Below are 59,242 nucleotides of genomic sequence, written 5' to 3'. Positions count from 1 at the left end.
TGAAGAGACCGAAGGGTGGCCACAATGCCTTTGCATCAAGGCAGCAGCATTAATCATACATCAGCAGCGCCACTAGTAAGCTCCCACCTGACCCCGCAGGTGCACAGCACAGAGCTGCCAAAGCTAACAATAGCTAACCAATGCAGACTGGTGGGAGCGGGCAATGGGCACTATATTTTAGTATGTTAACATGCTTAGCCAGCTGTCCTTCAGCAAAACCAACAGGAACTGAAGTAAAAGACACTAAAAAGAAGTAGGAAGTTAACATTAGGCTATAAATAAACTACATCACAGTCTAATGACTTAATGCAGCAATGCTGTAAAGCCATGTTAGGCATGATGACAGTCTGTAGTTTCATTTAGCCACTTGTTAGCAACCATCTTTTTAAAGACATATAAAAGCTTCAAAATTCATGAGTGGGATATTTACTGATTTATTTCATGTATTAGAACAAATTGTGAAAACCTCCTGAGCCTGAGTTAACCAAAAACCTCATTTCAGACATTTAACCAAAAACCCATAAAAACCATTGACTTCAAAACGAGGGAACCAGGAGAGCTAAAATGCTAACTCATCTCAGGGTTTTAAGACTCATTCCTGGGATACTTTTTGGTCACACTCCAGCCACCCTCCTCCTCCTCTGATAAGTTAAGTACAGTCCCTAACTATAATTCAATTACATATTTTTCTCATTAACTGTAATCGATTACAATTATATTTATTTTAAAATATTTTTTAATTGTATTTTTTAATCAATTGCATGTAAATGGTTAGCTAAAATTAGAAATATATTATTAATTAATGAATTAATATTATTAATAATAATGATGATAATAATAACAATAATTAAATACTAAAACTAATAATACATTATATAATTATTGTTATTATTATTATTATTATTATTATTATCATCATTATTAGTATTATTATTATTATTATCAAAAATAAGCTGTAAGTAATTTTGGGGGGCAAGTTAACAGTAGTAATTGTGTGCCACCCATCCAGTCCAGAGGCTTGGTTGGGAGACCCGTCCTGCGTCTCTGTCTCCCCCTCCTGTCCTCAGCACCAGCCTGCGTTTCCCTCTATTATTTTCCACTCAGTTTCTCGCAGTTTAAAATGGCGGCGTTGAGCAGCGCCGAGTCCCCACCGCCCGTCTTTAACGGAGACACCGTGGAGCGGGAGCCGGGCAGGGAGCGGGGCCTGGAGGAGCTGGGTGCCGGGCTGGACTCCTCCTGCACGTCGGGGATCCCCGGAGGTCCGCAGGATGAGGAGGTAAGCGCCACGGCGGCGGGGTAGCGGGTCTAAGCTGGGCAGGGGACACGGGCTCCGAGCGGAGGTAATTGGATGTAAATCTTCAGGAAACACCGGCTGTAACATGGATCGTGGGGGATGCAGTGCAGGGGGCAAAGCGATGGACCAAATGTGAACGATTGATTTGAGCGCAGGGCTCTCCCAACCCGCGGCTTCCGCTCAACGGAAAAATGCGACAGATTAATTCGAGCAGGAGGGGAAGGTTTTATTCGGCGGAGCCTGTGTTTATTTCGGGCCTGCTCTGTTCCATTTGCTCCTGGCTTCGTCTTCCAGGCTCACTGCAGCTGTAGCCTGGTGCGCCAACAGAGCACACACACACCGCTGTTGACGCAATAAAGACACGCAATTACACCGCTTTCTAATGCATTCTGGTGGATTCTAATGTGGCCAAAGTTTGATTTTCACCAATCCACTGAGGTTCTTACCTCAAAGGGATGATGATGAGGATGAGGATGGTGATGGTGATGATGATGGTGATGATGGTGATGGAGGTGGAGGCTAACTCAAGTCGTGCTTGTGTTTTTTGAGGTGTGATTGAGCTACACAGGCTACTTTTATTTATATTACAGGCTTTACAATCACCGCCCCCACGTCCACACACACACACACACACACACACACACACACACACACACACACACACAGGCAGAACCATCAGTCAGGCTGTGACCTCATCATTTAATACACAGTGACCATGTAGCCTAGCCTGGAAATCTGTCTTCAGTCTGCAGGTCAGAGGCCTCGCTGCTGGACCATGACAGCACGCTACATCACATCAGCAGCATACTCAAAATCGTTTCCAAAAGTTTGTAATATATAATATCACCATTTATATCAGATGCCCCCCCCCCCCTCATATTAAAACAGAGGTGAATCTGTTCTCTGTTTCAGACTTAAAATCTCTCATTCTGTGACCTGTCCCTCTGGTTTGTGTGGCCCCTTGCCCCATTTTAAGGCCCCCAAATCCTCATCACCTCAGCAGTTAGGAGTTTTCTTGTGAACATGTCACTTTGACAGTGGCATAGTTTAATAGTCTATTTTCAGGAGTATGGGAGCTGCAGTGGGTTAATATAGATGTGCTGATATACTTCCAACACATTTAAAAGGCACTCTGGTGATTTTAGTGCGTAGAGTTGGGGGACAAGAGTCAGATATAAAGAAACAGTACAAATCTGTGCTGCAGAGTCTGAGATGTTCCGACTTTTAATCTCTAGCACGGTCCAAGCTCCAAAACTGTTCACATAATGCAACCAGTGCCTTCTGGCCTCTCTGGACCCTTCCTGCCAGGTAAATGCCCACATTTCCCTTTGCTCCACAGCCGCAGTTTGTTACACAGAGTCTCATGTATTTGTTGTCTCAAAGTCCAGCTGAAGACAATCTTGGATCAGATCCCATCAGCTGTCAGTCAGATGACAATCATCTTCTGGGGCGAATATTTGGGAGTTCCAGTGTAGCCAGTGGATATATGGGCCAAGACTTCCTCTTCCTAATCTCTATAAACAGATGTTTGCATATTAGGGATGTCAAAGGTTAAAGGTTAATGAGTTAACTGCAGAAAATATTTTTGACAGGTTATGCATGTCGGTCTATATAGGTTCATGTTGCTGCTTTTCGGTTAACTGCACTGCACACTATCCAGGTCTGGCGGGAGCGTATAGGGGCACCGCTTATTCGGCGATTACCGCTAGTAACACTGTCCCAACCCAACAGCATTGCTGTGGAAACATTGTGCCCTGGTGAATAAGCAGCTTAATTTCAAGCCACAGACCCCCTTTTGCATAGAGTGCTCCATGGATATGGTTTTCTGTAGGCCAACGCAGAAGTTAGCATCACATCCCTTGTCAAAAAGCCGATAGAATTATTCCTTTGGATTTGGGATTATGGCACAAAATAAGCTCTGTGGCAAACAAATGTTTTGATACTTACATGTTTTGTTCAGCAAGATTATCTCCACAAATGAACACCACTTATATGAATTTTGAAGCCTTAATGCAATTGCCAGAAGTAAAAAGCTAACGTCGCGGAGACTATCGTAATCTTTTGAGTGTTCATACTTGGCGACATGTGTTTTTGTAAGCGGGAGTCTTGCCAACTGCGTTAGGACCTGTGTGTGCACACCACATGGTTTCTCCGCCAACAGCCCCAGATAATGCGGTGACGTCACCAAACTTGGAGACGACACATCGTAAAGGCATGGATATTCTTTATTATCTTGGGTCCAAACACAACGCACTCCCCGTGATCCTGTGGACGCCGCCATTGTTGTTACTTGCCGGCCGGCTTGTCAGTGTTGCCAGATCTCGGGAGAGAAACAAGCAACCAGGGCTATTGAAACAAGCCCAAAAGAAGCAACTGCAGTTCGACGTAATATCATGTGTTTAAATAACTTATTAGACGGATATATAGAGAAAGGTGACATTTAGAGAGCAAGCCCAAATAAGCAACTCCTCTTCAGAAACAAGCCCAAAGTCGTGGCTAATAAGTGGACCCGGCAAGTGGCAACCCTGCGGCTTGTCTTTCTCACATTTCTTCTGTCCTCCTGCGTGCTGACCTTGGACGTATCCTGCCTCTCATTGGCTGGTGCTCTTTGTCAGTCATGTCAGCCTTCTCCAGTTTTCTAGCATGCCAGATATCCAGTCCCTGTCACAGACGAGGGGGCGACTTACTCGTAGGCTTGTTCACACATGAGGACTCGTCCTGGCAGACTATCTGCTGACTCACCTCCGACCCAAGGTGGCTCTCAAGATCATCTGTGACGTCAAAATCGCGGTGAAAATCGTGTAGTGTGAACTAGGCTTTAATATCACCACCACAACGAGGGCTGTAAAACTGTGTTTGTTGTAATGACGTTCTGTAGTCTCACTTAGACACCTGTTAGCAACCGTCTTTTTTTAAACACATAAAAGCCTCAAAATCTGCGAGTGGGGTATTTACCATATTCAATATTTCATATTGTAGAATAAAACATGAAAGTCTCTTAAGCTTATGTTCAGCACAGACCTTATTTCAGGCATCTAACCAAGTACCACTAAAAAAACCCACTGACTTCAAGACGAGGGAACCAGGAGTGCAAAATGCTAACTTCCTAACTTTCCAGGTTTCAGGACTCATTCCTGGATCACTCCACCATTAGCAGTGTCAACACGGCCAGTGGTACTGACATAGTTATCAATCAAAAGGGGTTTGGTGGCTCAAATGAAGCTGCTGACACACTGGGGCTACCTGGGGGATAGACCGGACGGTGGCCACCATGCTTCTTCTTCAAAGCAGCAACAGCAATCATGAATGAGCAACGCTGCTAGCTAGCTCCCATGTGACCCAGTGCTGAGTGGCCATGGCTAACGTTAGCTAACCAGTGGAAACGGGTGGGAGTGTGGGCAGTGGGCACCATTTTTTAGTATGTTAACATGGCTAGCCGGCTGTCTGTCAGCAAAACCAACAGGAACTGCAGTAAGATATCACAAAATATTAAAATCTCACCACCTCTAATGGATAGCACTTTGTAATGTGGGGCTAAAGCTCACTGAGTCAGTGGAGTGCTGGACTATCGGACTCATGCATTTCACATCATGTTGTTTTGTTTTGGGGGTTTTTTTTCTTAAAAATGAACTAGGTAGTTACTGGTTAATAGGTGTCGGGCTGCTGAAAGCAAAATAACCACTAAAATCTAAAATCCCCACTGCACACGAATGCAGATAAACAATAAAAACAAATGCTCATAAAGTTTAATCATTGTCAGATGATAGCTGATGTGACCCGCGATTGCATTTCTGCCAATGCGTTCACACCTCTCTACACTAATTTCCCCTCGGGGATCAATAAAGTATTTCTGATTCTGACTACTCAACACTACACAGACTACAAATGGAAACCAGAACGCTTCTGATACCAAAATCCTGTCCAGTTGCCTACAAACTCTGCATACATATGCAGATATCTGTTCATAGAGATTACCTGAGGTAACTCTGAAGACATCATCAGGGTTATTTTATCAGACTTGACAAATCTCCTCCAGAGCCTCAGAAGTTTTTACTGTTTTACAGTAACACACTGTTGTGGCTAAGGAGTGCGGCTCAGCAAATGATGATGAGTAAACTTGTGTAATTAGTGGGTTTCCCTCTTAATTTACTTTTCACTTACAAATGTACAACATATCATATCAATCAGTCATAAGTAGGGCTGACCCAAAAAATTCGAAGCTTCGAAGCTTCGTTCAATGGCACGGGATTCGATTGTGAAAAAAAAAAAATTTGAATATTCAGCCTTTTTTTTGTCCTGTTATTTTTGGGGGATCTTGAACACAACACCATCTCTGACAAGGAAATAGAAAGCCCGACGTGCAATGAATGACGACCTATTATCCTACTTGAACACAGACAACTAAATTCTTTCATCAGTGTGACTCATAATAATGATGAAATAGATTTTATTGATGTAAAATAATGTGCTGATGGTGACATTTTCCACCGGTCCGCTGCGCTCTGAGTCTGGTGTCAGTGACACATGCTGCTCTGAGTCGCGCATCTGTCTGCTTGCGCTGCAGTGCGCGCCGAGGGTTTTAATTTTTAGTGTTAAATCAAAAGTTATCAGCTACTACACTACTTATCAGCAACCAGAAGGGTTTTTTGTTTGTGAATATTTTTACCTTCATTCTAGGGTTGCAAGAAACTACCTTTTCGCTATAATTTGTAAGTTATTAACTTTTTTGGACTTTTAAGCCGGTACTGGCTTTAAAATGAACTATCAGAATCAACCAATGTGCTTTTTTTATTTTGCACAATGAATGAATATTGCATACATTGAAAAGCATTCTATTTCATGTCTCCATCTGCTGGTCATTGCAGTAAGAGTATGCATGCACAATAGGATGTTAATTCCACAACAGAAGAGACTTGATGATCACTAAAATTGGGTGGAGAAAATATATATAAATTGATCGGACAAAGATATCAGTGATCAAGGATGTTACATATCGGCAAAAAATCCAGTATTATGCATCCCTAATTGTGACCATGTCTCCACATGGAAGTTGTATTGGACCATAAGAAAATTGTTGTGTTGACATACCTATTGCTCTGCTCTTTGACATTAATATTAAAGGGCCATACCAGTGGCTTTGCATGTTTGAGCCCATAAACAAGTAGTCAGTACTCCACCACTTACTTTTTATGAAGCATCACTTTGGAATTGATTTCCTCCATCCAGACAGCCATTGGCTTCAGCTCATTGGAGTTTGATATGAAAATCTTGAAACTTGCTGCAGATGGACAGTCTATCACACTGAATGTTTGACGCCCTGTTTTGTTTGTAAAATGTCAGTGAATAGTGAGAAAATGCACAGTTTAATTTTCCAGAACCAACTGTGATGCTTCAGGTTTTGTCTTTTGTCTGACCAACATTCCACAACCAAACGTTCTTCCTTTTACTGTGATATAAAACTGTTAAAAAAAGGTAAATCTTCACGTTGGAGAGGCTGGAACCAAATGTTTGATGTTTTGCTTGAGAAAATGAATCAATCAAAATAACTGCTGATTCATTTTTTGTGCATTGACTAATTGATTACTCAACTAATCGTTTCAGCTCAGAAGTCCAGGAACTATTGCAAGAATTAAAACGTTCCTTTCGGGGTATGTTTTCTGCATTTCTCACCTTGTTTGCTGTTGCAGGCTTGTGAAAATAGCGTGTGTTAAATTCTGTACACTGCTCTCCAGTGACACAAACTCCACCCTCAAAGTTCTTGCGCCATTGGAAAGTAAAACCTCTTAAGCAGGGACTTTTTGCAGCAGAACCTACAGTTTGACCCTGGTGCCTGCAGTTGAAATTCAGATAGAGTTATTGAGTTATTGAGTTCCTGGAAAGGTTTCTTTTGAAGAAACTGGCTGATAGTCACCACAACTTAATATTTTCATGATGGATTGATTTTAAAATAGTGGAAGACGATTAACTTAAAAACATATACTTTGCTTTTGAAAAGTTTTGGGAGAACTTTTACATGAAACCCAATCCATTTCTTATTTAAATGACTGGAACTAAATGTGTAATTCAGTTACAGTATTCATTTATTCATCCAGTGAATCAAATAACTGCCTGGTCACTAATCAGAAGATCGGAGTATCCTTGGGCAAGATAACGAACCCCAAGTTGCTCCCAATGGCTGTTGCCCTGTTGTGTTAGTGTGCTTGAATGGTGACGAAGTAGCAGGTGGCACCTTGTATGGTAGGCTGTGTGTGAATGTGTGTGAATGGGTGAATGTGACTGTAGTGTAAATGCGCTTTGAGTGGTCAGATGTTTGGCGCTATACAAGTGCAAGTCCATTTACTATTTTACCATTTACATTGCATAAAGGTGTCCATGGCTCTAACTTCACTTTTTTTCACCACTATCTAGGGATGTCAGTTGCAGTTTATTTTGCTTTTGACAGTCTGACATCCATTAACTAGTGACTGATTAATTTTTAACAAAAACAAATTACGCGATATACAAGAGGCCTTTCTTTTTAGTCCAGCGCTCCAGGGACTCTAGCACTGCATTTCAAAGCACTATCCATTCACAGGTGGTGAAATTTTCATGTTTTTTGATGTAAATGTTTTCACTTATTTTCTGTTGGGGCAGCATGAGGCCCGTTTCCACTGAAGAAGTTCCTGGTACTATTTGGGGGACAGGAACTACTACAGGAACGTCTTCTCGCTCGGCCCTCTCAACCGCCGTGTCTCCACTGAGAGAGCGGAGTACGAGGAAGGTTCCTGTAAAGTTACCGGGCTCTGGATGTGACGTAATCATTGCGCGACCATTTTGGCCAGGGGACGTAAGGACGGCGTTAGCCGATAGCGGTGTCTGTAATAACTCACTAAATGGCCCGTGAAAAAAATATTTTTTCCAGCGGATGTCTTAGTTACAACATGATTGAGCTAAATGGAGTAGTTTCATGTCGTATCCGACAACAGGAGGCTTTTAACAGATGACGTCCTGATGTTAGCTTTGCTGCTGCTGTTAGGTGATGCTTTCTAGACATCGTGACTTCCCATAACTGAATAAATACCACATATATCAACACAAAACTGCTTTGCTAGCTCAATCATGTTGTAACTAAGATATCCGCTGGAAAGAATATTTTTTTCACGGGCCATTTAGTGAGTTTTTTTTAGATGGCGGCGGAAGCTATATGAACGAGCTAACCCTCGTCTGCTGAGTTTTAAAAATGCCGGCTATTTTGTTGCTTTCTGTTGTCGTCACATCCCTCCTTGAGTATATCCAGTCAGCACCAAGTAAACCCCAAGCCCCAGCCGGGAGTCTTTTGGGGCTGTTCTGAGTACCTACCCCGAGGCAGGGACTTGTTTAGCCCCTGTAAAAGTTCCGGAACTCTGTCCTTCGGGGGTGGTTCCTGCGGTGGAGACACGCACCAACGGCCCCGGCCCCGTAAAATTACCCCGAAGTTCCTTCGGTGGAAACGGGCCTATGGTGGTGCTGTGGTTAACATTGTCACCTCACAGCAGGAGGTTCCTGGTTCATATCCGGGGTGGGGGAGCCCTTCTTTACAGAGTTTGCCTGTTCTTCCAGTGTCAGCTGGGTGCTCCAGCTTCTTCCCACAGTACAAAGACATGCAGGGTAATTGGTGACTCTAAGTTGGCTGTAGGTGTGAATGTGAGTGTGAATGGTTGTCTGCCTCTATGTGTTAGCCCTATGATAGTCTGGCAACCTGTCCAGGGTGTATCCTGCTGCTTGTCCAATGTCAGCTGGGATAGGCTCCAGCCCCCCTGTAATCCCCGACATGATAAGAGGTGACGGAAAATGAATGAATGAATAAATAGCTGCATTAACATGCAGAACCAGCCTGCACAACCTCCAGTCTCTACTGGTATCTTGGCTGTGATAGTTAGTGGTAGGTGTGTAAATAACTACTTTATTCTTGATATAGTATTGCGCATGCGTGGCTTCCGTAGAAGACAAAATAATCAATCAATCAATCAATCAATTTTATTTATAAAGCCCAATATCACAAATCACAATTTGCCTCACAGCCGTCCGTGACCAAATATCGTTTACCCTCAGTTACCGACAATTAATTGCACAGCCTTATATCATATGCCCATTTAACACAATCTGTTAAAGAAAAAGCTGCCACTCCTTTCTTTTTTGCTTTTGGCCAAAAAAGAAAAACAACACATAAATAACGTAGATAATTGTAACTGCTTAAGTGCAGCGAAGTTTACTTTTAATTGACTCCACCACCACATATAAAACAGCACATGGGATAAGTTGAAGTTAATGGCTTTCTGACAGAAAGTATTTTATGGAAGAAATGTTTTCATTTTAACGTAAACCACCATCTTTTGCCTAAAATTCGAAGGCAAACTTCTCCCAACAGCCATGAAGCATGGAATAACGGCAATATTGTTTACAAAAGTATAAAATTCAGGGATGTTGGTAGCGTAGTGGATAGTGCCGGCGCCCCATGTACAGAGGCATTGCCTCGCTGCAGCGGCCGCAGGTTCCAATCCGGCTCGCGGCCCTTTGCTGCATGTCAGTCCCCACTCTCTCTGTCTCCCCATTTCACTCTGTCTTGTCATTAAAGGCAAAAAGCCCACAAAAATAATCTTTAAAAAAAATGTATGAAATTCAGCTCAATAGTAACAATTGTTTTTTGCTAGTAATGTTTCTTTTGCATTAATTAGCCTGGTGGCTAACTAAGTTTTTAAGTCTACACTAGCTTAATTACATGTATTATTCATACTTATTCTCACTCACCATTGGTTTAAGTCACTGCATCTCCCAACAAAACAACATGGTTGAATCTTAGCCCATGTGCATGTTTTTGTCAGCCAAACATTGCTGAAACAGTGCAGCTAATGTTACTGTAGTGAGAAGTTAGCAGAGAGAGACACCTGGCCAGGCAGGCATGTCCTGTTTTATCTCTGCTTTATAGTTGGGCATTTCAACATGGGGGTCTATGGAGATTGACTCGATCTTGCAGCCAGCCTCAAGTGGCCATTTGAGGAACTGCAGTTTTTGGTACTTTTTCAGCCCCGGACGTTGCTGCTTGTACAGCAATCTCCTTTCTACTATGAGACCATATCAGTTTAATTCAATACTTTATTGCCATGGCAACACGGTTAATAAGAATTTGCCTTCGTGCAGCTTGTGAAAACAGACAAAAATCTAGACATGAGTAAATGTAGCATGTAATATAGGAGTAGCAAAAACTGTTCAAACATCCACAGTATATTTGTCAGGTAATATCAGACATTGAGATGTCCCACAGCAGGGATTTTGGTAGTATTCCTGGTCTTCAAGTTGAATTTTAATTTTCTAGGGTGTTTTTTTTTGTCATGTCACTCTTCCATCTCTCTGTCACACATTAGATTTGTTTTGTTTCTGCTTATGCGTCATGTGGTGTAATGCAGCCTTGTCATTTGATGCTGCAACTTGGGGGGTATCCAGAACGCTTGGTTTGCTAATGCAAATACGGCAAAGTCATTGTCACATGGAAGTGAAAATCGAGAAAGGAGTGAGTCAGAATCACAATTTCAAATTCAACTATGATGTGGCCACCTGTTGTATTACTGCTGTTAAACTACTGTGAATGCAATTCAAGGCTTGCTGCACAGATATTGGACATTAAACCTTCCAGGTTCCAACAACTCTAATGGCATCACTCTTTCCTAGTCTAGTAGACTTTTGATGTAAAATGTCAGTAAGAAACTGTGGAGTTTTGTTGACAGAAGTTTGAAAACAGTTGAAAAAGCAGCAAAGAAAAGGTGACTGAAATTCAGACTTTACAACAATGACCCCCTCAAGCAGATATATGCACATGGTTACATATAGGGCTGGGTGATATGGAGAAAATCAAATGTCACGATGTTTTTGTTAAAATACCTCAATATCTATATTGTGATGATATTGAAGGGTTGACTGTTTGTGCTATCACATAATAGTTACACAATGAGAATTTTGAGTTGTGAAGAAATACTTGTTGCATGTTGCAGTATCCAAAATCTAAGACGTCATCTGGTCTCCTATAACAATAACTAGCAAATCAGTTAATAGTGGTGAAACAAACTGGCCATACTTCCTGCACAGATGTATCACATTAAAAGTCTTCCAACACCTTAAGAGGTATAAACCCTCAACCCGCTGGAAGTAAAGTTTTACTGACGGTGTCTTAACAGCAAATAAAAGAACAGCAGACGTAAATAAAAACAAAGTGCAATGATTTGTGAATCCTTGTGGAACTTTATTCAGTTGAATACAGTAAAAAGACAAGATATTCAGTGTTCAAACTGATAAATTTTATAGTTTTTTTTTCTTTGTAAATATACACTCTTTCAGAATGTGATACATGCAACATGTTCCAAAAAAGTTGGGACAGGAGCATGTTTACTACTGTGTGACATCATCTTTTCTTTTAACAACAGTCGGTAACCGTTTGGAAACTGAGGACACAGTTGTTGGAAGTTTTGAAAAAAAATTCCTTCCCATTCTTGCTTGATATATGACTTCAGTTGCTCAATAGTCCAGGGTCTCTGTTGTTGTATTTTGCGCTCAATAATGCACCACAAATTTTCAGTGGGAGACAGGACTTGACTGCAGGCAGGTCAGTCTGGTACCTGCACTCTCTTTCACTACGAAGCCACGCTGTTTTCACACATACAGAATGCGCCTGATTGTCTTGTTGGAATAAGCAGGGACATCCCTGAAAAAGATGTAATCTGACAGTATATGTTGCTACAAAACATCTATGTACCTTTCAGCTTTCATGGTGCCTTCACAGATGTGCAAGTTACCCATGATGCCATGGGCTCTAACACACCTCCATACCCTCACAGATGCTGACTTTGAACTTTGGGCTAGTAACAGTCTGGATGATCTTTTCGTCTTTAGCCCAGATTACATGATGTCCATGAATTCCAAAAATAATTTTAAATGTGGACTAGTCAGACCACAGCACACTTATTCACTTTGTGTAAGTCCGTCCCAGATGAGCTCAGGGTCAGAGAAGTCAGATGCTGTTGATATATATATATATGGCTTTCACTTTGCATGGCAGAGTCGTAATGTGCATTTGTAGATGCACGAACTGTGTTTACACACAATGGTTTAAAAATACTGACTTATGTTACTACTCCAACTCATTTTACCCCAAAAAACTTACAAAGGGCCCCCAAGCACTGACAAAAATAATGCAGTTCAATGGTATACTACTTAGGCCTACTTAGTATGTATTTGGTAACTTTTGCTAGAAACAAAACAAAACAAAATCGTGTTTGCTGAAGCTGTCACTATATTCTCACAACACAAAATAGATAATCTGTGGAAATATTCCTCATATTCCTCTGCCTGCACTATTGCCTTGTAGCATTCCTAATGACCTTAATGTCAATCACTGCTTGTGAACTGCAGTCAAACCATGCATTGCTGATTAAATATGAATCAAGATTTTGTTACTGCATTTCCTTTTTCTCACCTCAGATGTTTTCAGAAACATATTTTAGTGTACTGTTTAGCTGTAAAATAAGAAAGTTGGTCTGCGTGGTGGGCGGTGCTTGGTTCTTTGGTCGACTTTATCCAACATAGCAGCCAGGTCACAAACTGGTATTAAAAAAAATCATTATCCCCAGAGACCACCATTACAAAAGAGATGTCCTTAAAACTGTTGACAGGACACCGTGAATTGCAAACAAGGTCAATTATGACTCTTTATAGTCTGAATTTTTTGAGCCATGTTGGTTTAATATTTGTAAAACTTTGTTCAAGCGAAGAGAAAAGATTTAAAATTCTGTTGTATAATCACAATGTAAAGTCTGTGTGCCGAGGGGGATCTCGTGGGTGGGGCCAGCAAGAGAAAGACTGCTGCGCATATTCAGCGGGCTGCAATCCACGGAAGTAAACCCAGAAGCTAGGAAAAATTTGGTGTATGCTCCAGGCAAGTAACTCCATTAGAATAAATAGGCGCCATCTTGGAATCGGGTCTCTAGTTATTATTAGAATATGTGATTAACCAGGCTCTCAGGACCGGTGACACATGTCACTCTATTGGTCAGTTTTGCTACTCCTCAGTTTACTGCGCTGGTTGGAGCTAGGTAGTGTTTAATTCGACCATCACTGCTCCAAACCAACATCATTGCTGTGGAAACATTGCGCTCACCCTCTGGTCTCTCCCCAGTTCACCCTGGCAAGTAAGATGCTTCATTCAGAGCTGTAAATCCCCATTAGCATTGTCTATGTTATCACTGTTAGTTCCGTTACCACTGTTACAAGTTTAGGGAGAGACTGGAGGGTGGGCACAATGGTTCTGCAGCAAAGCATTCTGCCACCAAAACAGCATTAACAGGTGTAATTGCTGAATGAGCAGCGCCACTGGCTGGCTAATGTTAGCTCCCTTTAGTGCGCACTGCAGAAGGGGCAAAGACACCAGTGGAGACCAGGCCCCCTGGAAGTGAGCCAGGCTTTGAAGCCAATTTTCGTATCGGCCAAAGTGATGCTCTGCGACCCAAAAATACTTACTCCCATTGACTTATATCAGGAAAGAGACATCTGTAAACCAGCAGATAAATTTGCTTGAGCATCACAACCCCAACAAATTAATCATTTCACTCTCAGATTTGACTTATTTAGATTTATAACATTTAGAAAGTCTAGAAGAGCTGCAAGATTAAATCATTTTATCCCCATTCAAACTGAAAGTTAGCTGTTCAACTGGCAGAACTAAGATGCTCAGCTGTTTGGCTGCCGCAAGTGACAAGTGCACCTGCTATATGGGCATCGCTATGTGGAAGCAGGGGTAATTTCTGGGTAATTTCATACAGAGCAGTTGAACCATTTTGGCGTCATGTCTCACTGAGCAACTTTCATAGGAATAAACGGGATCCCACCTCCGACACTGTATCCAGGCGTCTTTATCCATCAATGGTATTAATAATATAATGCAGTAACAATAAAATTTACAGGGCAGATGGCAGTGGATCACAAAAGAGGGAGGCTTCATATTAGGGATGGAAATCAACCGAGGATACACAATACAATATTATCATGATACTTAAGTCACAATACAATATTACTGCGATTTTAAACATATTGTGATAAAATACATTAGGCTATATTACCTTTTTCCAACTGTAAATTATGTCCCAAAGGAAAACTTGGTCAACACCTGTTTTATTTAATGAGATATATAATAAGTTTGAGTCTGTTCATCTCACGTCAGACATTTTTTGCAGCAGCAAAACGTATCTAGAGGACCGAAAAACAATTAATTTTATTATTCTAGTAGGCTACCTAACATTTAATTTGTATTTGTCATATTAATAATTTATATAATGAAAAAGTCAATGCTTCGCACTGTGTGACGATACGATAGTGCCACACAAAAATATCGAGATATTATTTTCACTATGAACAAATATTTTTATCAAACAGCTTGGTTCAAACCCACAGCCAGCATGGTCTATAAAACAACACTGTGCTCACACAGCCAACAGTGGTAAACTCGCAGTTACAGCTCAGCTCCCCCTCCTGTGATCTCCTGTGACACCTCACACACACCTTAGTCAGGCAAATAGAATTTATAAGCCTTGAGACTGTGGTTGTTGTTAATGTACTTAAGGATATAACTCTGTTAACATTGTTTGCTGTGTTTCCCCACAGATCTGGAATATCAAACAGATGATTAAGTTGACACAAGAACACTTAGAGGCCCTTCTGGACAAGTTTGGAGGAGAACACAATCCTCCTTCCATATATCTAGAGGTAAGATAGACTTGGCTTTAATGAATACAGTTGCAGAAACATAAATCTTGTGAGTGTCACTTTGGGTATGGGAGCTATTGGGTCAATGCTCTCTGGTGTGTTGTCTCTGTCAGGCCTATGAGGAGTACACCAGTAAACTGGACGCCCTGCAGCAGAGGGAGCAGCAGCTGCTGGAGGCCATGGGCAACGGTACAGACTTCTCCTGCTCTCCTTCTCCTGTGCCAGCCCTTCTGGAGGTCAAGATGGGAGGTTGTGGGGTTGGGGGTGGGGCCCAGGCCTTTCCATCTGCCCCCAACACCTTGGCTGTCCTGCAGACCCCTACTGACGCCAGCCGAGCCAACCCTCGCTCCCCCCAGAAGCCCATCGTCAGGGTCTTCCTGCCCAACAAACAGAGAACAGTGGTACGTCCCATGTCCTCTCTGAGGATGTAATAAGAAAATTAAATAAGCGAATGTAGGTAGATTCACTTTGGTCAGCTTCACAGGGGCAAGCTGCCACCAGCACACCTGTTCAATAAGACCAGTGGCTACAAGGAACATACTCACTCCAACTGTACAGTAGAACATTTAATTATCCAAACTTAGTGTGGTTGCTTCAGCTCATTTTCTTTTTATGTTGACCTACTCTGCTTCATCATGTCAGTTGAGTGAGTCCTGTTGTGTTGTGTCCAGGTCCCGGCCCGCTGTGGGATGACTGTGAGAGACTCGCTGAAGAAAGCTCTGATGATGCGAGGCCTCATTCCAGAGTGCTGTGCAGTGTACAGGATACAAGATGGGTAAGTCTGTCACTAACATAGTGTACTGCAGTCATCCATACACTAGGGATGGGAATCGCCAGAGGACCCGCGATACAGTATTATTGCAACATTGCGACAGACAAAGTATTGCAATAAAATATATTACGATTTATTACCTTTTTTCCCCCACTGCAGCTTATTTCCCCAAAGGCTGATTAATCAGTACCGTCATAAAACCTGTCAGAAAAACTGCATACACCTGACAAACTGAACTGTTGGCAAATTGAATGCCCTCTGCAAGGCCAAATTAAGTGTGTGAGTGAAACTCTGACTCCTCTGTAGAGCTTGGGTACGGCTGTGTTGGTGTAAAAATGTCGGGACTGAGTCCAATACCTGGGTTCCATTGTTTTTAGCATGTAACAAAGGTCTTCATTTTTAACAACCCAGATGTAGATTGTTGCACATGAAGTAGGTGATGGACTGTGTTACTTTCTTCGCTCTCTCAGAGTTGGATGGTAGCCTTGTCAAGCTAAGTGTGTCCAGTGTTGTTGATTCTTTGGCGGAGCGGGTTTACATTTGATTTACATGCCGATGGCGCATTTCTGATTTCTTTCTCTGATGCCTCCATCTTTGTTTTGAAGAACTTCTGCCAAATGCCGCAGACTGAGACCTCTGCTGTCCTCACCAGGAAAAAAAAACAACAGCACATTCTAGTGGACCGAAAAAGCGATTGATTTTATTATTCTAGTTCCAAAAGTTGTACTAAAATATTTGCAAAAATTAATAATGTGTATAGTGAAAGGTCGATACTTGGTTATCCATGTACTGATGCAGTATTGCCACACAAAATATCGCAATACTTAAATCGATTTTATTTTTCCCCCATCCCTACTGGTTAGATGGAGGTGTTAAATAAATGGGCTGGGATTGGATTGTGCTGTTACGTTTGCGACATGATTGTTAAAACTCCAGCAGTGTGAGGTGCAGCCCTCTACTCTAACTCTCCACTCCTTGTTTCAGAGAGAAGAAACCGATTGGGTGGGACACAGACATCTCCTGGCTGACAGGAGAGGAGTTACATGTAGAAGTGTTGGAGAATGTTCCACTCACCACACACAACTTTGTAAGTACTATAGACAAAATCACATACCATAACTCCAACGACAGTAAACATGATGTACTGATTGTACCTCTCAGCCTCACATGGTCTTGATTGTGTGTTTGTGTTTGACAGGTGAGGAAGACCTTCTTCACTCTGGCCTTCTGTGACTTCTGCAGAAAGCTGCTGTTCCAGGGTTTCCGCTGCCAGACCTGTGGCTACAAGTTCCACCAGCGCTGCAGCACCGAGGTTCCTCTCATGTGTGTCAACTACGACCAACTAGAGTAAGTCACACACAGGGGATGTGGGTTTTTATAGCAGTGCTTAAAATGAGGTGACTACAATAGGCTGATATATTAAACCATGTGAGCTTGATCCAAAAGCTACTCTGCAGGAGCATCTCTGTATGTTCCAGTGGATGCATCTATTTGCTGGTGAGACTGAAGTGTATTCACCCTGCATCTGTTACTGGATGATGATGCCTCAAAGTTTTTTGGCAGACAAAACAAGACACATCACCTGTCTGTCTGTCGGTTCCATGTTGGACTTTCAGTAGTAGAAGCCTTGTGGGAATGTCTCATCCACTGTGTTCTCAAACAGGGCTTTAGATATGTATCTTCACACTGAATTCTTGTTAACTCATTTATCCACAACAGCGCTTTATTTTTAAAGGGAAGCTCCACCAATTTTACACATCAAAGTGTGTTTTGTACATAGGTTCGTCCCATGCTTGTGAACACAATATCTCAAGGGAAGTTCTTAAAATTTGGAACAAATGTCCACTTGGACTCAAGAATTAAATGATTAGTTTTTGATGGTAATAGGTCAAAGGTCAATGTCACTGTGATATTTTGTGTCTCACTGTTGTGAATATGATATCTCAAGAACACCGTGAAGGAATTTCTTCAACTTTGGCACAGATGTCCACTTGGACTCGGGGATGAACTGAACAGATTTTGGTGGTCAAAGGTCACAGTCGCCATTACCTTGCATCCATCACATTCTCGTGAATGCGATATTTCAAGAACAGCTTGAGGGAAGTTCTTCAAACTCAGCATAAATGTTCACTTGGACTTAATGATGAATTAATTAGATTTTGGTGGCTATAGGTCAGAGGTCAAGGTTGTCATGACGTTGCATCCATCACATTCTTCAGAACGCAGTATCTCAAGAGCACTTAGAGAGAATTTCCTCAAACTTGACACAAATGTTAACTTGTACTGAAGAGGAGACGTTTAGTCAGATACCCAATTGGTGACACTTATCTTTGGTTCCTATCTTGAAACTGTGCCCATTGTAGATCTTTAGTGCTGTTGGGGGGACAACGGCAGTGAAACATCCATGTTTTCACAGACATGGATGTTAAATGTAAGAGACATTTGACAGGTGTGCAAAGGTATACAACTGCGGGGTGGTAATTTTAGTTTTTTTTTGTTGTATTTTATTATAATTAAATTATAATATTTAATAATTCTAATGAAAAATGTGCTTCTCTTGGCTCTGATGCCACTGTCTCTATCCGTAGGGGGCAAAGTACAATTAAAAAAAAAAAACATACCATCACAGCCCTAGTAAGAAAAACTTAGTTAGCTTACCAAACCTCTGTAGCCCGCTTTTCTCCTCTGCTTGAGGCTCCAGACTACATTAGCCATTTCTAGCATAACACACCCGTGTATCTGACTGAACTGTTGAGTTACGTTGTGGGTCATGTAGGCAGCAGGTTTTGAGAACGAGGAATAACGTGTTGAATCAAAGAGATAATATTTCTAGTTCTGCAGCATTTATTTTTTAACCTGACTATATTGTGAGTCCGACAATGTTATGTCTTGTTGTAAATCAGTTAAATGCTCTTTAAAGCCACACTCCAGACTCTGCTGTACTGCTGTTTGTCTCATGGCTTTATTTGTTTGTTTGTTTTTGTCCATATAGTTTCTCCTAATTCACTTCTTGGCTTGTAAGGCTCCAGCCCTGATTCAGGCTGTGTGGAGAATGACTTAATATTAAATGTGTCATCTTGATGATGTGTGTTCTGCAGCTTGTTGCTAGTGTCCAAGTTCTTCGAGCATCACCCGTTTACCCAGGAGGAGGTCTCCTCAGAGGGAACCACCCCCGTGTCTGAGGCCTGTCCATCACTCCCCCCATCTGACTCCACCGGGTGAGTCCTCCATCTTTACACTCCTCAGTGGCAACAAGAGTAGGAGTCATTCTCCTCTTATTGTGTTTCTCCAGTGTTTTTCAATGTTTTATCACAAATGAGCAGAAATGTCTCCTGCAAGAAGTAAAAAAGTCTCTTTATAATACTTTTTACTTACAAAATTCATGTCCAGGTCTATATGCCACACCACTGTGTCCCCGTCCAAGTCCATACCCATCCCGCCCAGTTTCCGGCCCAATGAGGAGGACCACCGCAACCAGTTTGGCCAGCGGGACCGTTCGTCCTCCGCTCCCAACGTCCATATCAATACCATCGAGCCTGTCAACATCGATGTGAGTATTCCCCACGTTACTTGACAGACTCTGATTGATGTGTGCTTCTTAACTATTAACTATGAAAAAAGACAGAATTATGTCAGTGGAATCAGACTGAGCTGTTAAATACGAATATTTGACTATTTGTCTTTCCTTTCATATAGAGTTTGAGAGTTTTTACATCGTTTTGTAGGGCGCTCAGGGTGACAGCGACATTCATGTAATATAGTAAAGACGCCAAGTGAGCCCTCAGAGCTAATGCAGGCTAACTATGCTAATAATGAATGGGAATTAGGACAAAAACAAAAGAATAATTCTCAAAATATGGCCAGGCCCTGCTCCACCCATTCTCTCTAAGTGCAACCTGTAAAAACCAGCATGTGGTCTACACTAAGGCTGAATCCCAATACACCCCTGACCCCTAACACCTAACCCTCACCACTCTGTTTAGCACATTCAGGTCTAGGGGTAGGATGTCTAGATTCTTGTTGGGATAGAGGGTGAAGTGTACATGCTACATGGTCCAACAAACAGAGGTTTTTTAGAGGCATATTATAAGACATCATCGGCAAAATGGCTGAACAAGCAACGAAAGAAATACATATGTATTGTTCGTTAAGAACTCTTTTCCAAGGGGCAAAGGGGCACTCTAAGACGAGTGGTAGAAACAGGACTGAGCTGAACATTTTTCTCACCCAAAAAGTTGCTACTTTTGAATAACGTTACTGCGACAAAAAAATGTATTCGTTTGATACTGAGAATAATATGAACATAATTATTAGTATTGGTTCTGAAAACATGGATGCACCTCCAGCTACTACACTTTCTGTGACAGTAGTTCCTAATAATGTGGCTACAGTAAATTGTACAATACAGTGCAGAACAGTAAATTATACGTGTGAAAAGTCTTTATGACTCATTTCCCTTCCTTCTTCTATTCAGGACCTGATTCGAGATCAGGGCTTGCCAAGGTCAGATGGAGGTAAGCATCAAAGTAGCAGACTTGTGGCTCAATCTGTGGCTTTTTTCCCACCATCCCGCGTCTGCGTGCTCTTGGTCTTTTGTGTGTGTGTGAAGTTCAGACCCAAGAAGTTGAGTCGGTTTTGTTTAGTCCTGCACCCTACCAGTCACTGAGAGCAGTTAGCTGAGGACACACATGTTTATTCACATCTGTGAGTCAGGGTTAACCTCCACTTCATCAGACCTCGTTTTCTTTTTCAGTCTGACTTCTGTCAGGCCCAGCTCCTCCTCATCACAAAAGAGGAGAGGAAAATAAAATCGTCAGTAAATCAGGGGCCTGTTGGAGTTTTCATGATGTAAAGCTAAACACATGCTTTTGATAAGAGAACTAATTGTTGTCAGAAATAGGGTTTTAGTTGGTACTTAAAAGACTTAGAGGGAGGTCCTGCTGCAAAATCCTCAAAATGTGTTATTTGATCATTTAAAAGAGCATAGAATTGTTTCCATCTGAATCCACATAACTACACAAAATAGTAGACAGCCATGGCATACAGATTTTTTTTTTATTCAAGTAGCATTCCTCATCTCACAATATTAAGGAATTGTTTCAAGGTTTTTTTACCTGTGAAAACATGTCCTAGCTTTTACCAGTAGTCTGGTAACAAGTTCATAAGATATCCTGCTAAGAAACAGACAGGTCTGAATACTTTTTTTAATGAAGGTTCTTGATTTTCATTGGAATATGTACAGTGTGTTTGACAGTGCCACTGCACTTTTGCAGTCAAATTCCTAAACTGGGACCCAATTGTCCACAATCCATAGTTCTGTCATAAATCCAACAATTTTAAAAATATCAGATTCTCACTTCATTCATAGTAACCACTTTTTAGTTTTAAACCAGTGATTTTACCATGTAAATATCAGCTGTGTGCTTGAGATCAGACTAGAGACGTAACCACTTAAAAGATGGATGAGTAGGCCACTTGCTATATTTCAATATTTTTATGTCTCTGTGCCAGCGATAGCTGTGGCTGGAGGCACTACGTTTTTAGGTTTCATCCATCCAGTCTTCCAGGTCCTTGAGGGAATTTCACCTTGAGGGACACCTTAGGGGAATTTCCTCAAATTTGGCACGAATGGCCACTTGGACTCAGCAATGAGCTGATTACATTTTGGTGGTTAAAGGTCAAGGTCACTGTGACCTTGCACCTGTCTCAATCTTGCGAACGTAATATCTCAAGAACGCCTTGAGGGATTTTTTTTCTTTTTCCAAATTTGGCACAAACGTCTACTTTGACTCAAGGATAAACTGATTAAAATGTGGTAGTCCCAAAATGTATGTTTGCCATAACTCAAGAATTCATACACTAATTATGATACAATTTCACACAAATCATTAGGGTGTTAATTGGTTAGCTTTAGAGACGCTAGTCTGTGTGTTTGATCTTCATACAGAGGTGGGCTAGCTGTTTCCTCCTGCTTCCATTCTTTATGCTAAGCTAAGCTAACATCCTGACTCCAACTCATTTCTTAAATGGGCTCTGAGCAAAATTCAGAGCATGAGTTGTCTGCATACAGTTCTCAACATGGAGGAGGTGGAGCTGGCAGCTAGCAGCTAACGGTGCGAACTCCATAAATAGCACTACAGAACTACAACAGCACTGATAGAGCTAACGGTGGGTGGTAAGCTTCCACGATGACGTCATTCCAATATCAGCAGTAATCGCCGTATGAGAGCAGTGCAAAGTTGCGGCCATAAGCTACAGAGGAGCTAGTGGGATACACACGTGAACTAGTATGCATGTGTGGACCACAACGAACCACAGAGAAGCTCAGATTATAATACCACAGAGCGAGCGTGACTTCATTCTCTGCACATGACTCCATTACTCCACTATAACTTTACATAGCAAATAGTGGTTTGCTGCTGTAGTAACGCTCTGAGTGTCACATACAGAATCTTAAACAGACAGATAGAGACAGTCAAACTGATATACATCTTCTCATCTCACTTCAGGAAAGATAGCACATAAGAGAATTTCCCATAATGTTTACAACAAGATTTACAACCTGTATCTTAGAGTAAAAAGTAGCAGTGTGAAACCTGCTTATACCCTGAGGAACACATGTAATATGGTAGGAGAACTCTCCATCCAGAAGCTCAGTTGTAGGTAGTTAGAGGTGAGAGGGGCAGGGTGAGTAGCAGTGATGGTCTGTCTGTTTCTCTTTGCCCTGCAGCCCCCCCGACCCACCCCGCCCGCTGCTTGAGGAAGCACCGAACACGGACCTCAAGCCCCCTCCTATACTCCTACCCCAATGACATAGTGTTTGATTTTGAGCCCGAGCCTGTTTTCCGAGGTAGTTAGGCCTCTGTGTGTTCCTGTGTCCTCCACCCTCTCCACCCCACCACTCCCTACACACCAACCCCAGCCCTGTGTCCCATCCACTGTGTGTCCCCCACTCTCTCTCTCTTTCCTTTTATGTCCTCACATGCTCTCTCTCCACACAAACCTGACAGCTCACAGGTTACACAGAAATCTCACCACTAGTCTGATCAGACACTCTTTCTATGGATGGTGGTTTGATTGCTGAAATGCTCCTTTGATCAAGTAACTGTAGTGAATAATGAATCAATAATTGTTACCAGTTAAATGACATCACTTCTGACTCCAGGGCTTTCATCACATCACATCAAATGAAAACACACACATTTGTTTAGATGGCTTTTTGATGTAAAAGAGAACATGATCAACATGACTTCCAGTATTTAAAGGGTAAGTTCACACAAAAGAATTGCATATTTCTTGTTTTCTGTCAGCTTGGGCTTGCAATATTTCTAAACAAAAATGTGATTCAGTAAATATATGTAGTCATTGTATAACCATCTATAAACTGACACTGTTTAAAATCAGGCTCCTTTCTGATGAAAAAACAAACAAACAAACATCAAATCCTTTGTGATGCTGACAGAGGTAGTTAATAACAGTGATGGACTTTATGAAGTTTTAAATGATTAAAACTGCCATCCAACAGAGCACCCCGTCACCTCTTCTCTGCATGTGACCAAACAAACACACACACACACACACACACACACACACAACTGATACAGACGCCTCAATCCCTGTCCTCGCCCAAACCTCCTCTTTCTTTACTCTTTGTCTCACCCTTTTTTTAGCTTCCCACCTCACCTCTCTTCTTTTATTGTTTCCCTTCTTTTCATCCCTGACCCCCCTCCAGGCTCCACCACAGGGCTGTCGGCCACGCCTCCCGCCTCTTTACCTGGCTCTCTGACCAATGTCAAGGTTCCACAGAAATCGCCGTGCCCGCAGAGGGAGCGCAAGTCGTCGTCCTCGTCTGAGGACCGCAATAAGATGGTGAGACATTGACACAGATGTTGGTATTTTTCTGGAGTTGGATGTCCATATTCGATGTGCTTGTGCTGACTGAGTGTCCTGTGGAACAGAAAACCCTGGGGAGAAGGGACTCCAGTGACGACTGGGAAATCCCTGAGGGTCAGATCACTCTGGGTCAGAGGATAGGCTCTGGATCCTTTGGAACTGTCTTCAAGGGAAAGTGGCATGGTAAGACCAGTGCTATACTGTGTTATCAGACTACTAGCTTCAAGCCAGGAATCGTCTGGGTATCAACACACTGTTCATACAAAGAACTCAAGCAGTTCAGTGAACCATACCGACACACTGGGTGACATGTTCCTTTGATACCATAAATCCACACTCTTTAATTTGACTCAGCTCCAAATACTAATGATGCACAGTATACCGAAATTTAGGTGCCTTTTCAATACTTTTTTGTTTGTTGTTGTAACACACTCAGAATAGATGACTTACCCCAGAAACTGGTGAAATGGTTGCACACAGAAAGCACTAAACAGGGCATTTTCTGTCATCTTAAGGCACATTTGACCTGTTTAGATGTTATATTTTTAGCTGTTAAGATGAACAAATTTGACTTTTGAATACAAACATTAAATTAGACATATAGAGCCATCCCAGCAAGCAATAGTCGTGATTTAAACGTATTGGCTATATTTAGCTCCGATTTAGTCTAGCTACATGTAACCCAAATCTAGCCGATTTAATTTTGAAATTGATTAAATGTAATTTTCGCCATTGCAGATGGCGTGCGGTATGATATTCAATCACGTATGGAGAGTCAACAGTAATTAAAATATGTTTATCTCCATTTTTTGGATATGGTCTCTACATAGCTGTATAATTGATGACGTCTACACTTTGGCTATGGTTAGACGTCTACCAAATTTTCACTGACAGCCCAAATTCAGCCGTGATTTAGCCTAGACGTCAGGTCTTCATGTAGACAGCTATTAGACGTTTTTTAAACCAAAAACTGCTTGCTGGGATGTAGCTTTCAATAGTTGTGTTACATGTAATGCCGGTCACGCCTCTTTTGATTCTGCGAAGCTGAGATGCAGTGTATAATGACAATGCCGTTGTCATTTGGTTCTGTGTAAAAATCCAAAGGAAGTATAAAGAAGGGACTTTGTAGCGGCCCTACAGCACCATCTCTGTGTAAAAAGGGTTTGTAACAAAGCCCTTTGGAGCCCACTGTGGAGGGCTGGGGAAATTGTGCAGCTGTGTTTGTACAACATTTTCTTATAACCAACTTTTGCATATTTTTTTGACTGAAATGTCCTCCGTCTCCTTTCAGGGGACGTGGCGGTGAAGATGTTGAATGTCACTGCTCCCACACCACAGCAGCTTCAGGCCTTCAAGAATGAAGTGGGAGTCCTCAGGTAACTTCTGCCATCTATCCTTGAATTAGGGGACTTTTTGCACTTTATAATGCATGACAAATTAACATCATATCACTGAAGTATTACCTTTTAACAATACCAAACAACCTTTTCATCAACCTGCTGTGTGTGTTTACACTCAGGAAAACGCGTCATGTGAACATCCTGCTGTTCATGGGCTACACCACCAAGCCTCAGCTGGCCATCGTGACCCAGTGGTGTGAAGGCTCCAGTCTGTACCACCACCTGCACATCATCGAGACCAAGTTTGAGATGATCAAGCTGATCGACATCGCCCGGCAGACCGCTCAGGGCATGGAGTGAGTTCCTCAGCAAATGCAACAGCATTCGCACAATGCGTGCAGTTGGTCTAAAAACTTTCTCTTTTCCTCCTCAGTTACCTGCACGCCAAATCAATCATCCACAGAGATCTGAAGAGCAACAGTATCCTTTTGAATCATGTCACTCAATCAGTTCATCTTGAGGTCTTTCTGTCCTTCACATGAAATTTACATCTGTTGATGATGTTTGGATTTAACTTGCTAACAGACAAGGAAGGATGACAATATAAGCACAATTCCTTTCATGTTAAAGAGCTATGATGTAGAAGAAGTGTTTCCTTGACCTTGTCTCCTCCAGATATTTTCCTCCACGAGGATCTGACAGTGAAAATTGGGGACTTTGGTCTGGCTACAGTCAAGTCCCGCTGGAGTGGCTCCCACCAGTTTGAACAGCTGTCTGGCTCTATACTGTGGATGGTCAGTGTTTCTCTCCTACATCAGTTCACATAGTTTTCATTTTACTAGCTTTACATTCCTTCTCTTGGTTCATTATTATGAAATGATTTAAAAGTAGGTGTGAGCTGGATGTCATGTGACAGTCAGTGTAACCTGTGCTCTGTCAGGCTCCAGAGGTGATCCGGCTGCAGGACAAGAATCCCTACAGCTTTCAGTCGGACGTCTACGCGTTTGGCATCGTGCTGTACGAGCTCATGTCAGGAGCACTGCCCTACTCCAACATTAACAACAGAGACCAGGTGAGAGGACTCAGTGAATCACACTGACACAGATGCTTCGTAAACACAGCTTACTCTGCTACACGTGTTCAATATATTGCATGAAAGTTAATTGTAACAATTTTGTTGCCTAAAAGTTGTTTATTATTTGGTTGTACTGAAAGACCTTCTAAGGAGTTGGAATTTCTGTTTTTCCAGTAAGTACTTTTTTTTTTTTTTTTTTTTTTTGAATGGTTTTAGGCATGTCTGTTTTTTGCTAGCAAAAATTAGCATTAGCACAGTCAACCATAGTTGTAAATGCAATGTGCTAACTGAGCTAAAAGCTAGCATTAGAATCAGCTCCACCCTCTCATAACTTCTGGCTCCAAAAATCCTAGATGGCGACGGCCAAAATGGCGAACTCCAGGCTTTAAAACAGTCCACATATGAATTGGTGACATCACGGTGGCTTCATTCATTATCCTACGCAAGTATGGAAAGTAGGGAAAAGTATGGAAATAAATTTGAACAATTTCCAGGTATTAAAAAGTATGGAAAATGAAGTATGGAAAAATATTTATGTTTCCAGACTATTATCACTGTTCTAAAATACTGTTTTCTAAAATAGGAAATTAGGTATTTCCAAAAATAATTTAATCAATCCGGATCGTGTTTTATGCCGGGCCAAGCACAGTTTGTGTGAGAGCAAACGTCTCAGAAAACATACTGCCCCTTTTACCTGATTGACAAGTGGTATGGCCAGTCCGCTGCCCCATGACCCTCCTCCAGCCCCCCAGGTATCAAGTTTCACTCCAACACTGCACCTTCGACAAGAAGACGAGTTTCACGTGGTTCGCAATGGGTAGATGCAAGTTTTTGGATGGATGGCTTGACAATACCGTATATAAATACTGGTTGGCCAAGGATTCCCAATTCACACACAGAGCTAGATGCAAGCTTTGTGTGAAATCGTTTGACATCGCCAACATGGGGGAGAAGGCGATTCTGAGCCACATGAAAGGAACAAACACTGACGTCTCGTTACTGCATCGCTTGCACCCAGAGTCCCAACCTTTTTGCCTCAGCCCAGACATTGAACTTACCTGAGTTTTTATTTGCATGCCATTATGGTACTTGGCTACAATTGCCTATTAAGAATAATTAAATATGATGTGAAATATGATACACTGATATATTTACTCAGATGTTGCATATTCTCTGAGGGGAAAAAAACAAAACAAAACAAAACGCAGAGAAGTCTGGAAATTAGGGTATGGAAAAGTATGGAATTTTGAAATTCCAAATGTGTAGGAACCCTGTTTTACACAATCTATGTTTCTATCATACTCAGTATTACCTAACCCAATATAAAAGCATAAACAATAGACCCATTTTACTGTTAGTAAACAACATTGTTTCCCCTACCATTATATTAGGGGGATGGCCCACCCCCCCAGTGGCCCCCCAACCCCCCTTGAAGGTCAAGTTAAATGACTTCTGTTGTGATCTGGTGCTATATAGAAAATAATATTAAGGTTACCTTTCCTATAGAACAGGTCTATATCTTGTCCTTTTATTAAACAAACTAAATAGCATTATGTTATTTGTCTCATTTACACCACGGCATGTCATTTCTGTCTCGGCTCTCACAGCGGAGTTCCACCCCAATGTGCACGACCCAGTTTGTTACCTGACATACTTATTGTTATGGACAGTGTGTAAATGACCATCAAAAGACTGCTGTTATACACAGTCAAGCATACTGCTGTGTGTTGCGTTCAGGTGTTGTTACGTAAAAAAACAAATTCCAGCTCTAGAATAGGCCATAGCACAACACAGCAGCATGTGAAGTGGGCCGAACCCGAACCGAACCCGGCAAGCAAGATTTTTGATTTAACCTTGTTCTTCTGTACAAATTGTATTCCTTTAAATGCACTTAATTTACTTTAGATTAATCTAATTAGTTTTAATTCAGTTTAATTAATCAATTTATAATAGCTTTTTACAATAATAAAATTAGCACAGCAAACAGTGTAAAAGTATAACAGTAACACTGTTCAGTCACATTCCCTAACATCAACACTTAAGCTTATTGGAAGCTACACATCTACAGAGTGATTATCCCTGCAAACAAATACTAACGACTCCTATTTTCTGTTCCCACAGATCATATTTATGGTAGGTCGAGGTTACCTGTCTCCTGACCTCAGCAAGGTGCGCAGCAACTGTCCAAAGGCCATGAAGAGACTGATGGCCGACTGCCTGAAGAAGAAGAGAGAGGAGCGGCCTCTCTTCCCTCAGGTGAGACTAAAGCCTCCTTTAGGCTGTGAGATTTTAGAAATCTTCTAAGTTTAGTGCAGCTACACTGTGCGACATGGATCTAATAAACTTGGGTTTGACATCAAGTTTGATGTATGCAGATGACACAGCCTAGCTGTACGATGACAGCTTCCCATACTGAGTGCACAAGGATGCCGCATGGGTTATTACTTCTCCAACTGTGAAGCACAACATAGAGGGTCACATTATTAAATAACCTTAAGTTTTGTGGCCACTATATACTGTAGCTGCTAGGTTGCTCACCTGGCAGCTGCAACCCTCCCACATTTTCCTTCTGTGTTTTGTCCTTCTTTACGTGATCATGGTAAGAGCTAGAGGACACATCATACAGGCAAGGCTTCTGCTGACACAACTCCACAAGGTTTTCCTCTTTGCTGGAATCCCACTCTTTGCTTTTAGTTTCTTTTAGTGTGTTTTGCCTCCATGGCGAGCTTCTATTGGTCTCTTTGTTTGGGTTTAGTGCCAGTGCATCATTTCATGCAATATTAAAAAAAGTTGCGATATGCTGAGCATTGGGATAAATTATATTGCAATATATTGTGATTTATTAACTTTTTTCAGCTGTAAACTGTGTCCCAAAAGGAAAAATTCTGTCCATCTCACTTTGATGATTTTTATTGCAGCAAAATTTATCTAGTGAACTGAAAAAGTAATTGATTTTATGATTCTAGTCGGCCACCAAAAGTTTAATTCGTACTTGTAATATTACTAATTTATATAATAAAATATTGATATTGATACAATATTGCCACACAAAAATATTGTAATAATATGTTGTATCTATTATTTCCCCCACCCCTGTTGAATAGTACTTGAATAATTTTGCCAAATTTATGACAGGGGACAAATAACACAATTTGTTTTTGGATAGTGTTTCTCAAAGTGCATTGAGTTTCCCACTTTTTTTTTTTTTTTTTTTTTTTTTGTCCTGGCCTGTCACATGCCTGAAAAAGTTGGATTTCTTTTCTTTTAATAACTTTTCCTCTGTCCCAAAACCTGACAGATTTAAATCAAGGAGGAACTGATTAGCTTTGCCACCAGATGGCCTCAGAGGTTCATAGGATGAGAGAAAGCAGCTGAACTCAAGCAATGACTCAGTTCTGTACATTCTCCAAATGCAGCACACGCCATCGTTAATGGTTTTGATTAGTTGTCAATGGTGATCAAACTGATTGTGACTGATGACCCTGCGGCTGTGCTGTGTGTATTCTGTCAGATCTTGGCGTCCATCGAGCTGCTTGCTCGCTCATTACCCAAAATCCACCGCAGCGCCTCAGAGCCTTCGCTAAACCGAGCCGGCTTTCAGACGGAGGACTTCAGCTTGTACGCCTGCGCCTCACCCAAAACCCCCATCCAGGCCGGGGGCTATGGTGAGCTCATGCGCACATACACATGAGAGCTTATACACATGTACACAGGAGAGGTCCCAACAGCTGCTGCTGAGACTGATGTTTATGAGTCTCAACAGTGGTTGTTAGCACCTTTCTACATCACTACATTACTGAGGGAGGAAGGATTGTCAACATGGTCTCAGTTCTCAAATGTGTTTGTACACTGAAAGGGTAAAACTCATGATACATGGTTCAAGTAAAAAAACACACACACACACACACACACACACACACACATGCTGGTGCTTGATTTTGCCACTGACAGGCTCAGATAATTTTTTCATGTATCTGACAAAATTATAGAAAGGATCCCCACAGAGGCAGACATTCTTGTTTTGTTTAACTAGACCCAGTCCCACCAGACTCCATTTAAATAAATAGTTATTGAAAAAAATAAAGTAAGAATGTAAGCAATTAGATTAGGTGTAAAGATCCCTAAGCAAAATCGGATGCCCAGATACTAACCACAAATAGTAAAGCTGCATCCTAGAAGGAACCCCAGTTGTGCTGTGCTGTCCTACTGATGTCATATTTGGTAATCCTCTCAGAAAGATGCTTTAGATCCTGAAATCCTGTTTTTGACCAGATAGCGTCACCTCTGAATAATAACACACGGGAAGCAAAAAAAGGCTCACCATGTTTTCCACGAGAACAACTCCACATAAGATCTGTATTGCTGTTAGGGATGTCAACGCTTAGTCATTTATCAGCAAATGCAGATAACATTTTTGTCTCGTTACACGTGTCAGACTATAAGTTAATTTTACTCTTCAGTTCAGTAGTACTAGTACTATGCTCTAAGTTACCACAGCAAAGCTAATAAGGTATTCATGCTATGCTGGTTAGCTAGCCACCATTGCTCTCTATTGTGCATCGCCCAGGCCTGGTGGGAGCTAGCTAGCTCATTCAGTGATTGACGTTATTAGTGGTAACGCCATCCTGACCCATGGTGGCATAACGGCGTTGCTGCAGAAACATATACTAGGATGACCATATTTTGATTTCCAAAAAAGAGGACACTCGGCCTGGCCACGAGATAGCCTACTTAAATGATACTCGCAGTTTACTCAAAGATGCCTTATAATTTTAATATATTTAAAATTTATATATTACAAAATAATATCTCTCAAAGACAGAAATTCAGATAGGCCCCAATAGGGGACACATATACACACACTAGAGTGTGGCTACCCAATCCGAGCCCAACGGGTCCCGAAGGTAGGCCTACCTGACGGGTCGGGCCGAGTTTGGTCAAAAATGTACAGTATAAATTGTATTTGGGCTCGGGTTGGATTCGGTCAGCTTTCAGTGAAAATGTAGTGTAAAAATAAATAAAATCCTATTGTCTGTCCTGTTTATTGCTTGGACACTGTTATTTACGTGACAACACCTGAACAGAACACACACACACACTGGCTGTTTGTTTCTACCTCTCCCCTCACTGGAAGCCTCGCACCTTCCGCTGCCCGTCTCCGCCTTGATTAAACGCTGAAAATAAAATAAAAGAGGGAGACAAGTTTTCGTATTTTATCTTATTTTGTTATATTTCTCCCTCTCCCCTCGCTGGAAGCCTCGGACCTTCCGCTGCCCGCCTCCGCCTTGATTAAACGCTGAAAATAAAATAAAAGAGGGAGACAGGTTTTTCCTATTTTATCTTATTTTGTTATATTTCTCCCTCTCCCCTCGCTGGAAGCCTCGGACCTCCTGCCGCCCCCTCCTGTCTCAAACATGGAGGTCTCCCTCTGCGCGGAGCACCCACAGCGCACGCCCGGCCTGTTAAATAGCCTGTAACCACTGTGTGACACAAACTCAGTGCTTTAGTAATTAAATAATGTCGGGCTCGGTTCGGTTTCGGACATAACAAAACAGAATGACTGTTGGGTTCGGACAGAAATATGCGGCCCGTGCCGCACTCTAACACACACACACACACACACACACACAGCTCTGTTAGCAGTATTAGCATGGCTAGTGTTGTTAACATAGTTGGTTCCGGAGAGTGGAGGGTGGCCACCATGGGGTGCCAGCCATGCTGTCCCACCACCATAGATCATGGTGGCATTGCTAGCAGTAACGTTAATCGCTGAATGAGCGGCACCGCTAGCTATCTCCCACCCTGCTGGGGCACAGTGCAGAGCTGCTAGCTAGCCAGTAGAGACCAGAGAGTGGGCTCTTTGTTCCCGTATTTTATCGTGGCTAGATGGCGGTCTGTAACCAACCCCTTTAGCATTGTTATTACCTCTGTTAGCAGCATTAGCATGACTTGTGGTGCTAACATAGTTCTGGAGAGTGGAGGGTGGCCACCATTGGGTACCAGCCAAGGCGTCCTGCCACTACAGGTCATGGTGGTCTTATTAGCAATAACGCTAACTGCCGCATGAGTGGCACTGCTATCACACACACACACACACACACACACACACCCCGATGACATCATGAAAAGATATCCACAGCTTGGCCTGAGTTGACATTACTGTGGCGGCTGCAGCAGTGCCTACACATTAATCTTCTTTGTATCTTTGTTTTTACTTTTCAGGGGAATTTTCGGCATTTAAGTAAGTGCTGCAGATCCCACCAGTCCATCCCTCGTCACTTCTCAAAAGTCTCGTGTCCATGCAGTGGATTCATTCATTACTGAAAAAACTGAAAAAATTGTCTCAAAGAATGTGCTTTTTTCTTCCTCTGTCCACCTGAAGAAGGCAGCCTCACTGGAGTCCTTCCAACAAAATGCTGTCCAGCAGGCAAACAGCCACAGCGACAGACAAAACTGAATTAGGAAAAATGAAAATTAAAAAAAAAGAAAATAAAAAAAAAAGAAACTTGAATCTCACAAAAAGAAAGAAAAAAAAGACACAAAGATATCCATACCAAAACAGTTTTGAGGAGGAGACGGCATACTGCCTGCTGGAGGGAGAAGATGAAGGCAAAAGGGAGGAGAGATGGAGGTGAAACGTCAAGAGTAGTCTGGGCTTAAGGCGCCACTCGTCCCATCATTTCCTGCGCGAGTGAAGATGGAGGCCGCTGAACTGCTCTTTGAGCGCCGGCAGAAACGGGGCCTGTGGAAGGAGACGAGGCCTCCCGTCCGTCGGGTGAGATAGAAGGCCGGGTGTCAGCCAGCCGACCCCGAGATGAGCTGGAGGTTACTCGGCAGGGTTTTAACCTCCGAAGGAAGCTGACTTGAAAGATAGATCTATTTTTATTTTTTAATTTCTCATGTTTCAGATTTTAGCTAGCACTTGCTAGGAATGCTGAGCTTTTTTTGTCATTTGTTATTTCTGAAGAGATGGTAGCTATTTTAGAAGAAAGCTTCCCTTCCGGTCATGCAGCACAGGCCCTTTGCTTTATTTTTGTCTTTGTGGGCTCGATGCTGACCAAAATTCTGCAAAATACTGTATTTTGCCTTCTTGTTGGCCTCCGACAAATTCAACACCAGTGAGGAAACTGCAACAGATGTTTATCAACGAACAGATTCTGCTCTACCTTTTCAAAAATTTCAAAATAAAAGCTGGAGAGAAGCGGTTCTCTCCATAGATTTTCGGTAGAAAAGTCCAGAGCCTGTGCTTTTCCACCAACAAGAGGATGCCCATTTGTTCGGCAATGAAAGCAACAAGAGAGGGATTTTTTCATTTTGTTTAAAAAGCTTGGTCTAAGCCAACAAATGAGATGATTAGCATTCTCTAGAGGTGTTGATTGTGCTCCGTGACGCTCTACCTTATCGAAGGATTTCATGTTAATGTGAAAGCAGCCGAAGCGATTTTTCAGTGGGAAAAGTTTGACATGTTCTGGAGCTGTTCACAGCGAGGAAAACTGCAGATTTGTTTGGTGATGGAAGCCACACGAGAGGGGTTTCTTCTTCTGTTTTAAGAGCCTGGTGTAAGCCAAGCTAGTGCCCAGCATTTACACTGAGCTAAGGAGTGTGTACAGTAAGTTGTTACACAGCATCTTTAAAGCTTTTCCTTTGCTTCTCATGTTTTTTTCCACAAAACCCAGCCTTTTTTTGTGATACCAAGTGCATGTCGTGTCATTTTCCCTTTTTTTTCTCTCTTCCTTTTTTTGATCATGTGGCTTTAATATTGCACTCAGCTTACAATGGGGACCTTACTTGTTGCAGCTGCTGACTGATACAGCTGCAGCGTTACCTGCTGAAAGGACCGGTGATCCTCTGGAGCTCTGTTAGTCATTTCAATCACCTTTTTACTTTCTCTACACACATGCACCTGTACTTTTTCTCATTCCAGCGTGTGTTGAGGGTTGTAGGTGTTATTAAAGGTTCTTTTTATTTTGTTATCGTCGATGTTTGCCTTTTTCTGTACAGGCAGGCCTGCAGATATTTACTTATTTATGTGATTTTTTTTGTTTTGTTTTGTTTTTTTTTTTTGTTTGTTTTATGGATTTATTTTCAGAACCGCTTTATTTGAAGCTATCAGTCTTTCTTTTGACGCTTGTTTTAGTCTCTGTGACTCGTGTACTTGCACTTTGTAAAGATGGATCGAAGCAAATGAGCGACTTGCCTTTTTTTTTTTCTTTTTTTAATTGAAGATTAAATTGTGACATACAGAGCTGATGACCCAAAATTCAGTTTCCATTGCATGAGCCATCTGCAGGGACTGAACTGTGAATTTTTGCTGGGAAGGCTCAAATGTCATCTAAGGACTGTCTTTGATCAGGCTTCCAGCAGCCGAGTATGTCACCACACCTACAGTGATGGGAGCTGAGTGAATGAGACTGCTGGGCTGATAAAGGGATGTTGTGGAGGTAGAGCACACAGCTGAAGCTTCTGTCCCGACACTGACAGACTGGTTCCTCTCATTCATCAAGGATCGTTTTATGTCTTTCCATCATTAACTAACCCCCACAGCAACGGTGTTACATATTTTGTTGCCTCCCTTTTACAGAGCAGTCTAACATGTTAGGAAATATACTTATTTGTTATCTTATTGACCAGTCATCATCATTGTGCGACCAGGACAGAGATAAGGCTGCTGGGAGTTTAGCCTAGCTTAGCACAAAGACTGGAAGCAGAGGGAAACAGCTAGCCCTGACCCAGGACAGTCTTACCACTCATCAAGGCCCAGGATCACTACCTAATTTGGACATTTGTCACTGTGCACTGAAAGGAGCATGAAGACGAAGGAGCATGTTGAAAATACAAACTGGCAGGAAATGTTCATTGTAACTTACCAGGTGGGATAAGCTACGCCAGGTAGAGACTAAAATGATTTACCTTAAGAAAAGCCTCTTCTAAGTCAATAGTTCTGCTCTGTCTGTGAATGAACATTATTTGCAGGGACTTTTTTGTTACTTTTTACTCCACCTGCTGATCTTTTTTTTTCTTTACCAACCCAGTCACCAGAAAAAATGTTGGCATCGTACATTTCTGCAAACCACGGATATGTTACATTTATTTGTTATTATGTAGCAGATACGTTGAAACTTTACATTTCTTTACATTTCAAAAAGGCGGTGGTTTAAGTGGTTAGTTTAAGGCACAAAAACCACTTGTTTATGTTTAGAAAAATATGTTTTCGGCTTTCAAAAATGATTTACATCACATAATCACTGCAGGAAAAGCTGCGGATGTTTTGATAAAAAAACAGCTTTTCATGGCAGTATCTCGGACAGAAAGAGAGCAATGTCATAGTAAAAACAACCACTTTTTGTGGCACTTATTCCATCCGAAAACGCTGGGGTGTTTCGGGAAAAACCTTGTGGCACCATATCGGTTGGAAGCGCAGCAATGTCACAATAAAAAACAACTGATTTTTGTGGGACTATCACAGTTGGAAGCCCTGAGATGTTTCATTAAAAACAACCCCTTTTTGTGATAGTATCTCAGTTGGAAGCACAACAATGTCATAGTAAAAACAACCGCTTTTTCGTTGCTCTATCCCAGTTTGAAGCTCAGATGTCTTTGTAAAAAACCTCTTTTCCTTGCACTATCTTGGCTGGAAATGCAGTGATGTGATAAAAAAATTTGTTTTTCTCGCCACTTTCCCGGTTGAAAGCGCAGAGATGTCTCAGTAAAAAACAACTGCTTTTAGCAGCACTATACTGGATGGAAAAGCAGCCATGGCTTGCTACGAAACATCTACGTTTGGTGCCTAAAAACTTACCGGAAACACAGCAGTAACTTGTTAAATAACAGCTGGTTGCGTGTTTGTTGGTCTTTAACAGTGGTCTGCAGCTTGGCAGCCTCCTCGCCTAAGTGTCAAACCATCCACCATCCCTTCCACGTCCTGATGACAAAATCAACTCATATACTACATTACTTTAATTATGTGATGTACAATAACAACATTTTCTTCTGGCGACTGGGCTGTTTTTATCGCAGGTCAAAAATAGATAAGATTGACTCCCAGCTAGTGAGTTTGTTTTTCTAACATTATGCTCATACAAATTTTATGAGTTGCTCAGTGACTGAATTATTACAGGAGATCATCTAGTAACATCTTGAGACAGTATGAGTGATTGTTAGCCTAGCTCCATCAAAACTGAAAAAGTACATCATCAGAAATCCTAAATAATGAGTATCTCTGGACTGGATGCACAAAGACGAAATCTATGTTAATGTCACATTACCCAGGCTAAGACAGCAAATGTGATTAATATTTGAAGAGTAACCAAATCTGCGTAAAGCCTGATATCTACTGGTGAAAACAAGGTACTTTACGTCCAACTGCTACTGGGTGGTCTTTGGTCCCAGGTGATGGCACTCCGAAGATCACTTAATTTGGCTTTGAAGCATGCTGCATGTTGCATTGCAGGGGTGAAGGTTTTATTCCAGGTTCATTACAACTTTGGTCTTATTTTTGTAGTTTTGGACAACATTCCTGTCTGTATACTTGCTAAGGTGATTCCTGAGATCTGGGAACATGGAATGGGCTGTCCCTTTAGACATTTTTCCTAGGAGTTGGTGGAGACCAAACCAAGAAACTAAAGGAGAGTGAATATTTGTTATCTCTTGTTGACCACGTCCATAACTTCACAACTTGCTATGTTTTAGCTGGATGTATAAATAGAAAATTATTCACCATCACCAGCTTGGTCATCAGCTTGTTATAGAGTTCATCTGCCCCCCAGTGGCTAAAAAAAAAGAATTGATGCAGCTTTAAACCTGCAGTAACTCTTTATTGTTGCCACATGGGGGGCAGCAGAAAAGTTGTAACTACAGCATTGACATGTTGTCACAAGCTGCTTTAAAGGGACAGTTCACCTCAAACTCAAAAAAACGTATTTTTCCTTGTACCTGTAGTGCTGTTTATACATCTAGATCAGTGGTTCCCAACTAGTCGGTCGTGGTCCAAAAGTGGATCAGGGGTCAATTCTGAATGGACCACAAGTGACTCACTAACATGTCAAGTTTGTAAAAAACAAAACAAAAAAAACAAACTTAAATTTAGAGTACAGTGAATTCCCGGCACAGAGCTTTTATTTTGAAGTGTTGTTTCCTGCTGTAGAGTGAGTGACTAACAGACAGCTACTTGACAGAGACAGCAAACTAGCTTGATGACATGGCGAAATGCAAATATGATGCTGAATATATTAAACTGCGTAGACCTTGAACCAATGACTAAAGAGAAATCTGGACCTCGTGGCTGGACCATTTGGCAACTGCTGGTCTAGATTGTTTTGGTGTGAGTTGCCGAGTGTTGGAGATATTGGCTGTAGAGATGTCTGCCTTCTCTCCAATATAATGGAACTAGATGGCACTTGGCTTGTGGAGCTCAAAGCGCCAAAAAATATATGTTTGAAAAACTCAACAATAATGTCTCTTTCCAGAAATCATGACCCAGTTATTTAACATAATCCACAGACCTTATTGTGAGCAGTTTCATGTAGGAACTATTTTCTTTCTACTGAACTACATTCACAAACTGGATCACGAAACTACTAGCTCACCACTGAGCTAGCTAACATTACAGCTCAGCTAAGGAGGACGCCATTAATGTTTACATGTTGTGCTGTAACAAGCTTCTTGTCCATGAGTAGATGCACGCATCTTTCTGCGTGGGGATACTACAGTTGTCTTGGATACACTTGTCAAACTGGCATTTGTTGCTGGCACCTAATACCAACCAATAGCAGAAACCCACCTCAGTACCGGATTTGACCTGTAGGTTTTGAGAGAGGGCTCCTCACAGTTTGGTTTTGAACTCCTCTACTATTATATGTCCACTACTTGTGCTTGACTCAAGCATGGTATGCAGGTTAGGCTGATGTATAAGGACATTATAGGCCTTTTATGAAATACTACATATCACCCAGTCATGTAACAACTCTGATATGATGATGACACCTGAGTGCACAAGTTAAGCTTTTCAGAAGACCATGACCACCTCAAAGATCTGAGCTTGTTTTCCGATTGTGAAGGAGACGTTGAGTCACTAGAGACAGAAATGTCAGGAATGTCATGGTCATGAAGTTCTCACGTTTTGAGGATAATGAAGGCTCTCTGTCAAATCTTAGCCCAATAATACTGGTACCTACAGAAGAGGATGAGGTCATGTGGGGGGGAAAAAGGGATATTAAAATTGGAGTCTGAGTTTAGTCATTGAATTCTACAAAGTCCAAACTGTGACGAGTTTTAGAATCTTGATTAAATTCCTAGGTTTTTTTTCCTGAGCATTCTGACTCAAGGCTAGAATTATACCTAGATTTTTTAAATGACTGATCTCAGAGCAGCTATAGCGGCTTCAGTCTTAGAGTGAGCGAGCATTCCAAGGACATCCTGTCCATATGGGCGTAAATATTTAACATGACGGTTCATTCTCGACCTTGGACAGAGCAGGTAACAAAACAAGCTCAACTCAAGGGTTACTTACTCACTTGTTTCAGAGCTTTTAAACATGGGAACTACTATTTCCCAGGTCAAGAATGAACTTTCGGCCTCATTAGAGGTAGCAGATGGCCTCAGTCCTCTTCCACAGGCATCAGTATTGTCCCTCAGATAGCTGCTGTCTGCTGTACTGGGATATGCTGTTGCACATTTTCTGATTGCTCACTGTTCACCTGACGGGACCTGAGGAAATAATGTCTTTATGAGCGCTGTATTTATTTTCTGTAGAGATCTTTATTTTCTATGAGAATATTATCACAGATGTATATCTGCTGAAGCGTCATAGAATCTATAGGAGTAAACACTGAGGCTCTGCTCTCACCACACATCCTCTGCCTCCTCTTCATCCACTACTTTTCCCTTCTCTATCTTCATTTCTCCTCTCAAACATTCCCTCCCTCTCCTCCTTGCCTGCACCTTAAACCCATTGATTCCTTTCAACTGAGAACTATCATGAAAAACTTTAAGGAGATTTGCTTTGTTTTTTCCACCTGTAAATAATTGTACAAAGAAAATACTGTCAGTTTGCTAGGAGGCATGGAGACTACAAATGTAACAAATTATAAAATGTTCAAAATGAAGAGACAAAGATTAAAAGACATTTTGATAGGCAGACTTCTGAGAAAAAAACTGGTCGAGTGTAAAAATATTTAAGGCTGTATCATACGGAGAAAGAGCTTAATGTATTTGTTGTGAATATGAAAAACTGATATATTAAAGAAGTGCATGAAAACTGTAGTTTGGTTGATGTACAGTTTTTATGATGATGTGGTGGAGTTGTGTTGTGGTGTGACTTGGAAATGTTTTCTGTCCACATGGTGGCAGCATGTAACACTGTAATGTGCCCAGAGACATCTGCTGCTGTAGGGAGATGTGCAGCACACACACCTCTGTCTTAACTTCTTTTGGCAGATGGACCTCAACCACCCTGCATTTTTTTTTAACATTTTATTCTTTCTTTCTAATTCAACAAAACTCTGTCAACAGTACGAACAACATCAGTGACATAAATAAAAGAGTAAAGTAAGAGAGTTCATTCCTACACTGTAAACCCCAATTTGCTCACTCAACTTATTTTTTTATTTTTTTTTAAACAGCTTGCACTCAAAACTGTTTCGTACAATAAGGTAACATAAAAGTTTTGAGTACACCAAACACACATTTTACAACTTTTTTTCACTAACCTAAGTGGACAGCTTAGGTTTCTTGATTGCAAGATTTAGGCAAAGAGATAAATTCTGAACCAGGGCGTGCTCTTTATGTTACCTCAGTAACACTTAATGTTTGACACTCTGATATCCATTCAGGCAGGAGGTCACTAACTGTATATACGACTTCAGTCATTCTTTCATTTATTTTCTGTAACTGCTTATCCTGTTGGGAGTTGCGGGGGGCTGGAGCCTATCCCAGCTGACATTGGGCGAGAGGTGGGGTAGACTACACCTTGGACAGGTCGACAGACTTCAGATAAGCACAAACACGAACCATTGTTTTCAATCGATGGAGTAAAACTCTCAACTGTACTCCGGGAAATGCTTAGTATGCTATTTGAAGAGATAGTACTGGAGATCTGAACCAGTAAGTGGCGAAAAAAAAGCACTTTTAATGCGCAAACTTATACGGGATGCATTTGCCCCGTTACCGTTTTAGCTCGTTTCGCGGCTCCCGGTTGCATCCGCCTCCCTCAATACTGAACCAATTTTAAAACGAGTTGTACCTATGAATCATACACACACATACACATGGGGAAATAGGGCCCAGGTTGAAAAATACCGAAGTTATCCTTTAACTCATGGTGAAAATATCTTTAACCACCTTACCACCGAACATTAACTGTAACCAGTTTTTTTTTCATTGACAAAAACTGACGAAAAAATTTTGTGAATGACCTTTTTCCATGACAAGACAAGATGAAACGAGATGATGGGGAGCTAGAAATAGATCTTAATAATAAAAACTAAGACAAAATCTATGCTTTATTTTCACTGACGAGATGAGACGTGATGAAAATGTTAGTTGTGGTATATCGGATATTGAAAGCAGAGAACGATCATGTTCGTAATTATCTCTAAATGCCACATATCGACAGGCTGGTAAACTCCAGTAAATAGTCTGCGGCAGGATGTTTTCAGACATTCACACCAGAGCAGCGTCAGCCTTTGGTGCAAGTTGTGAACTGTAATTCATCAGTAAATAATCAGCTGAGCGTCTGACTGTGGATGGTGGAGCTGCTGAATGGATTTGTGGAGTTTGTTAAAGCGGTGGCTGTTAGGAACTCCGCCCGTTAGCCGCTGAATGGCAGTAGAGCAAGTAGCCACTGGCCGCTGGACTCCACTCAGAGCTGGTCTGTCTCAGGAAGGTTTATGTGTTGATGCAGTTTGACAGGCAGGTAGGAGGCTCAGTTATCTGTGAGTGTAGCTGTGCTGTAAGTAAACAGTCTGAACTCAAGTCAGTTTTCTCTGATAGAGATGAAATTTTACTTTTAATCACAGATTCTGTGAGAGGACACGAGTTTAAACCTCCAGACTAACATGTTGCAGATTCAGAAAGAATTCAGGCTTTAATGAAGTTATTTCTCTGCTTCTTAACAGTGAGATGGATAAGTCAGAGTTTACAATGAACCTGGGTACAAATCCTGGTTGTCTCATATTAGTTATTTGTGGTGTCAAAGTTTTTGAGAGCATAAAAGGAGAGATGTTGAGCTTTTCAAATGATGATCAGTAAGTGTGTGCTCGTAAATCACCTCTTAAAGCTGTCAAACACTGCTGGAGAAATAAAAGTTTGTAAGTGTGCAGAAATAATTTGTAGTTGTATAAATGTTACACCCACTACAGGTCTTGAGCACAAGAAATGACAGGAAATGAGGTAAGAGAGAAACAGTCTTTTTATTACAGAAGTTCGACTTTACAATCTATATTCTACCACCTTACCCTCCTCAGGACTGACCCCCATGCTATCACTAACAGGGAACAGTTTAAGTTCCACTGACACACTAGTGCACACTGCAAACAATACATTCTGCACTCACAGTGCTAACACGTGATTATTGTCACTGCAAACACCCTGACTGTCTGACTGGGTTTAACCTGAGGTAATTGGTAATAAGTGGGGGAAGCAGGTAGATAAAACAAACAAATACAAACAAAAATTAAAGAAAGAAAACTAGTCCGCCTCAAGGGCAATACCCATATCTTTTTGTTGTTATCAGCTCACTTGCCAGGGCAGAAAAAGACCAAAACAAACAAACACAAATAGCAAAAATGGTTCCACGGCAAGAGCAGCTAATAGACCACTGATGCTCTTCAGAGGCACAAATGGATAATTTTAAAAAGACTTTATTGCAAAATATTAAAATGCATACAGATTAAATGTTAAAAAAAACTACATGGCTAAAATTTGAAATACCTGGTATGTCAATTTACTACCCTACCGACTTCCAACTGCCAACCCAGCAGGGAAGCAGGCCTGAAATGCATGGAAATAATAACTGTGAAAAACATTCAAACTCAGCAGCATAAAACACAACACAGAGAAAACAGCTTTAGGCCTAACTGTTTTTTTCTGCATTTCACTGCCCCAGTCTTCCGAACACATCAGTGTGGGATGAGATGTGCACCTGTCTCATGCCACCGGTCTGAACCAACATGACAGCCTATGTTCCTCCTGCAGGTGGTTTCTATATCAAAGGCATCATGACCTGGTGCATCTCCGTTTTTCCTCTGTACCACCTGCTACATACATTTTTGTCAAATTGACTCAGAATTGTTGACTTAAAAGAATTAAGTCAAGCTCACAAGGGATGGGTTTTTGTGTTGAGTGAAAATAAAGTTTTTATATCATTTTGACAAGTTGGGGCATTATTGCAGACTTTACAATGATATTTTGTGTCATGGATGGATTGGAGTTAACAGTGTATATGTTAGTGATAGAAAATACTGTTCTACAGAGGACCCTTTATATCATTAAAAAATGCATTTAACCTTTATTTGACCAGGCAGGTTATATAAAGCAAATTCATGTTTAGTGTTTTTAAGATGAGTTTTTATGTGGAGTTTGCATGTTCTCCTTGTGTCAGCATGGGTTTTCTCCAGGTACCCCAGCTTCCTCCAGACATGCAGGTTGTACGCTGTCCAATGCAGTGAGGAATGCCCAGACTTGTACATTAGTGAAACAAAACAACCACTAAACAAACACATGGCCCAACACAGAAGGGCTAACTCGTCAGGGCAAGACTCAGCGATCTATCTACACCTCAAGGAGAAAGTACACTCCTTCGAAGACAGCAATGTGCACATTTTGGACAGGGAAGACAGATGGTTCGAAAGAGGTGTAAAAGAAGCCATCTATGTGAAATTGGAAAAACTATCTCTCGATAGAGGAGGAGGTCTGCGACACCACCTGTCCCCCACCTATAATGCTGTCCTTTCATCCTTGCCCAGGAGGCTTAACAACTTAACCTCTAAAAACAATGGTCGTTCACAAATGGCCTCATGTGACTCTAACGACTCCAGTGACAACTGTTGCAGCAGCAGTTTCAACGACCATCGTTGACACACCATTGGAGCACTAACGAACCAGTGACATCATTGGCCTTGTGAAGACCTCCCCAGAGGTTAAATACCTGGGTGCTTCCACACCAGTTTGTCAGACTAGTTCCAGCCTAGTCAGACAAGCATGAACTGATGAAGCCTCTTGGATAAGAGGTGAAACGTCTTCTAAGACAAAACCAAGTCCAGTTGCGTTCGATTCAATTGCCTTGAGATAACTATGACCTGGATGAATGAGAATATCCACAGGCACATGCAGGTTAGGTTAATTTGTGACTCTAAATTGGTTGTAGGTGTGAATGTGAGTGTGAATGGTTGTCTGTCTCTATATGTTAACCCTGTGATAGTCTGATGATCTGTCCAGGGCGTACCCTGCCTCTTGCCCACTATCCAGTGGGACAGGCTCCAGCCCCCCCGCCACCCTCTACCAGGATAAGCAGTTTTGGAAAATGAATAGATGAATAAGTGAATGGTTGTCTGACAAAAGGCAAATCCTCTTGCAAAAAGGGGTACGTGCTTATTGATTAACAAGTTAATTATCTTGTGGGAACAAGTTGATTATTTTGTGTGCACAAGTTCCTATTTTCTTCAACAAAATAATTTTGTCGACACAAAAGGCAAACTTTTGCATATAAGATAAAAAATATCAACTTTCGGGACTTTAGGGTCTCTGTAGGACCAGATTCTGTTGTGTATTTTTAAAGTGAGTCTCAGTTTGAAAACACATTATGACCACTTTGTTTCACTGTATAAAAGAAAGGCAGGCAGCCCTCCACCTTCAGAGAATTAACCGTCAAGCAAACAATGAATCAAATGCTATGCATTGTCACCACCCTGCATTTTTATCAACTGAAAACAAAGTTGGAGAAACTATTAACAAAAGGAGCTAAGTTGGATTCTAATTAAATACTAGAACAAAAAAGCCAGAAGACTGCATGCACTTGGCTAGACATGCTTTCGACTGCAAGGTGAACATACAGTACAGGCCAAAAGTTTGGACACAGCTTCTCATTCAATGCGTTTTCTTTATTTTCATGACTATTTACATTGTAGATTCTCACTGAAGGCATCAAAACTATGAATGAACACATGTGGAGTTATGTACTTAACAAAAAAAAGGTGAAATAACTGAAAACATGTTTTATATTCTAGTTTCTTCAAAATAGCCACCCTTTGCTCTGATTACTGCTTTGCACACTCTTGGCATTCTCTCCATGAGCTTCAAGAGGTAGTCACCTGAAATGGTTTCCACTTCACAGGTGTGCCTTATCAGGGTTAATTAGTGGAATTTCTTGCTTTATCAATGGGGTTGGGACCATCAGTTGTGTTGTGCAGAAGTCAGGTTAATACACAGCCGACAGCCCTATTGGACAACTGTTAAAATTCATATTATGGCAAGAACCAATCAGCTAACTAAAGAAAAACGAGTGGCCATCATTACTTTAAGAAATGAAGGTCAGTCAGTCCGGAAAATTGCAAAAACTTTAAATGTGTCCCCAAGTGGAGTCGCAAAAACCATCAAGCGCTACAACGAAACTGGCACACATGAGGACCGACCCAGGAAAGGAAGACCAAGAGTCACCTCTGCTTCTGAGGATAAGTTCATCCGAGTCACCAGCCTCAGAAATCGCAAGTTAACAGCAGCTCAGATCAGAGACCAGATGAATGCCACACAGAGTTCTAGCAGCAGACCCATCTCTAGAACAACTGTTAAGAGGAGACTGCGCCAATCAGGCCTTCATGGTCAAATAGCTGCTAGGAAACCACTGCTAAGGAGAGGCAACAAGCAGAAGAGATTTGTTTGGGCCAAGAAACACAAGGAATGGACATTAGACCAGTGGAAATCTGTGCTTTGGTCTGATGAGTCCAAATTTGAGATCTTTGGTTCCAACCGCCGTGTCTTTGTGAGACGCAGAAAAGGTGAACGGATGGATTCCACATGCCTGGTTCCCACTGTGAAGCATGGAGGAGGAGGTGTGATGGTGTGGGGGTGTTTTGCTGGTGACACTGTTGGGGATTTATTCAAAATTGAAGGCACACTGAACCAGCATGGCTACCACAGCATCCTGCAGCGACATGCCATCCCATCCGGTTTGCGTTTAGTTGGACGATCATTTATTTTTCAACAGGACAATGACCCCAAACACACCTCCAGGCTGTGTAAGGGCTATTTGACCAAGAAGGAGAGTGATGGAGTGCTGCGGCAGATGACCTGGCCTCCACAGTCACCGGACCTGAACCCAATCCAGATGGTTTGGGGTGAGCTGGACCGCAGAGTGAAGGCAAAGGGGCCAACAAGTGCTAAACACCTCTGGGAACTCCTTCAAGACTGTTGGAAAACCATTTCAGGTGACTACCTCTTGAAGCTCATGGAGAGAATGCCAAGAGTGTGCAAAGCAGTAATCAGAGCAAAGGGTGGCTATTTTGAAGAAACTAGAATATAAAACATGTTTTCAGTTATTTCACCTTTTTTTGTTAAGTACATAACTCCACATGTGTTCATTCATAGTTTTGATGCCTTCAATGAGAATCTACAATGTAAATAGTCATGAAAATAAAGAAAACGCATTGAATGAGAAGGTGTGTCCAAACTTTTGGCCTGTACTGTATAATCAGAGACAATGAACCGCAAGTGTTTGTGGTTGAGACAGACACTCAACCCACAACAACATAATCAAGGATTTGTTATTAATACTGACAAGAGTGTCACGATTCGCCTCATCACGTTCCTGAACACGTGGAGCAGGTGAAAAATGTGAACAGTTTGTGCACTAATTGTTAATGTGTTGCATACAGAAAGGCTGTAGTCGTAAAGTCAACATTGTGATTTTAAAATTTTAATAATTACTTTCAAGGTTCGTATGGGGCTAGCCCCTGTATATATAGCTGACCTCCTGACCCCATACGAGCCTGAACGCAACCTGAGATCCTCTGGTAGGTCATTTCTGGCCATCCCTTGGTCCAACTTGAAGACCAAGGGTGACCAGGCCTTTTCTGTTCGAGCCCCTCGTCTATGGAATGACCTGCCGGAGGAGATCAGGGAAGCTAACACACTGTCCTCTTTTAAGTCCCTTTTAAAAACTCACTACTTCAGACTGTTCTTATCTGTTTGCTTTTATTGTCTCTCATTTTGTGTTTTATTTTATTCATTCATTCATCTTCTAACCGCTTCATCCTCTTGAGGGTCGCGGGGGGGGCTGGAGTCTATCCCAGCTGACATCGGGCGAGAGGCAGGGTTCACCCTGGACAGGTCGCCAGACTATCGCAGGGCTGACACATAGAGACAAACAACCATTCCGATCAGATTCACACCTACGGACAATTTAGAGTTATCAATTAACCTAATCCCCAATCTGCATGTCTTTGGACTGTGGGAGGAAGCCGGAGTGCCCGGAGAGAACCCACGCTGACATGGGGAGAACATGCAAACTCCGCACAGAAGGGCTCCCACACCCAGGATCGAACCGGCAACCCTCTTGCTGTGAGGCGAGAGTTGTTATTATTATTATTATTATTATTATTATCATTATTGTGGGAGACCAAATCAGCAGCAGGCCTGTACTGCAAGTTAAAGGGTAGGTTCAGTATTTTCAACCTGAACTCATTTTCTATGTATTTGTGTTTAAATGACTAATGGGAACAACAATTTTTGAAATTAGTCCAGTATTGAAAGAGACCGCTGCAGCCAGCAGCTGTCAAACAGGCTGCCCCACTTAGGGCACGTTCGCACTGTCAAGTTAAGCCCACCAAAAGTGCTTCCTTTTGCCACTGTTATGTCCATATTGTCATTTTAAGTGTCTGACAACATAATGGAAAGGATCCCTACAGAGGCAGACCTTTTTGTAAGAGAGTAAGATCCTTTTTGTTTGACCATTTCTGTGGCCCCAGAACCTCAGCAGCCCCACAAGCCCCAAGTTTAATTTGTGACAATTTGCCTATACTCAATGCATGTTAAAGAATTAGAAACAGTAGAGGAGGGTTTATACTTGTGTGTCTACTCAATGCAGAGCCTATGTCGTAGCCTAATCACATGGCCTACACCGTCTGTGTCACACAGTTACACCTCCAAAACACTAGTCAGTGGTGGGGTTTCAGGGCCAACAGCAACATTTAACAAAGGTAACATTACAAAATTTGGCTCCTTGCAACTCACAAGGTTCACTGACAAAATAACTGTCTTATACTAAACATGCTTTCCAAATAAATACAACGTGCTAATGTTATTAGCACAAGCCTGTGGCATTTTACATTGTATAAATTAGCCTAGCGGCTAGTGGAGATTTCCTTTACCTATATGAAGCCAGAATAAATCACACACAAGACTTAAAAGGCTATTTTGTGGGGACTTTATTGTTTGAACAATTAACTGTTTCTCATCTGTGACATAAAAGTAAATAAAAGCTTGGTTTCCAATGAGGGAAATGGTTTCAGCTTACAAAAATAGAGAGGAGGTGTTCGGCACCGTGACATGTAGTTACATCTCTGGGGAAGAACACATCAGGCTATGGTGTAGAGTATGGCATCAATTCGACGCAAGAGTATAAACCCTACTTAAGACACAATATCAGGAAAGCATCATTAGATCATCTCATGTCTCTGTCTTGTAGAGGGACATGAGGATATGTTTTTGCTCTGGAGCACCCTAACAGTTTTTAATCGTTGCATGGCCAGAGTCTCTGTCTGAAGTGACTGTAACTCACAGGTCAAAGTCTCAGTCACAGCTCTTTTTTCCTGAAAAGAAGTTAGTAAAGCAACTAAAATCTGTCAGACAGCAGAAAGCCTCTGCTTTAACAACATTCTGCCCATCTGTCTCTGATAACATTGTAGTCACCAAACTTACTGCTGAGATCTAAAAAACAGGCCCAGAGGGCAAAAACATGAGCAGTCAGATGATCAGACAGGTTGCCTCAACTTAATGTGAAACTGGTGTATGACATCATTATAACATCACATGTGACAGTTGAGGCAAAACCAGCTACATTCAGTGCGATGTCCTGACCAGCTTGGAAACGACCACAACCCCCACTTTCCCCCAGGAGACTGGCGTTGGTGTCCCATGTGCCATGGTGATGGAATGAACCGTCCTACTCTCCCTCTGTTTGGCTAGTTCTCATTGCTGTTGTTGGTTGAATTGGTTAGGTTTCGGCATGAGATGTGAGATTGGTTAGGGTAGGAATGTCAGGGTAAGCAAATCAAAAGCAGAGTAAGGCAGAGCAGGGTGGGTCATGCTGTCGTTATCCTCATTAAAAAACTTTAGCACATGGGACACAAACAGCGGTCTTCTGGGTCAGTTTACATCCTTTATGTAGTTACATAAATTTAGTATGTAACAAATGTATTTCTTTTAAAGGAAACCACAAGTAGTTTTGGTGCCTAAACCCCACTGTGCTGCTGCCACATTAAGGGTGGTTACGTAACAAATGTGCTTCTTTTAAATCACAACCTTTTTCTAAACCTAACCAAGTACTTCTGCTGCCTAAACCCAACTGTACCACTGCTGTGTTGTCACTTGTGTCCTGTACGTAACAAGGTACTTCTTTCAACTGAACCACAATCTTTTTTAAACCTAACAAAACTGCCATGCCACCTTCATGTTATGTAACTTGCATCCCATACAGCTCGACATACTTCTTTTAACAGAAAAAACAATCTTTTTCTGAAGCTAACCAAATAGTTTTTGTGCCTGAACCCAACCGTGCCGCTACCATATTATGTCACTTAAGTCTCAGTCGTAACAAATGTGTTTCTTTTTAACCAAAACCCTTATCTTTTTCTGAACTTAGACCCAACCATGCCGCCACCACGTTATGTCACTTGCATCCAGTACATAACAATGTACTTCTTTCAACCAAAACCATAATCTTTTTTAAACTTAACAAAGTAGTTTTGGTGCCTAAACCCAGCAGTGTTGCCATCATGTTACATCACTTACATCCCGTTTATGACAAACATGTTTATTTTTCACTGAAACCTTTATCTTTTTCTGCACCTAACCAAGTACTTCCAGTGCCTAAATCCAACCGTGCAGCCATCAATATATAAGTAACACATTATATGCCACCACCACGTAATGTTAGAGGTTATAGTCGTTTCATATATATCTGTATCTATATATTATATTTTTGTTGTGGATAGATAGATAGATAGATAGATAGATAGATAGATAGATAGTGAAAACAAGTAACATTTATTCTCTTCATGTTCCTATGAATGCTGCTGTAGAGCTGTACAACCTATAGGCTGGAGGTATTTCTTCACTGATGCTGCAGGAGTCACCAAGGAGCTGCAGTACAGCTCTCAGTGACTGTAATACACACACACAAAGGCACACTCCCATAAATACATATCAGATGACTTGGAAACTTGGCCTGGGACTGAAAATACGATCCAGGAGAAATTAATTTCACGTCAAGTCACATTCATTCATCTGAATTAAATACTTGTCAAACAGAAGTTATTACTTAGGAAAGTGTGTAAGTGAGTTCATCAGTGGCTGTGCTGAGATCACATTTCACACACACACTCACACACACAAAGGCAGTTTGACTTAGCATACACTAGTACTAGTACTATAGATAAGGCCAAAGCACACTCATATCATACTGTATGTTATGTGTGTATGTGGACAGATGGAAGTGTCGTCTTTGCCTATATGAAGGAGCAGAGCAGAGCGTCACCCCATGACCTGACTATCTCAATTTTCCAGCAGTGTTCAGACTGTCTACACCTCTGAAATATGATAATGCACACCATTAAACATATTTACAACCCTTCATAAAATCACAGAGGCTTCCTGTCTCTCGTATCATATTTCCAATTTATCACCGCCGTGCTTACAATATGGATACCTTTATTTATATGACAGTGTAGATGGCTATTAGATGCTAATCCTCCCACACAGTGCAGCAGTATGAAACATCTGTCAGGAAAATATGGGAGGGGGAAGGTGAATGAATCACTCTCTCCTCTCCCTAATCTACAGCGGAGGTGCCCTTGTATGAAGCAGTGAAGCTCCAGTGGAGCAGCTCACCAGCCAACAGCAGTACAAGGCTGTGGAGGAAGAGGGGAGTTCTCAGCGGAACTGTGGAGGACTGAGTGAATGTGAGGCAGGACGATAGAGAAGAGCGCTGAGCTCAGCTGGCCTCCTCTGGGTAAATAATGGTTCAAACAACGAGCTAATGAGAAAATTCTGAAATTCTTTGTGTACTTCATCTAGACAACATATTAAAAAAGAGTGTGTATTTTTAGAAACTACAAAATCCAACCAAAACCACAGCAAACTGTAGTTACTACTCTCTGCCTATGGTTCCTGGAGATTTCGGATCCTATCAGGCAAAGGAAAATCACAGTAAGCATATGATGGCGAATAGTGAACATGAGAATGAGGATGGCAGCAATGACAAAATAACTGATAGCGTAACTAATGTGTGTGGGCCTGCATTGTGCTATATTGTATTGCGCACCCTCACTCCTCTCTACCTGTCTCATCTCTGTAGGAGCCCAGCACCTGGGAGCAGTTGGGAGAAGACACGAAATGGGAGCTGAGGGGTGGAGTGCGAGAGGATACACAGATGCCCTTTTTCCATTGTCTATTTTGGCTGTGTTGAGTTAAGTCATGCTGCGGCAACTTGTGTTTCCATTGTCCATTTAGATGCGCCGTGCCATGCAAAGCCGTACCAGAGATGGACCCTCTCAGGAGTAGGTCTAAGGTCCCGTTCATACGACAACGAGAAACGGTAAACTTTAGTTGCGTTTTGGCCGATCGTTTACATGACAGCGACGTTTTGGGTGCCTGAAAATGCAACGTTTTAAAAACGTGTTCCAAAGTGCAATTTTTTGGAAACGACACCATCTCCGTTGTCATGTAAACTTGCAATATGCACTTCCTCTGAAAACGGAGACACATGCGCATTGCGCTTCCAGTCACTAGGCATGCGTGAGAAAGTCGACCACCACAACAACAATGGAGGACTCCCAAGCTCTGCTTGTGCTGCTCACCCTACTGAATTTATCAATGCTTCCCCATCATAGTGTAGAATTACTGTAGCAACTCCACCTCATCGTCAGTCCAGACAAATGTTTGTGCAGTTGCCATTTTATTTGTTTATACATCGCCGCGCTGTAGAAGGAAGCGTAAGGCCTGACATGTATACTGCAGCGTTTCTGGTCATTTTTGCGGATCCGTGTGCACGGTGATTGTTATCAAAACGTTGTAGTCTAAATGCGGAACTTTTTTCGAAACGAAAATGAGAAACGATTCTGTTTGCAGTGGATCGTTTTCGTGTAAACATGGCCTAAAAACAGGGCCGCCTTCAAGCAGGTAGCTGTGACGTCTCATTGACTGCAGCCAACCCCTGACGACCCCCCCTTCTACCCCCCAAACCAGCGTGTGTGTTGTGAGACTCTCCTCACCTCGGTCTGCAGGAGACCAGAGAGAAAGGGGTTTTTTAAAGACTGTGTGATCAGCTCTCAGTACTTTTGTAGCTTCTAACTGAATCTCTGTGGTTTGGAGTTTAGTTTCTCTCCTGCGTCCTGTTTTTACTTTAGATATCTGCTTTATTTTACTGTTTCATGTTTGCTATCAGTTGTATTAGAAGTTGTGTGAAGGTGCTGCATGAAAACTCAATATTTCCTTATTTTGCTGCTTTACAATAAAAGTTTATACATCACAAAATAACGCGGGACTTTTATTGGGAAGCATCTATAGAAAATGTGAAATGTGTATATTAGGTGTCTGGCTTCCTTTCATATGTTCCTGTCTCTAGCTGAGACTTTGTCTGTTTAGGGGTCTCGTCCAACTGCGTGGCTATTTGAAGGCTTGTCCACACATTTTTCCACACTGGTGTGTTTTTGTAAGTTTGTTAGTAACTTTTCTCTCCATGTGTTAATTGTTGTGTAGCTTGATACTGTGGTGTGTTACTGAAACTTTGTGTAGTTTGCTGTTTGTTCAGATATTGCCTACTTTGGTGTTTTGTGTGTGGTAAAGTTTTACGCACATGTTTTGGACACCACTGATTTTTTGTGCTACCTTTTGTCTCAGGCAAGGATTGTTGATTCTGTGCTTGCTGTGCTGTTTTTGGGCTGTGCTTGTGTTGGGCTGTGTAATAGACCACAAAAACAGGTCTAAGTTTGTCTGATATTTGCCCTGCACAATGGAGTTTAACCTTGAAGAGTTTGTTGCGCAACCAAGCATTGATACATTTCATTGCTGCAGAAAAAAATAATTTGAATGTTTCACAGACAATCAGCCCACCTGCCGTGATGCAAAATGCAAAGTCCAGTTCAAACAGACAACTACAAATTGAATATAGTAAGAAATAAAAACAGTTTTAGTGATTTTTGGTCATAGCTTAAATCACTGTTCATCTTTAGGCATAAAAATCACTATGAATGCTTATATAACAAGTGCATTACCAATTGTATACCTATAAACATATTTGCCTGGACATTTAAGAAACTTTGAAGCCATGTTAGTGTTAATATCATTACTGCTGTCAGGCTTTGTAGGGCAGTATTGAATGATGCTTTCATGGCGGGCTGTTCTAATAAACTGTTTGTATGTTTTCCCCAAAAATGTAATACACCCAATTTCATACAATTCCCAGTAATCATGAGCCAGTAATGTGTGCATAACCCACACATTTTGGGTGATCAGGTGGAGTGAACAAGGAAGCGGTCCCAAGCAGTCTGTAAGGAGGCAGGCTGGGGTGATGGATGGGTCACAAAACACAGGACTTTCCCCAAGAGACTGGTCTTAGGGACCATGTGAACTTTGAGTCATTTAAGGTACGTCCTCACCATGTTTCTTGTCCCAAACCTAACCACAGTGACTTTACTTGCCCAAACCTACAGATGGCCAACCATGTTTTTTTCCCAAATGTAACCACAGTTACTTTAATCACCTAAGCCTAATTTCTGTAACTTTACATTAAGGATGTAACGTCTTTCATGGGGCGCTAATTTGTAGGATATCATACGAACCGTTCTGAGGATACGTTGCTTATTTCCATTGACTGCAATAATGTACACAAGGACAGAATTCAAAATAACGTTAAAAATGCAGTTACTGACATGCAATTCTGAAATTTACTTGACAACTTCTACCATGTCAGGAAAAGTCTGTCCTTTTTTCATGAACATTGGAGATGTATGTAGTTAGAATTGGCAGTAGATGTTAGCAGTGTTGTTTACACTAAAACAATCTGATGCACTGTGGGCTCAATCTTTGATATTTTGAAAATGTGACTGGATCATTTGTGGAGGACAGTCTGCTGATTTTGTGCAGCAAATTTGGTGTTGTTAGTTAGGTTTTTTTTTTAGTTCCACAGTTTTTGAGAAAAATAGGGTGATGACTTCATAACTCCTGTCAGCTACAAGTGTATGAACCTTTCTGGTCACCTGGGGCTACATTTTGGTGAAAGTTGCAAAGTCGTAGCAGGCAGGACTGACTTGTTATGAATCTTCAAGGATTTAAACTTTAGACTGTTGTTGTAGTGCCACCATTTGGACTATTAACCTGCATTTTTAGTTAAAAGCATGGGACTGGACCTACAGTATGTGCAAAGTTCTGATTATTTTAATGCATGGGATGGCAGATTTCATGGTAGAAATAAGACGACGACTGGGCAAAACAAGAGGGACCAGCAGCAGAGCTGCCCAGCCCGTAATAGTGCTTCTTTCTTTGGGGTATTTCATTACTGATGATCACTCTGTCTGTCTCATATTATCCATGGAGGAAACCCAGCAGGAAACACACATATGAATCCTTTTTGCTTTTTTAAAATGGTCATTTGAGTTGTTTTGGAAGGAGTTTACAATGCTGTTTAAGATCTTGTACTTTCCCACTTGCGGTGATATTTTTTCAAAATTTGTCCTGCTGGTTGGGCCTACAGCTAAAATTGTACTTCTGCAGCTGTGAGACCTCTCACACACACAGTGTTGGGATCAGAACTCTTTAATTTGGACCTGCTGTTTTTGTATCCTTTGCTATGCGGTCTTTGATTTTATGATAGCCTTGATTAATTATTTCCATAAAAGTCTGGCCCAGCACAACTCCATGGCTGGAAAAAAAGGAAGCGTTGAATGATGAGGAGGAGGAACTCTCGTGCGTAGAATTGATAAAATACTTCACTTGCAGAATGATTTTGTTTATTAGTTACTGACAATCAAAACACCAGTTGCCATTTTTGCTCTATCTGATACTCAATATCAAATAAACACTGAACAAAGACTCCAGAAATTCACCATCTAGCACCAGGAAATTTTGTCAATACAGATCCTGGACGGGCCCCCAATTATGTTACGTCCCCCCCAGGTGGTCTAGGGGTGAGAGAAGCAACAGAAGGCTTCATGAGGAAAAGGAGCAGCCAGGTGGTGCAGTTTAACCCTTTTATTGCCAGTTATTGAAGCATTAGAAAATCATCAGGGAGAGACCAGGCTAAAATAATAAAACAGCCCTATGTACAAGTAAAACAAAGCTAACTAAATGTCCAAAACAAAAGGTTACAATCCTAAACCTAACTCCTGAACAACACAGGAAAAAAAAAACAGGAGAAAATGAGTAACAAACCTGACAGCCCTCCCCTACAGAGCTTCCTGGCAATGAATTCAAAGGGTTACAATTTCCAACAAAAGAAACTTAACAGGTAACAGTGGCTTAACAGAGATACATTTGACAATAACATGTCTTTCATTACAGTTCACAGAAGTTTAACAAAGGTAAGTCTAGCAACAGCAAGACTGGCTCAACAGGTAGCAGCAATTCAACACAGATCAATCTAATAACAATCTCCGCTTTCTCAAGTTTACAAAAGACAAAGAGCCCTGGATTATCTGTGCAGAGTGCTCACCAACACACCAGCAAAGCAACACATGGCAGCAAACAGAGAGCCAGAAGAGCAGCTCCTCAGCCTCTATATACCACAGATGCAGATGATCCCGGCCCAATCCCAAGGTGCCAAGAAAAGGTCTAAGGTTGACCCTTAAATGTTATATCTATTTACATGATAAATACATTTAATTTTATAACACATTTCAATGTGCCATCTGATAACCCACCCTACTGCAGGTATTGTGAAATGGTGCAGCCCATCTGACATGGGTCGGGTGTGCGACACGCAGAGCTCACAAGTGATGTACACATGTGAGGCTGACTGCTGCCTGATTATCTATGTCAGGATGCCTCACCAAAAATCAGGGGCTCCAAAAGGAAATGCCAGGGTACAGAGAGAACAAGAAAATGAAAGGAGCAGAGAGGTGATGGACAAATGTCTGACAAAAAAAACATGAAGAAGCAGCAGGTATAACAAGCAGAGCTGAGGGTGAGAAGTGAGGCAGAGTAATTTTTAGCAAATAGAAACCTGCTGTATTGGGCTCAGTTTTAAAGCTGCAGTGAAGACATATTAAACTAGAGGATCTAAGGCATCCACTGGTACCAACCTTGTTATGCTATCTTGTCAGAAAGGAGGCCAAATAACCCTCTAAAGTTAACACTAAATTTTGGCAAGGGAAAAAGGATCTTTGCCTATTTTCAAAATGGTGTATTTAAACATTTCTGCATACTGGGGTCCCTGAACAGTCTTGAAATTGCATTAATTGGGTATGTCTGGAAAACTGAGAGTTGACAACCATATACTCTTTACACTATTTAAGTTCTGCATGGAATTTGAGCAATATTTGATTAAAGTAGCCTCAAGATTGAATGAATATATGAAGAAAAAACATGTTCACTCCTGATTTGATGTTATGATGTCAGTGTTTGATTTTACTTTTCATTAGAGGGTATTTTTTTGGCCCATGGACACATGTGACTACCTCTGCTTTCCACAATAAGAAAACAAGGTCTTAACTTTCTGTTCACCCTGGAGGCATGTCAGAAAATATAACATAATGAGTAACTGATGTTCAAATATATGGTCATTTTCTCGGTAAAGTGTTTTTTTCTAAGGAGAAAAAGAGAGAACAAAATGAGGAGATGGTATGTGCAGTCTGGTCCTCTGCTCCAGAGGAGGGAGAGTACAGCCTGCTTGTGCATCAAATGAGCGCAATGGAAGAGGAAATGCTCTCCAGTTATGTTAGGATGTCTGCTAGCCGGTTTGTTGATTTGTTGCATCCCTTGCATCCATTCCTGAATCAGCAAACCACCCACAGCGCTCCAGTTGGTGCTGCTGAAAGGTTGGCTGTCCTCGCCTCAGGTGCTCCCCAACAGAAAAAAAACTCAACTGGAACAGACTGCTTCAACAACCGGAAAAGCGGTCCAGAGTTTTAAGGCTAAATCATTTGTACTTTTCTAGCTTTGTCTTTCTCTCTAGCAACATATATTTTAAAGAAAGTAGTAAAAAATGTTGTTAAAAATAATGAAGATGTCACATGAATACCATTCAATAGTCAAAACAATATATTTGTCAATCAAATCAGTTTATTTTATATATTATTTAAGAAGCAGACTTGTGTAACTGATGCAAAACTGATCACATACATTTTAAAAAGTGTATATATAAGTTATATTACATTAGAACAACATACATGTATACACACAGACCCCGAGTGTTTGTGCGCGTGTGTCTGTGTGTGTGTACACATGAGGGTGAATGAGTGAAACTGCTCTGAACCAGCTTTCCTCTGTCTTTCTGGCACCCTCTGCTTTTCAGTAAGGCTCTGCTAAATCTAAAACATGACTGTGGATTTTAAATTTGGCCACAGATTGTTCCGATCTGGGAAACATTCTAATTGCATCAGCCACAGTCTGTCCATGTCTTGTGTCCTCATCATCAGGTTGAGCAGCTCTCTGCTCTGGTAGCCTAGCATGTCATCAGGGCGACGAAGGATTTTACTTTCTTCTGTCTTCCTCTCAGCTGGTTGGGATAGAGGTGACAGAAAGGTCCCGATGCTTGGAGCGGTAGGTGATGGAGAGGGCGCAGAGGGGGTGTGATGTTGGTCGGCTCTTCATCCAATGTGCTGGTGAGGGAATGTGAAACAGATTGCAGAGGGGTGCAGGGAGACTGGGGTGATTCTGGCTCATTCAGCGGGCTGGATGGATCCTCTCTGTCAAGCTGAAAAGACATCACAACATAAAGTCTGCTAAAGAAGATAGCACTCTTCCGCTTGACATTAAAATGTATTAACCCCCCTGGCTTTTAGAACAAAGTGTTAACAGGCTTATCTTTAAAATGCATTTTTGTCTCAATTCTACACAAAACCTATTTAATACAGATGAAACTGTGACACACACCACAAAGCTGAAAGGATGCCTTTTTTCGTTGGTTTCTGATGCCGCAAGTCACTGCCCAAGCCTGCATTTCAGATTGAGATTGTGCTCCCCTGCTGAGGATACACACATGCATCCTTGAAAATTCTCTAAAATAAGACTTGGTCCTTGGTAGAATTCGAAGGATCCTTGACATTGGAATTCGATAACATAGCCTGCTTGATATTTAGCCGTTTAAGGATCCCTCCTTGACTCTGAGAAGCAAACAGCATGAACACTGCTAACAATGGCAACAGTGCTGACAGAGCTATTGGTGTTAACCTGGGGGTATGATTGGAGGGTGGGCATTGCGATGTCACGACATCCTTATAATATTAGTGGTAACTATCGTATGAGCACAGTGCAGTGCACACACAGAAGTGGCTTGACTTCATTCTCTGCTCAGGATACCATTACCAGCTCAGTCGACCACTTCTTTTTAGTAATTCATGTTCATGTCATTCACCCAGCACTAGTGAAACGACTTATAGAACACCTGTTGTGAATCTTCTGGATGGACATGCACACCAACATGTAAATAATGGGAGCACTTCTTTTTATTTTAATTTCAAACCATGGAGCAAACAACTGTTGCTCACTTGTTACCTACAAAGCTCCAGTCAATACTGTTGATGGCAGCCAATGAGCTGCTGCAGGGATCCTTTTTTGGTCCAATCTCTGATTGCTCAGCTGAGGCAGAGCAAGTCACCCCTCCTCATATGGCCTGAGCTGCTGAGTTCAACCCAAGTTGACAGCAAACTGGCAGGAATGTCAAGCACTTAGAGGACCTTTACAGAAAGCCCACTCAGTTCTCTGTTTCCTTCTTTTCTGCCTCTTGAAGCAGAGAGATGTACAATGTGAACATGAGCTCTTATTGGTTGTGGTGGTCCTTTGTGCTTATGAAATTGTTTGTTGTAAAAACCAAAGAATTATCCAGGTGGCCGGGATCTTACATGATTCTCCTGGTCTTATTTTTGCAGTGCCTGGTGAAAGCATCCTTTATACAGGGTAAAGCAGTGCCTACAGTGTGTTCAGCTGAATGACCCACTCTTTGCAGTTCTTGTAGTCCTGTTCAGTGCTGTTTGAATATCAGACAGTGATGTTCCTTATCAGGACACTCTAAATAGCGCAGGATTAAAAATTCCTCAGTATTTGAGGTACATCCAAAATTTCCTCAAGCATCTAAGGTAAAACAGTTTCTGCCTTGCCTTTGAACGGGCCAGTATGCAGTGCCCATGTCAGGCTCTCAGTGATGTGGACACCAAGGAACTCGAAGCTATCCACCCACTCCACTGAGGACCTGTTGACATTAAAGGTAAAGTAGTAGTTTGTTGTCCTGACACTAGAGGGTCGTCTACAGTCATGTGTGCACAGGTAGTACAGCAGGGGGCTCAAAACGCAGCCCTGGGTTGCTCTGCTGTTAAAGAAGAGGGTGGAAGAGGTGTCACTGCTCACTCTCACCACCTGGGGTCTGCTTATTAGGAAGACAAGGATCCACATGCAGAGTGAGGTGTTTAATCCCATCTCCTTGAGTTTTGTGATCAGCCTGGAGGGAACTATACAGTGAACTATAGTCAATGAACAGCAATCTCACATAACTTCCTTTCTTTTCCAGGTGAGATGGGGTGGGGTGGAGGATGTGTTGTAAGGTGTCTCCCATTGAACAGAGGCATCACTCGATTCCCTTGGGTCTCAAGTGGTGGTGGGTTTTTCATTTTATCCTTCATATGAAGCACTTTGTTAAGTCTGTTTCAGTGTGTTACAGTACTGTATATCATTGACTAATCACC

General features: G+C 41.7%; 1 protein-coding gene across 2 annotated transcripts; it reads left to right on the top strand.

The window, feature by feature from the left end:
* The first annotated feature begins 1,092 nt into the window (after nucleotides 1–1,092).
* braf (B-Raf proto-oncogene, serine/threonine kinase) lies at nucleotides 1,093–32,643 on the top strand. Of its 2 annotated transcripts, XM_033614772.2 has the most exons (20): nucleotides 1,093–1,276; nucleotides 14,957–15,058; nucleotides 15,172–15,459; nucleotides 15,730–15,833; nucleotides 16,815–16,917; nucleotides 17,029–17,177; nucleotides 18,929–19,048; nucleotides 19,221–19,380; nucleotides 20,305–20,344; nucleotides 22,561–22,680; nucleotides 23,563–23,699; nucleotides 23,789–23,906; nucleotides 25,015–25,099; nucleotides 25,243–25,419; nucleotides 25,497–25,543; nucleotides 25,739–25,857; nucleotides 26,004–26,135; nucleotides 28,260–28,394; nucleotides 29,650–29,803; nucleotides 32,361–32,643. In XM_033614772.2, exons 1-20 carry the CDS (start codon nucleotides 1,121–1,123, stop codon nucleotides 32,381–32,383), a joined length of 2,469 nt encoding a protein of 822 aa, XP_033470663.1. In that variant the 5' UTR covers nucleotides 1,093–1,120; the 3' UTR covers nucleotides 32,384–32,643. The 2 variants fall into 2 exon arrangements, with proteins under 2 accessions (XP_033470663.1, XP_033470664.1); XM_033614773.2 differs by lacking the exon at nucleotides 22,561–22,680.
* Nucleotides 32,644–59,242: the final 26,599 nt, after the last annotated feature.

Source organism: Epinephelus lanceolatus, chromosome 23, assembly GCF_041903045.1.
Source record: "Epinephelus lanceolatus isolate andai-2023 chromosome 23, ASM4190304v1, whole genome shotgun sequence".
NCBI lineage: Eukaryota > Metazoa > Chordata > Actinopteri > Perciformes > Serranidae > Epinephelus > Epinephelus lanceolatus.
The sequence above is the reverse complement of the archived record's forward strand: the minus strand, read 5'-3'. Positions and strand labels throughout refer to the sequence as shown.

Bases quoted from the DNA above. Each gene is read 5' to 3' on its own strand.
- braf (XM_033614772.2), top strand. From the start codon at position 1,121: ATGGCGGCGTTGAGCAGCGCCGAGTCCCCACCGCCCGTCTTTAACGGA. The intron at 16,918-17,028 runs GTAAGTACTATA...TGTGTTTGACAG, and splicing joins CACTCACCACACACAACTTT to GTGAGGAAGACCTTCTTCAC. The intron at 22,681-23,562 runs GTAGTTAGGCCT...ACCCCCCTCCAG, and splicing joins GCCCGAGCCTGTTTTCCGAG to GCTCCACCACAGGGCTGTCG.